The 53,381-nt window shown below is 38.0% G+C and overlaps 2 protein-coding genes across 2 annotated transcripts; both read left to right on the top strand.

Moving 5' to 3' along the window:
• Window positions 1–32,111: 32,111 nt before the first annotated feature.
• LOC140863022 (uncharacterized) lies at window positions 32,112–32,923 on the top strand. The gene is made up of 2 exons (XM_073266116.1): window positions 32,112–32,205; window positions 32,304–32,923. The coding sequence occupies exons 1-2, from the start codon at window positions 32,112–32,114 to the stop codon at window positions 32,921–32,923; spliced, it is 714 nt and encodes a 237-aa protein (XP_073122217.1).
• Window positions 32,924–33,133: 210 nt separating this feature from the next.
• LOC140863017 (uncharacterized) lies at window positions 33,134–33,877 on the top strand. Its single transcript, XM_073266102.1, has 2 exons — window positions 33,134–33,569; window positions 33,660–33,877. The coding sequence occupies exons 1-2, from the start codon at window positions 33,134–33,136 to the stop codon at window positions 33,875–33,877; spliced, it is 654 nt and encodes a 217-aa protein (XP_073122203.1).
• The last annotated feature ends 19,504 nt before the right edge of the window (window positions 33,878–53,381 follow it).

Genomic DNA, 53,381 nt, shown 5'->3' with positions numbered 1-53,381 from the left:
GCAAAAAAAAAAATTAAGAAGGCTTAGTCTTAATCGTATAATATCTATACAACTCTTTGTATACTGTGAGTGCGTCTATAAAAAGGACACTTTGAACCATGCGAATTTCGATAGATCTTTATGTCATGCGAATTTTTGGTTGTTGCAGCTTCCAATGAGAGAGAGAGTCTTCATATTCCTAAGCATGCATGTCACATCATTGGAAAGAGTGAGCAAGTATCTATACAACTCTTTGTATACTGTGAGTGCGTCTATAAAAAGGACACTTTGAACCATAAAATTAAAATACACAATACAGTAGGTATTAAAATGTCTAATGATATCCAAGCGCAAAAGCAAGGATTTGAGGATTTCATGTTTCGGAAGCTTGAGGTACTCAAGGCGAAGGCAATAACATTGCAATCACGGGGTGCTGTTGTAACGTCCCACTGTATCAAGACGAGTCTTTTCAGCGTGCTTATGTCCTCACTCACACGCACCATGGGAAATTGCCCCAAGTCAAGCACGGTTAACATTGGAGTTCTTATGTAATGAGCTCCCGAAAAAAAGATGCACCTTCTTGATATGAGTTGTACATATCAAATCTTTTGTACCTCTCATTCCGGTGTGGAATCGGTTTATTCATGTCACCCGTCGCCCATTCTTTTTGTTGGGATTTCTATCTTTCAGGTATTAACCACCCATATTGCGTATGTACCGTCCTAGGAATTTTTTGGCTGCGGGTGTCACAGCTGTACTTCTTCGGCCAGAGGAGAGAATAAGATTCAAGAAGTACAAGCATAGGCTTAACAATACCAACACAACATATGTACTAAGTTCTGAAGGTATCTGTCTACTGGTACTGAAAAAAGAACTTCAAATTTTGAATCTCTTTACTCGCCATGGTGTATTTCCAGAAGGTGAATGATCGCTTGGATAGATTTCTAGAAAGAGGTGGTAGAGATGGAGATAGAGATAGAAATTATAATTCAACATTTATGAATGATATTTGCTATTATTCACTAAAATGATCCTTTCATTTTTTACACATTGTTACTTATGCATAAATACGTAAAGAGACAACTTATAAGGCAAACACAAATACGAAAAAGAAATAAAAAGATTGGATGAGAGAGCATAGTTTTGAATGATTGATTTTTGTTCACCAAATTTGTATAATCTGTAATGTCGTTTGAAATGCTAAAATTTCTCCTATCTTCAATTATTCTTTCGAGATGAATTCTGAACTTTCTAATTTTCGGCTTCTGCTTCTGTTATTGCTGATATCTGCTGCAATGGTCAACAATAGTTGATCCTGTAGCTTCTGGTCTACTTTCGTTGATCTGACGTGTCTGAGCGTTTATACTTCTTCGAGACTAGAAATCCTTTCATATTTCTGACACTTTGTTTTGTCATTGGAAAATGTGAGCATGCCAACAGTCATATTAATTATATTGATATCTATATCTATAAAGGAAATAAAAGTTTGTATGCACCATAACTGATCATGGATGTGTTCATGCGTAAAAAATACTCCCTCCGTCCCAATTATATAGTCCACATTTCCTTTTTTGTTTATCCCAAATATATAGTCATATACAGTTTTACACTCCTTTACTAATATAGCCCTATTAACTATATCTTGAAAATTGTGCAATAATTTTTAATACATTAAATAAGGATAAAATAGGAAGTTTGTATAAAATTTGCTTTTTCAATAATTTTTTCTTAATCTGTGTGAAAAAAAAATTAGGACTATATAATCGGGACGGAGGGATTATGTTAAAAGAGAAGTTGCACTGAGGGTAAATCTGTTGGAGGTAAGTATCCAGTTTACCAAAAATTGTTTGGTCGTCTATCCAAAGGAGAGACATCACAAGTATGAGAAGTACAAGCGGCTACTGGGTGCAACAAAAGCTGAAGAGATTTTTAGTTCTAAGGGTGTTAATCTTCTTTCACTTATCAAGCGATACAAGGTTTTATGCAAAATTTCTACTGATCAAGTAATCCTAGAAAGTCCATCAGTAGATTTGGATGTCTGGATAGATTCGTGGAAAATGTCTATCCTAAGAGAGATATGTGTAGCTAGGATTCAAAAGTGAAATCTATTTACATTCCCTATTATGTTCTTATTATCTACTGCTATGAAATAAAATGTAATAGATTAAAAGATAGGGAATGAGAAAACTTAGTCGTGATGCTGTTTTCCAGTCTTAACGAGGCACTCGTTGATATTAACACTGAATCTGCTTCTAGACTGGCTGGTAAAAAACTTCAGTTGTTTGTGGTAATCTTTAGCTCAGCATTTGTGCTTTCTTCTTTCTTTGTCAAAATTTTGTTAAGGATTCTTAACAGTAAGGTAGACAGAGATGACCTTGAAGTTGCAGCTGTCAAAGGTTTTGGATGGGTTGTTCTTTCATAACATGTCTTCTGGTATGTGTCATTATGGAAAGAGAAAATGTACCCTCTCTCTGATACCACTTGTCAGGATCGAAATGCTGCTGCTGGGGTAGAACAAATAATGAGAAGCTCCTTGCTATACGGAAAGACTTAAAAGGCATCTACTGGTCCAGCAGCGAGTTCAGTAGTGTTAGCCGCTGTACTCTCCTTTTTCTCTGAATCTCCAGAAGTCAACCAACAAGATATGGTTGTGCGGAAATGGTCAACTGGGAGATTTGACTAGCATCATCTGAATCTAGGGGTCGAATAGGGTCGGGACCCGTCCCGTAACCCTCCTACTCAACTTCCGTCCCGAAAAAAATCTGGAAAATTTTTATCTCCCGATCTCATACCCGACACATGTCGGGACCCGAATATTTGGGATCCCGAATGTTCGGGATCTCGTCGGGTAGGGAGATGAAATCCCGAAATTTTTTTTCATATTCGAGATTTCCTTCAAAAAACAAAAAAAAATGCTATTTAGAAACTTATATTTATAATAAAAAGTAAATATTCAACTTAAAACATATAATATTAAAATATTCCAGATATATTTCAAATAATGCTTCAAGGTTTTGGTTAGAAAAAAAGTGCATCGGATAATTAATAATAAAATATTCGGATACAATTAATAAATAAATTTTGTTAAATAGATAGTCAAATTGATCTCTTGTTCTACATATTTGTTCTAATTAGATAAGTATAAATATGAGTTAATTAAATTATTAATTTATTTTTTTAAAAAAATACACAATAATAAAATGTCATTTCGTGATTTCACGATTCGATCGTTCCAACAATAAAAATTATACAAATTAAATCCATAATTAATTGTTATATAAGTTGAAACATAATAATATTTAGTTTCATATATTAATAAAATATATTATTATATTAATCGGGATGGGTCGAAAATCCCGTCGGGATAAGGCTTTTTTCTCGGTCCCTCTCCCGATATTAATCGGGACGGGAAAAATCCCGAAAGTTCGGGTCGGGAAAATATCGGGTAGGGATTTTTCGGGACGGGAATGGGATGGGATTCGGGATGGGTTGGGATTTCGAGAATTTTTGCCACCCCTATCTGAATCTACTGGAGAATGATAATGAGTATAAAAGCAGGTGATGACATAAGGATTGTTTCTGGATGTTCGAAGACTCAACTGATCCTACGTCACCCCTTCTTATGGTTCTTCCAGAAGGTACTACTAGAAGATTTTGAGTATTACAACCCTTGCAACAATCCACTTCATCTAGGACTTATTCTACTGCCTACAACTGAGAGTCCTAGTATCTATGAATCAGTTCTCTACTGATTCTTACAAGAGTATTTTGGTCAGTTCACTCAACTGATTAGTTTACAGAGATTGTATAACTCAACACATAAAACGAAGTGATCCTAAAAGATCTGTTATATCTTCATGCGTGTGCTAGTGTTCTTCGGCTTTTGTAAATGATCTTCTTTTGTAAGCGTTGAACTCTTCATGAATGTATATAACAACTGAAAGTGTTCAGTTGCTTCTTTGTAAGTGAAGTGAGTTATTCTAAGCCGGTGTCTTGTTCTGAATGTTGTGGCCTCTTTTTATAGATGCAAGATAACAGTCGTCTTGATTCAAATACATCCGTTGATTAATAGTCGTTTAGTTTACTGTATAGCGGTACACTGTGGCTGTGCAAGTCAGTGTACTAGAGAACTTTGGATAAAAGCTTGGACTGATTAATAAGATGTTCTGATCTGGTCTGATCTTTTCCTAATGTCTGTTATTTGAGTTTCTGCTTTTGCTTTTGCTTCTGTTATTTTGAGCTTTTATGCTTTGCGGTCTTCTGGTGCTGTTGTTGATGTGTGACGTCGTTTTGTTAAACACCAAAACTTAGGCAACTGATTTCTTAACAATACCAATACAATAATAATAGTAATAATTAATATTATTTATATCATTATAGTTATAATCGGTATAATAATCACTATTAATTTATTATTTAGTAACGAAAATCTGTATTGTTAATCAAGATAGATGGTGAATAATAACTGAATTTTGGTGAAATATTTTTTTAATATACCAATAAGGCATTTAGTTGGTTTTTTTGTTTGTCAAAATTTTATTTAGTTTTTTCGTTTTTTTTTCACAAATTTTCTTATTTTATAATTTATTTAAAAAATTTATGAAACAAAATCATGATTGTACAAAAACGCAACGTGTGCTCTGAAACGCTAGTATTTATAATATAAAAATTGTGTGAATAATCATGTTATCATGATAATTAATAATTATTTTTATTAAAGCAAATATATTATTCGTAATAATAATTATATTAGTTTCATAGATTTTATATTAAAAAATAATAAATAAATAAATATTTTTTAATAATAAAATTAATTAGATATTAAGTAATTTATATATTGTTAAGGGTATATTTAAAATATTATAAAATACATAAGGATAATTTTGTCTTTAAAAGAGATTCAAATAAGATCTTTTAAAAAAGATGGAGTACCCAAAATTTTTAAAAATATTTTATTTTAATATATTATAAGTTGTTTCTAAAAAATTTTACCAAACAAAATTTCAGAGCTTAAAAACTCAAGTATAGTTATTTTAAAGAGCTTTTAAACTCTTCCAAACATCCTCTAAATTTGATATATATCTATTTCTCTATTATCTCTACTATTTTATAATCTGTACTATATATATTATTAATAAAAGTATTGTGTCATTTAAAACTGATTTTGGTGAACCCTTTTCTATTATATAAATGTTCTTACTTGTTGTTGGGATTGGTTGTGTGTGTAGAGAGGAAGTAAATATACACTTAAAAATTTTCTTTCAAACACGATGTCAACCGGCCGAGTTGTGTTAGCCAAACTTGACCAAAGTTCTCAACACTTGAAAACAGTCGAACCGCACATAGTACGGAAGATGGTTCGAGGGTTTTAACTCGAGCGGGTGCCATAATCTCTAAGTTGTTGAATCCATAGGATTTTAGCACAACAATTTCCATCTGCTAAGTACTCTATTTCAATGGTAGTGGTTTGGTGAAAATGTCAGCTTTTTTTTTGATCGGTCGAGATGTATTCCAACATTATCTTCTTGTTCATGACATGATCCCGTATAAAGTGATGTCTTATATGACGTCCCGTATTTCTCACTCATGCTTATGAAAATATGAGATGCGGAATACTCTTTTATTTTTGTAAAACATGCATCGCGATCGTAAGTATAATAAATCGTGCTTAAAATCAAGTTCAGTCAAACAACTCAAAATCTTATGACACAAAACTTGTATAAAATATCTTTGAACACAATGATGCTAACACATACGGAAATGCCATAAATTCCTCATACATGCAAAACTTGAAACTATAAAATATGCGATTTCAAATAACGTATTTAAAGCATGATTTGATCTTAAAATGATATGCAAAAACACGAGTTCAGATAAAAATGTATAACATTAATAAAATGCATCAACTTTCGTGGACATGCTTGACATAAGGTTCTCGGGCATTCCTTGTGATGTCCCGTATTTCTCACTCATGCTAATAAAAATATGAAATGTGAAAAAATGCCGAATATTTTTTTTTTTCATTCTTTTAAAACATGAATCATGCTTGTAAGTATAATAAGTCGTGCGTAAAATCAAGTTCAATTAAACAACTCAAAATCCCATGACTCAAAACTTGTATAAAATATCTTTGAACACAATGAGGCTAACACATACGAAAACGCAAGAACTTCCTTATACATGCAAAACTTGAAACTATAAAAATATGCGATCTCAAAATAACGTATTTAAAACATGATTTGATCTTAAAATGACATGCTAAAGCATGAGTTCCAAATAAACATGCATAATATTGATAAAATGCATTAACTTTTGTGAATATGCTTGACATAAGGTTCTCGAACATCCATGCCAATCAAATCCTTCTTGCCTCCTCGACTAATCAGCCTCATGACCAAATTTTAGATCATTAATTTCTTCATTTTCATCTGCACCGTTCAGTTATAGCGAGTCTAAAGACTCAACAAAAATACATGTGTATTAAATTATACATAATAAAATCTTAAAACATGTTTTGGATGCATCTAACAACATAATCATGCATAGAAAAATAAATTCAGTTCCTTCATTAGAGCCTTTGGATCCCGTGATCACGATCATTGTACAACAATCATATAATTTGTTACAGACCATACCAGCTTTTTGCCAATATGTGTACCGTTCCATACCAGCCTTGTGCCGATATGCACATTAAACTTTCATTCTTTTGGAAAGGCCCTTGTTAGGACCTTTATTTTGGTGATTACAAAAAACCGCTCATTGTTATAGTTTGAACTGTCATTCGAACAAGTCAAATGAGTTCGACTGCTCAAAAGAAGCCCGACTACTCAAAGAAGTCTCGACTGCCTAAACAAGCCACATTTGTCCAGTCACACGTTTCAAAAAGACTACCTAAAATGCCTAACTTCTTTAACAGTCACAGTTTCGCAGAAATATATATATCAGACAAAGCGTCAAATCTAAAATACATTCATCAGGAGCTGTGCATGCAAAGTCACAACATTATACGTCGAAGAAAGCAGAGCATTTAAGAGTCATAAATGCGAAAGAAGTTAATGTTCAAGAGATTGCCAAAATAAAATATGCAAGAAGTCTACTTCACAAGTCAAAACTACCACTACCCATTTTCAGCATTAAACTTGTCTCACATTTATGAAAGCACGCAGAAGAATTAAAGACAATAGAGACAATCGTTAAATGAAGATAAATGTAGTGACCCTGCATTGAATCACCTACTAACTGCAACTATAGCTTGCATTAATCTTAAATAAAACATAAGCACTTAACAGAGTAAACGTTCGAAAACATAACCCATAATTTACATATCAATTTAGTATAAAAGTTCAAAGCTTAAACTCAGTAGTGATATAACCATATCAAAATAACTTAATATAAACTGTCATAAAACATTATACAGCTATATCGAATACTGCTGTATAAAATATCCACTGATAGCTCATGCTCCCTAGTCCTGCCTCGAAATCCCAGCTCCATCCATCCTGCGACCTGTCCCGTGGAATGGGGTGTCAAAGATAATAACTAGGACGTGAGCGACTAACGCCCAATACATAAACATGAGTATATATATAAATATGATGCATAAACTCGTGATGACGGGTAATAAGTCATCTGAAAGTCATGCTAATAACCGGAGTCAATGAGTGCTGTGACCGCTCGGATCAAATCTCTGGGTACAACCACACTCGCCTAGAACCCCCCACTATAACAGTACATCCGGTTCTAGAATATCTCCTAGAACCCCCCGCTATAGCGGTACATCCAGCTCTAGACTAAATACAGGTATAACAAAGGAATATGCTCAACGTGTATGCGCACATGACATATGAATATGGAAAGCAGTAAACCATACATCATGCCACATAATAATGCCATAGAAATGCAATATATAAACATGTATACTCACTGGCAATCTCGGTCAATGTGTACGTACCTCTAAGCTAGTTCGAGTCTAGTAGGACCTAGGTTCCAAGCCTATAATCAAAAGTTCACTGTATCACTACACAAGTTCTATCAGCTTTAACTAAGTTAATAGATACTCCTATAACTTAATAAGATTCCCAGACCATACCTTCGTCCGTAGTCAGCCCTTTGATGTTGCTCGTTCTGGAGGACTATAACAACACCTTTGTTATTCCAGAACCTCTCTATAAACCAATAGGGCCCTCAAGTTATACCTCACACTTATATATAACTGAAGAAGAAAACTCAGGAATTAGTATTTCAAAATGATCTCTAAATAGCCGTATTTATAGCCCCAAACTCGGCCACGATCGGAGCTTCCATTCCCGGGATTGGAGCATCCGATCGCTGCATGTGTGACACATGTCGATCGGAGCTTCCGATCTGGTGCATTCCCGACACTTTTCAAAACTCGTGGCTTATTCATCGTGCATTGCTGGCTGAAGGAGATCGGAACTTCCGATCTTGCCTTAGTTTCGATGTAAACTGGCTCCATTCCGGTGCTTCCGATCTGCAGGGTTCGGAGCTTCCGATCCTGTCCATGCTTGGAAGTCTAATTCTTGCTTATGAAGCACAATTAAGCCCTTGATTTGGTTAAATACTAAACCTTAATCATGTTTATCATATAATTAGCTTAAAATGGAATCTGGGTTACTAAATTATCCCCACCTTTAGATATTTCATCCGCGAAATCAGATCTAAAGACAAATCAAGATAATAATATGAAACACAATACCATGTTTTATTACATCAAACTGTATGTACATCGTTACATGGTAATCAATAATACAAAGCAAACAACTCAGGATATTATCCTTGCATACAACTTTTTGTCTCCCAAGTTTCTTCCTCTATGCCTCGACGCTTCCACTGTACCATCACAAGTGGTATAGTCTTATTTCGAAGCACTTTCTCCTTCCTGTCAATGATCCGGAGTGGTCGTTCAACATATGACAGATATGGTTCTACCTGAACGTCAGTAGACTGGATAATATGTGACTCATCAGCTATATACTGTCGAAGCAACGACGCATGAAACACAACATGTATACTGGAAAGATATGGCGGTAACGCCAATCTATAAGCAAGGTCTCCGATCTTCTCTAGTATTTGGAAAGGCCCAATATATCGAGGTGATAACTTACCTTTCAAACCGATTCTCTTCACCTTTCTGAAAGGTGATACTCGAAGAAACAAATATTCACCAGGCTCAAACTGAAGTACCTGCGGTGAATATTAGCATAACTGGCTTGCCGATCTTGAGCAGCTTTTATCCTTCGTCTGATAAGATCTACCTTGTCTGCAACCTGCTGTACTAATTCTGAACCCTCTACCTGTCATTCTCCCACCTCATCCCAGAATAGTGGAGTACGACATCGTCGACCATACAATGCCTCGAAGGGTGCCATATCAATACTGCGGTGATAACTGTTATTATAGGCAAATTCAATCAAAGATAACTGATCCTGCCAAGACAAGCCAAAATCGATCGTAAAATCACAAAACATATCCTCAGGTGTACGTATCGTCCGTTCCGACTGCCCATCAGTCTCTGGATTATATGCAGTGCTCAAACTTATAGTGGTAACCAATGCCTGCTGGAACTACCCTAGAAACATGAGGTAAACCGTGGATCCCTGTCACTAACTATGCTCACTGGAATCCCATGCAATCGCACGATCTCCTGGATGTATAAGCGTGTCATGCGATCATAAGAATACTCTCTGTTATAAGGAATGACGTGTGCTGATTTCGTCAAACGGTAAACAAAGACCCAGATAGCATCACACTGGTGTGCATTCATAGGCAAGTGGGTGACAAAATCCATAGTCACATGCTCCCACTTCCATTCGAGAATTTCAAGATTCTGTAATAATCCACCTGGTCGTTGGTGTTCAGCCTTGACCTATTGACAAACAAGACATTTAGAAACAAACTGATATACACTCCGTTTCATCCCCTTCCACCAGAATTTGGTTCGCAATTCCTTATACATTTTCATGCTTCCAGGATGAACCGTCAGTCGAATCTTTTGAGCTTGAGATAAAATATCAGTTCTGAGCTCTGCGTCATCAGGTACAACCACTCGATTAGACAAACATAATAAACCATCTGACTGATAATGGAATCCAGATGTATTAACCTCATTGGATAGACGTGCCCAACGCTGAGTCTTAACATCATATATCTGAGCTTCTATGATCCGTGCATACAATGATGGCTCAGATAAAATCGTATATAATCGAATTCCATTCCTTCCTTTCTTGTGCTTCAGTGTGAAACTAAGAGAACAACATTCTTGAATCATATGAGATAAATCACTAGTCTGAAGTGCAGAAAGTCTGACCCGACGACTCAGGACATTAGCTGTAAGATTGGCAGAACCTGGATGATACTTAATCTCGCAATCATAATTTTTTAGTAAGTCCATCCAGCATCTCTGTCGCATATTAAACTTCGCCTGAGTGAATAAATACTTCAGACTCTTATGATCCGTGAATATCGCAATCTTCTCGTCATATAGATAATGTCTCCAAATCTTGAGCGCAAATACAATGGCGGCCAACTCGAGATCATGCATTGGATAATTCGTCTCATGTTTCTTTATCTGTCGAGAAGCATAAGCTATCACGTGTCCACGCTGTGTTAAAACACATCCCAGCCCCTGACTAGAGGCATCAGTGTAGATAATATAACCTCCTGATGCAAAAGGTAGAGCTAGCACAGGTGCAGTAGAAAGACATCTACGTAACTCACGAAACGATTCCTCACACTCCGAGGACCATGTGAAGGCAACATATTTTCGTGTAAGCTGTGTCAAAGGCTTGGCCAAGTGTGCAAAATTCTCGATGAACCGACGGTAATAACACGCTAAACCCAGGAAACTCTGGATCTCTACAACCCTCGTTGGACGGGATCAGTTCAGCACTGCCTCAATCTTACTCGGATCTATAGATATTCCTTCACTAGATATCACATGACCGAGAAACACTACTTGATCAAGCCAAAACTCGCACTTGCTTAACTTAACAAAAAGCTGCTTTTCTCGTAGCATATATAAAACAATCCTCAGATGCTGTGCATGCTCATCTTTGTCATGAGAATAAATAAGAATATCATCAATGAAGACGATGACAATTCTATCCAGGTATTCTCGAAATACTTGATTCATCAGATTCATAAAGACTGCACTGCTTTCCGAACCAGATACGGGCATTATGAATTTTTGGTTATGTCATTCGGATTGACGAATGACAATTCTATCCAGGTATTCTCGAAATACTTGATTCATCAGATTCATAAATACTGCCGGTGCATTCGTCAATCCGAATGACATAACCAAAAATTCATAATGCCCGTATCTGATTCGGAAAGCAGTCTTAGAAATATATGAGTCTCTTACCCTCATCTGGTGGTATCACGATCTCAGATCAATCTTCGAATAAACAGAAGTACCTTGAAATTGATCGAACAGATCATCAATGCGTGGCAATAGTGTAGCACCTAAAACCCAATATATTAAATCGCATGCATTAAATTAAATAAAAATTATGGTTATTATTTTTATGTTTAATCGATTTAAAATTCTTTATTTGGATTATTTACTAATAAAATATTAATAATTTATTCAAATGATTTTTATTGTACTAATTATTTAATTAATGCTTTTAATTGTTTAAATTTATTTGTAAAAATGATTTTTATTGTGCAACTTAATTGTTTAATTTTTTTTTAAACGTTTAAGTTTTCTTAATTAGATAATTTTAATTATTTGGTTTATTCGTTTAAATGACCCTAACTATCCCGCTTATTTATTTAAAATGACTTGAGTTTATTGGACAATTATTTAAATGAATTTAACTGTTTAGTTTATTTATTTAAATATTTATTGTCCAACTTATTTATGTTAAACAAATTAAGTTTAGAGATTAGTTATTTTAAATTATTTTAAATGTCTAGCTTATTTATTAAATACTTTTAAACGTCCAAGTCGTTTCAAAGATTTTACTCCGTTTGTGTATTTTATTTAAAGGACTTTTAAACAATCATTTAGTTTATTTAAATTATTTTAATCGCTTTGGTTATTATTTAAATATTTTATTTAACATTGTGACATCAAAATAACTAAAGTATTGATTTTAATTTTTAAGTTAGTGTTTAAATTCTTTCAAATGTTTATTTTTTTTTGTGACGGCTAAATTTCATAAAATAAATTCCATTTCTAAATTAGCTTTAATATTTAAATTTATAAAATTCATGGTGATTTAAATGATTTAAAATTCTTTAGAATTTAATTGCGCGGGAATTTAAATTTAATTACTTGAGATACTTGAAATTAGTGACCTTCGGCTCCGGCACGCGGTAAAGGTGGACACAGCGGAAAATCTCATATTCTAAATTTTTATGGCCTAAAATTCTTAAGAGTTCAAGAAAATAAAAAAGAAAATTTTATTCTAAATTTGTTTTGGGGTAAAGAAAATCGCGTAAGCGTATTCTTGCGCGTAATTCCCAATATCTCTCAAAATAAGCCTTTTTGGACCAAGACTAGCGAAATTCTATTCCTAATATTTAAATTCAAATATTTTAGACTTAGAATTTAAAAATGAGTGAAATTGTTCAAATTAAAGTTGTAACATTCAAAATAACATTTTTATTAGTGAAATAGCATTTTTGTGCATACCTTACACACACACCACCTACCTATACTTACACCACATTAAAAATATATCACACATGATCCAAAATAACCCTAGAACTAAACCCACTCAGCCGCCTCACTCCATTTCCCCCTTTCTCACGGCATCACCTCTCCTCCTCAAGAAAAACCCATCGGCTTCATCACCTTCTTTAGCCTTCCCGTCGGCCGCCCCTTCCCAGCCGCTTGCCACCGCCGTGCCACCTTGGAGGACATCTTTGGAGGCGTGTACAGCTGCTGGACGTGAGCCCAGTGCCAGCCGCCCCCTTCATTTCTTTTGGTTGCAAGATTGAGGCAAGAAACTTCCTTCCGATTTTAAACCCAAACATAGAATATAGGTTTCTTGGCACTCTTCTTTATAATTTCGAATTTTCCAGAATTTTTGGTGAAATGTGTGTGTATGGGTTCGGTCAACAGGGGTGAAGAGGGCATGGGGTGATCTTTTTGTGTAAATGCATTTTTCTAGCTTACATATTGGAGTTTTTGAGTAATTTCTTGCATCAAAATGAAACATTGCATGGGTTGAACGAAAAATCAGTAGTGCCTTGTTGTGTTGGACCCCTTTTTCATGTATGTTTGATTGGATTTAAGCCTCACTTGGTGTTAGGTAAGTTACATTGCATTTATGTATTAAAATATTGCAAAATGTATTGAGTTTGTGGCGTTTGAATCAAGATTTTTGTATGAATGGATGAAAGGTGTGAAGGGGATCGGTTAACTCGTGCCCAAAAACGCAGCGGAAATATAAAATTTTTTAATAAAAGAAATTCGAGCACTTGTGTAGTATTCAAAAACTCAAACAACCATAGGGTGTTTAGAATTTTACCTATCAATCTCAAAGATTGATTTATGGCTCCAACCAAGTTGATAAACAACTAGGCTCTTGAAAAGGGTAGACTCAATCTACAAGCTTCCAAGAGCACTCCTTGCTCAAAATGGGTTCAACACTTCGAGCCTCCGAATTAGGTCCACGACTAGACGATCTAAATCCGCTCTAAATATGCACTAGAATATTTAGAGAATTTTTCATTGAGATATCCTTTTCTTTCTTCCTCAAAAAGTTGAAGGAAAAATTGGAGAATTCTTTTGAGAGTGTTCGGCCACTTCAACTTATTTTGGAGTGGATTGTGTGTGTGTATATATTATTCCAAATAATATATTAAAGGAGAGAGATTAATGAGTACAATTAAGTCATGCATGGAAAATTGCAAGACATGCATGGAAAATTGCAAACCATCTTTCAACCCTTCAAATTCCATACACACACATATATATATCATATATATATATACACGCCTATATATATATACATATATAAATATATATATTCAAATGTCATTTGAACTTATTTTTAATTAATTATTAAACCTAAACCCATTTAAGTTTAATCAATTAATTAAATTTAACTTGAACCCATTCAAGTCCACTAGTATCAATAATTATACAACACTATATTAATTTGAGCTCTACTAGACTCAATAGTGTTTAATTAATTCAACACTTGAATTAATCTAATTATTTGTACATTAAAATGTCTACTAGTGTTAAATTAATTCAACACTTGAATTAATTAACTAAGTTCAAAATAATAGTTTAGAAAATCACCATTTTCATAAACTAATTATTTTAAGTCAACTTTTAATCTTGGAACACATTCACAAATTAAAAGTTACTTATTCCATTCATTCTCCAATTTAGAAGTCAAACTTCTAATTTATTTTACTTATAAACTCCTTTATAAGTTGTTCAACACAATGAACTAATTTTAATCTCAACGGGATCTAGAAAGCTAGTACTTGTGTGATCCTCAATGGTTCACTGATACAACTAGCAGTGGGTTCACATCTCCATGTGATTCGGGATCAACAAGTCCCTTATATGAGCATACCCTATATATAGCTCCATTCTTATTGATCAACACATTGATAATAAGAACGTCAGAAAACTCAAGTCTGATAGTACCCAACCAGTCATGTAAACATCTAGCAGCATTGCTTACATGACTCCCTAGGTATCAAATGATAGTGCCTGCAAGCACCAATCAATTATGGTTAGCGTACAGTACGGTCCCTTCAACTCATATATCCCGATCGATTCGACAACCATTGGTTTATCGAGATTTGTCATTGAATCGATAACTATGTGTCATGCCGTAGTTGCATCGAAAGTGTAATTCAAGAAACTCCTTTCTTAATTACCACTTACTCTGATCAGAGATTTCAAGCTACGTATGCATGATATAACATAGGATATCCATACCCGTAGGTAAGCGGTGAATCCCCAACTACAATGCATTGACTCCTATATGTTTCGTCACAACACCCAACATTGCCACCTGATGACCCCAGATGAGTCGGTAAACAAGTCAAAGTGAAGCACTAGCATATAGAGTCTCCATGTTGTCCCGGGTTATAAGGACTAATGGTGTACAACCATAAACTAGGACTTCTCCACTCGATAAGTGAGAACCACTTGGAAAATCCTTTAGGGAGGGTTGTTCAGTGCACTCTACAAGGAGCACCTATTTGCATGCTTGGACATCTCCATGTCCCCTACCAATGAAACATGGTACTCACATTGCAAATACTAGTCTCAAGCTCGAGCGGCCTTTATCCTTCTTTATGGCGGCTGAATCGACTAGGAACAGTTTAGAATATACAGTATTCCAAATATGAGTTTCATGATAGTCATCACATGACCATCTCATATTCTTTCTACTATTTGTATATTCAAGGGCTTTATCTATGCAGCTTGCATGTGTATAAAGATAAAGATGTGCCAAATTAAATAATGTCAAATATTATTAAAATAAAGATTGTCATACAAGAGTTCTCTCAAGGACCATCGGCCAATACATTGGCTCGACGGGCACCTACTCTAACAAGGTGTTAGAACCTAATGGGGGGGAGGGATTTAGGTTCTATTGGCAACTTTAGCAATTTAAAGCGATTATGCAAATACGCAAGCGGAAGACTTAAAGCAATCAAAAATAAATGCGGTAAATAAATGCGTAAAAAAAATAAAGCGATAAATGAGAAGTTGGAGATTTGAAAACATCCTGATATTGATTTTGATCGGTGGAGATTTGATTTGGATGTCTCAAGAACGTCCAGTAATTTTCAAAAGTTGATTCTTCATCCTTCGCTTCAAGTTCTGCAGAAATAGGTACTGCACAACTTTTGTGGAAATATCATAGCTCCATATCTAGCCGTTGGATTTCTCTCAAATTTGGACAGTACATGTAAAAATTCCTCATCAAGATTATGACCGGTGGAGATAGGATTTCAATGCATAGAAAATGCCCAGTAATTTTTGGAAGTTGCTGCTCCATACTTTGGCTTCTTCTTGTCTCTTTCTTCATATCCTCATAACAATGTTTCATGGCATCCACATAACATTGTGTTCATTATATGAGCAATATGAGACTTCATAAATACATTGATAGCTTCAAAATAACTTCCAATAATTTATTTGTCAATAAATCTAATCTGCAAAATCTCACTTTAAATGGTTAGTAACAATTAACCGAGTTTTATAATCATCAAAACATAATATTATGAGACTTGTTAATGCATTAAAAACATTAATCTCATCACACGAGATTTGTATGCGTTTAAGACGTAACAAAAGGGGTTGAGGGGCTGCCCATGGGATGTTCATGGGGTTAAACATGTGCATTTGGATGTGTTTTAGATGGGCTATAGGGCTGGTCATGGGGAGATTAGGTTGGATGGTCGGCAAGTAGAGTTTTGAAGGCGTTGAGCTTAGGTTTTGGGCAAAAAGGGGGAAATAAGGTAGCGTCAGGCTAGCGCCTCGTACAAGGGTCCTATCTGGTTTTCTAGGCATGTTTACTAGTTGTTCTCATGGGTTTTTGAGGTACAATAGGTTGAGGGATGAGCTTGGGAGTCCATAGTTTCAAGTTGTCCAAAACAAAATTTTTACCATCGCGTCATGTCTCGGGGAAACAGGTCTGATAGGGTCGGTTTTTTATGTCTAGACAGGGTCTACCTCCAATGATTTAAATTAATGTGATGTTAGGACCGTGTCCGTGCAAATTGGGCTTATTTTGGATAAGAATCGACCAAGTTAGGTGCGTTTTAAGTTAGTGTGATGCAAGCAATTTTTAAGAATTTATGGGCTGTCCAGGAATTTAAATTGTTTGGATCGTTTGGTTCATTATAAAAATATGAATACTGGTCATAGGAGTATTTTAAGATGTGTTTGAGGTGTCGGTTTGAACGGAAAGCCTTTTGGATTAAAATAGGTTAAGTTATGGGTCATGCGGGTTAACCGCTCTTGTAGACCGTTTTTGAGCGTAAACTTAGCGTCAATAAAAAAAAACCCTTAAGCCGTGGGTGCTCCTCTACACTCCAATCATCCATAAAAATTTGTGTCATGCTATCTTTTGAGGTTCTTGTCGTTTAAATTATTCAAAGCCCATTTATTCGCGTGTGTGACTTCAAATTTATTTAATATTCTAGCCCCGAAGTCTTAATTAAAGAATGCATGAATAAATATAAGTTGAAATGAGAAAAGTTAAATGAATGAAAAGTTAAAGTAGAAGGTGAATTGGTTGTGACTTAGATGTGCAATGATGGGTCGGGGATGCCCTGACTCTCTTGCCAAATGATACGTGTAGTACGGTGTTTAATGGGAGACATCCTGGCATCCCTACCAAATTCAGACGTGTAGTACGGTGTTTAACGAGAGAAATCTTGGCATCCCTACCAAATTCAGACGTGTAGTACGGTTTTTAAAGGGAGAAATCTCGGCATCCCTACCAAATTCAGAGGGGCAATGCGGTGTTTAATGGGATAAATCTCGGCATCCTTGCCGGCATTGTATACTGTAGTCATTGATCGATCAAAACAATAGTCACAATCGAGGATCTAAATTCACAAGTAAATGAAAAGGATAAATGATTCATGAATGTTACTTTTCATTGCATATTGCTATTGTTTCTACTTCGGGCATGTTATGACATTTTCCTTTCGTGTGAATTTCATTATATACTTAGTACTACTTTTAGTATACTACATTTATTTTGAATCCTTGCTGTATTATGTATATCTTGCTGAGCTTTTAGGCTCACTACTATGCTTGGTGCAGGTTGTACTTTGTTGAGATCGAGAGGCATGACTCTCGAGTGGACTCCAATGCGGGCACGACACATCCCTTCGACCTATGCTATTCTTCCGCAGAATTTTATTCAAACTTAAATGTCATGAAGTATTTATTTTGTTTATTTGGCAAATGTAAATGAAATGATTTTTAAGATTTGTTTCTTGGTCTGTAAGGATTGAATTGTAATATTTTGATGTTTGTGATGTTGAACATTTTCCCCTAGTTTCTCTTTCATTTATTCTGGTCTAGTTTATGTGTTGTCGGTTGCTTTTGTTGTTTGCTGTCTGTGTCAGGTGGGTATTAAAATAAACAGATGGGCCATGCCAAAATTTTTGAAAAATCTGCATTTTTATTTAAGTTTATTTAAAGTAGAAGTGTAGGGTTGTTTCAGTTGGTATCAGAGCATGGTTCTGGTTTGGGTTGTACTTACTGCCGGTTGCAAGAAACTCAAGAAGTCTCGCCTCAAAGTCTGTAAGTTTTAAAGAATTTTTTTTAATGTTAGTCATACTTAAATTAATACTTTAAATGTTTTGATGTCATCCATTTTAAAATATTTTCAAAATTATGTGTTTAATTTATTTAAATGTGTGGCTTAGTGTTAATTTTGTTTAAATATTTCTTTTAGTACTTTAAAGAATTCCATTCAAAAGTTTATTTTTATAGCATGCGACTTTATATTAAGCAGGGTTGGTGTACTAAAATTTCTTCCAGTTTTAGACAGTACGTGGAAGTTGTATGAGTTATTAGGAAATTTTAATGATTTTTATGGGATTGTAAGAGTTTGTTGAAAAATATTAAACTTGTTCATTAGGAAATATTAAATGTTATGTTGTTGTCTTATGAATGGATTTTAGTTGGATACAACTAAGTGCATAGTTGTTTAGAAATTTATCGACATATGTTTTGTCAGTTAAGTTATTGAATCGAAACTCGTGCGAGGACTAGGGATAAACTTAAAGAAGCATTGTTATTTTTTTGTGTGAACACCGAATTGAGGAATGTTGCGCGCTCGAATTAAAGTAAATGATTTAGAATATAGTTAGAGTCCTAATTGATAGCTTCAAAACCAATTTAAAACTGCATGCCTCCATATTTCTGTACTACAACAGGAGGCCATAGATTTGTTATTGATGATTTGGATGTATTAAAAAATATATATATATCAATAAAGTTTTAAAGGATGTTTAAACATTTTCTTGATATTTTATTTATTTATTTAGTTATTTTCCCATATTTGCATTGTTTGACGCCGATGGGAATTTTTCTTTATTTTCTTGATCTTATTTTGATGGTGGTTGCTGCTGTGTTGAGAATTTTACTAGCTATGTTATGGGTTGTTGGGAGTAAGTTATTTTTTCAAGAAGTTGAGTCGACCGAGGATTCGGGTCGTTGGTTGTAACTGGTGACTGTGTTCTAGCATTGTTAGGATTGATTGCATATTATGAAAAGAAAAAAAATTACGATTGGTGATTTGGGAGATAAGTTAGAATGTTGGAAAAACATCGGTTTGGATAGAGAAGATTCTAGAAGTCAAGATAAGCAAGCCATTAGACTAAGCAAGTTGTGGTACCATTTTCTTGAAATCTTTCACTTACTGTTATGTGCTTTTGAATTTGGGATATATTTTAAGACGGTGGTGTAACCAGGAATTGACTTTAGTGTTTAGGATGCATGCTAGTGTGACAGGCAAGACTTGAGAAATGGGTTCTTGCTATGGACAGTATACAAAATTATCAATTGGTTCCACTAGGCTGCTAACAGTAAGAAATTATTTTTTTCCAATCTTGGGGTTATTGTGGATTTTTCTAGTGGCTGCTGAACATTTAAGTTTTTTTTTTTACTTTAAGTTGCTACTAAATGATTAATGAATGTAATTAGTCTAGTTGCAGTAGGTTGTTTAAAAGTTGAGGTATCAGCTATTTAAGTTTCTGTCCTTATCGAGTTTAACGTCTGAAATTTGATTTTTGGGTATGAGTCAGAGTTTGAGACGCATAGAGGAGTGTTGATAAGAGAATCGGCCATGAGAAATTTTGGAAGAAGTTTTAAACGATTCTAGAAGCGTGAAAAAGTCCCGCAAGGCGATTGAGTATTTTAGAACTTTTGTGGGCAACAAACTTCCATTGAAATTTTTATTTCTAAAAAGATATCTGAAATTATTTGTTTGCATGCAAAAATGATTTTGAAGAATGCTCTAACTTGTGAGAAAGATTTTAAGAAAATGTTTTGGCAACGAAAATATAATTTTTGAAAGCATGGACTTTGATAGCTTTCGTGCATAAATTATTTATTTAAAATTTTTAAGCATACCTTTCAATGAATTTTTTTTTGCGGAGCTTTGACTACGACTAAAGGTGGACACGGCGGGAAAATCTCATATTCTAAATTTTTATGGCCTAAAATTCTTAAGTGTTCAATAAAATAAAAAATAAAATTTTATTCTAAATTTTTTTTCGGGTAAAGAAAATCGCGTAAGCGTATTCTTGCGCGTAATTCCCAATATCTCTCAAAATAATCCTTTTTGGACCCAGACTAGTGAAATTATATTCATAATATTTAAATTCAAATATTTTAGACTTAGAATTTAAAAATGAGTGAAATTGTACAACTTAATGTTGTAACATTCAAAATAGCATTTTTATTAGTGAAATAACATTTTTGTGGATATCCTACACACACACCACTTACCTATACTTACACCACATTAAAAATATATCACACATGATCCAAAATAACCCTAGAACTAAACCCACTCAGCCACCTCACTCCATTTCCCCCTTTCTCACGGCATCACCTCTCCTCCTCAAGAAAAACCCATCGGCTTCATCACCTTCTTTAGCCTTCCCGTCGGCCGCCCATTCCCAGTCGCTTGCCACCGCCGTGCCACCTTGGAGGACATCTTTGGAGGCGTGTACAGCTTCTGGACGTGAGCCTAGTGCCAGCCGCCCCCTTCATTTCTTTTGGTTGCAAGATTGAGGCAAGAAACTTCCTTCCGATTTTAAACCCAAGCATAGAATATAGGTTTCTTGGCACTCTTCTTTATAATTTCGAATTTTCCAGAATTTTTGGTGAAATGTGTGTGTATGGGTTTGGTCAACAGGGGTGAAGAGGGCATGGGGTGATCTTTTTGTGTAAATGCATTTTTCTAGCTTACATATTGGAGTTTTTGAGTAATTTCTTGCATCAAAATGAAACATTGCATGAGTTGAACGAAAAATCAGTAGTTCCCTGTTGTTTTGGACCCCTTTTTCATGTATGTTTGATTGGATTTAAGCCTCACGTGGCGTTAGGTAAGTTACATTGCATTTATGTGTTAAAATGTTGCGAAATGTATTGAGTTTGTGGAGTTTGAATCAAGATTTTTGTATGAATGGATGAAAGGGGTTGAGGGCTGCCCATGGGATGTTCATGGGGTTAAACGTGTGCATTTGGATGTGTTTTAGATGGGCTATAGGGCTGGTCATGGGGAGATTAGGTTGGATGGTCGGCTAGTAGAGTTTTGAAGGCGTTGAGCTTATGTTTTGGGAAAAAAGAGGGAAATAGGGTAGCATCAGGCTAGCTCCTCGTACAAGGGTCCTAGCTGGTTGTCTAGGCATGTTTACTAGTTGTTCTCACGGGTTTTTTAGGTGCAATAGGTTGAGGTATGAGCTCGGGAGTCCATAGTTTCAAGTTGTCCAAAACAGAATTTTTACCATCGCATCATGTCTCGGGGAAACATGTCTGATAGGGTCGATTTTTGAGGTCTGGACAGGATCTACCTCTGATGCTTTAAATGAATGTGATGTTAGGATTGTGTCAGTGCAAATTGGGCTTATTTCGGATAAGAATCGACTAAGTTAGGTGCGTTTTAAGTTAGTGTGACGCACGCAGATTTTTAAGCATTTATGGGATGTCCGGGAATTTAAATTGTTTGGGTCGTTCGGTTCATTATAAAAATATGAATACTGGTCATAGGTGTATTTTAAGATGTGTTTGAGGTGTCGGTTCAAACGGAAAGCCTTTTGGATTAAAATAGGTTAAGTTATGGGTCATGCGGGTTAGCCGCTCTTGTAGACCATTTTTAGCGTAAACTTAGCGTCAATAAAAAAAAAGCCCTTAAACCGTGGGTGCTCCTCTACACTCCAATCATCCATAAAAATTTGTGTCATGCTATCTTTTGAGGTTCTTATCGTTTAAATTATTCAACGCCCATTTATTTGCGTGCGTGACTTCAAATTTATTTAATATTCTAGCCCCGAAGTCTTAATTAAAGAATGCATGAATAAGTATAAGTTGAAATGTGAAAAGTTAAATGAATGAAAAGAGGCCCTGACTCACTTGCCAAATGAGACATGTAGTACGGTGTTTAACGGGAGACATCCCGGCATCCCTACCAAATTCATACGTGTAGTATGGTGTTTAACGGGAGAAATCTCGGCTTTCCTACAAAATTCAGACGTGTAGTACGGTGTTTAACGGGGGAAATCTTGGCATCCCTACCAAATTCAGAGGGACAATGTGGTGTTTAACGGGAGAAATCTCGGCATCCTTGCCGGTATTGTATACTATAGTCATTGATCGATCAAAACCATAGTCACAATCGAGGATCTAAATTCACAAGTAAATGAAAAGGATAAATGATTCATGAATGTTACTTTTCATTGCATATTGCTATTGTTTCTACTTCGGGCATGTTATGACATTTTCCTTTCGTGTGAATTCCATTGTATACTTAGTACTACTTTTAGTATACTACATTTATTTTGAACCCTTGCTGTATTATTTATATCTTGCTGAGCTTTTAGGCTCACTACTATGTTTGGTGCAGGTTGTACTTTGTTGAGATCGAGAGACATGACTCTCGAGTGGACTACGATGCGGGCACGACACATCCTTTCGACCTATGCTATTCTTCCGCAGAAGTTTATTCAAACTTAAATGTCATGAAGTATTTATTTTGTTTATTTGGCAAATGTAAATGAAATGATTTTTAAGATTTGTTTCTTGGCTTGTAAGGATTGAATTGTAATATTTTGATGTTTGTGATGTTGAACCTTTTCCCCTAGTTTTTCTTTTATTTATTCTGGTCTAGTTTATCCGTGTTGTCGGTTGCTTATTTAAAGTAGAAGTTTAGGGTCGTTTCAAACAGATACTTATTCTTGTTGGTGACATGATTTAGTTACCTGTAATCAATACACAACCACATCGATCCATCCTTTTTCTTGGCAAACAATATAGGTGCTCCCCACGGAAACACTCGGACGAATATATCCCTTATCCAGCAGATCCTGCAACTGCTGCTTCAATTCCTTCATATCTGATGAAGCCAGATGATAAGATGTTCGGGATATAGGCGCTGTCCCTGGTATTAGATCAATACCAAATTCAACCTCTCTAACCGGAGGAAAACCAGGAATCTGATCAGGGAATACATCAGGAAATTCACTGACCACAGATAACTGATCAATACCTTGACTACTCATGGACATATCAATTGCATAGATGAGGTAGCCCTCCCCACCTGACTCTAAGACATGACATGCCTTCATAGCCGATACAAGTGGCATCGGAGGTCATGCTCCCTCACCATAGAAGTACCAGCTATCACCCTCATCAGGATGAAACTGTACCAGATGCTGATAACAATCCACAGTAGCATTATATAAAGTCAGCATATCTATTCCCAAAATACAATCAAAATCTGCCATCGCTAGAATCATCAGATTAGCAGACAACTCATGACCCTCAAACTCCAGAAGGAAACCCATCGCTAGACGCTTAGTTACTACCTCTTGCTCCAACGGATTAGATACAACTAAATCCAGGTCTAATGATACATAAGGTAATCTATGTCTCTTAACAAAACGACTAGAAATAAAGGAATGCGATGCTCCAGTATCAATTAAAACAAGTGCAGGAATACCAAATAACAAAAAGGTACCTGCCAACATGCGATCGCTTTCCTTCGTAGCCTGCTTCTGAGAAAGAGCAAATACCTGCCCCTGAGAACGTGGGCGTAAACTGGAAGAACTAGATGGTGCTGGTGGCTGATGTGGATGAGTAGAAGTCTGAGATCCAAACTGTGATCCCGATCCACTAGCAGCTCCCATACGAGTAGGAAGTCCCTCCGCAGATGCCCTTGCTCGCCGCAGATAAAACAAGCACCAGATGCCTTCCTAGGATACTTCCCACCACAGTGATTACATCGGTCATTCTTCTTCTTCTTCTTTCCAAATCGGAACATGCCTCGAGACCCAGAAGAAGTAGTAGTAGTAGAAGAAGACATAGAACCTGACTGCCCAAAAGATTGAGCCCTAGGCCCATGTGATCCACTAAGATGAACTGGCATCATCAGCTGTGCCCATCTGTTGCTATTCTCAACTTGACGACACCTATTAACCAGAGTCTCATACGATGTCGGATCATCACAGATAACCACCTGTGAATAAATCTCCTGATTAAGCCCTAAGAAATATATCATACTTGGACGCATCACTCTCATTGATTTGGGGACTGTACGGTAGCAGATCAATGAATCGCTGCTGATACTCGTCAATAGTCATAAATCCCTGCCTCAGCGTAAGAAACTCCATAGATCGTGCCTGGCAAACAACTGGAGGAAAATAAAGCTTCTGAAACTGCTGAGGAAAATCCTCCCAAGTCACCCGTTCTCTCTTAGTACGTGCTTGAGCAGCCTCTGCGTCCCACCATAAGCGTGCTCTTCCATCAAGAAAAAACTCAAGAACCTCCATTTTCTGCTCCTCAATACAATCGAAAGCTCGAAAATCACTTTCGATCCAGGCCATCCAATTTCTTGCTTCCTCAGGATTTTTGCCTCCCATCAAGGGTTTTGGTCTTACTTGAAGAAATTTATTGATAGAATAGCAATGTCTACCCTCTTGGTAATGACGATGATGATGGTCTCCTGCCTGAACAACACTGCCATGGCTCTCGTTACCTCTATCAGCCATATCTGAAAAAGAATTGCACATTTAAATCCCAAATGCGCATTAATTACTCAAGGCTAGACTAAATCCCAAATACTAATCCAAAAGTTAAGCATGCTCTGATACCACAAATGTAGTGACCTTTCATTGAATCACCTACCAACTGGAAAGTATATCATGCATTAATATTAAATAAAACATAAGCACTTAACAGAGTAAAACGTGCAGAAACATAACCCATAATTTACATATCAACTTAGTATAAAAGTTCAAAGCTTAAAATCAGTAGTTATACAACTTGACTGCTTAATTCGGTGTCTACTAGCAAGTGAACTAGGTCAAGTAATAGTAAAGTGGACAGAGAGTCCAAGTATCGATCTCACAGAGACTGTTGTCAATTCTCAAGAATTAATTATTTTACATAATCTAGACAAAATCATAAAAAGCTGCGAAGAGTTGAATAAAAATTCAATTACTAAAAAAAATAAACAAGAAATAAAATAGTTGAAAGATAAATTTAATAAAAACGAGACAACCAAGACACACGCAGGTACCGAACAAATCATGTAACATGTAGCCGATTCAGGACTCAGATTTAATCTTAGATTACGGGAATTCTCCTAACTTGTTCAAAGGTCTATTTCTAGAATAATCAAACCCACTCAAATATTGACGGATTAATTTTCGTAATTCTAATCAAATTTGAGTGCATTAAATATTTGTGAAAATTCAGTTTTCACCTAAAACCGCACACTGAAACCGAGTTATATTTCTAGTCGATTTTACCATGTGTTAGCTATTAGAGTGATCGAAATCAATCCCTCCTCTGTCGACTTAGGACCGATTAACATGCAAGCAAACAATTGATCAAGATATTCACTAGACAAATATGAATCTAACAATCAATAAAATAAAATCAAGTTTGAAATCCCAAACAAACATCCAAGTTTTCTACATAAATTTGTCCGCCCTAATCACGCCGTCTTGGTTGAAGAAAATATACTCAATAATTGAAAACAATAATTCAAAAATAAAAATAAGAAGAAAAGAAAAGATAAATCTTCTCTCCCAAGCCTTGTAGCCACCTCCCTTGTGTTTTTCATGATCTGGCCCCCTCCAATCTGATGAATAAATCGGTATATAAGTGTCCAAGGATCCCCAAAAGATAATATCCTTCTTGAGCAAGAGTTTCCAAATTAAAAAACTCTGTACGTGCGGTTCGCTCGAGCGAGCACAAAGTGTGCTCGAGCGAAAACTACTCTGCCCCAAGGATTTTTGATCACGTATTTCTCGCTCGAGCGAGCATAACTTGCGCTCGAGCGAGTGATTTTCTGCCTCGATTTCTTCACAACATAGATCAAGCGTGGCTGCCATGTTTCTTGCGCGATAGCGCATATTCGTTCTCCAACCGTGCTAATTCAAGCGCTCTATACAAGCGCGATCGTGCTTCTCATCCTTTGACAGCGCTTCTTATCAGCGCAACAACACATCTCAATAGCGCTCTTCAACCATCTGCTTCTCACTTTGCATCAGCGCAGCTGTACTTTCTTCTCTTGCCATTGGCGCATCTGCTCATCTCTTCAACACACGCAACTGCTTCTAGTTCTCTTGCGCAGATGTGCAACTCTGGTTCTTCATCTTGTTCCATTCTGCTCGATCTTTCTCTCCAATGCAGCTTCGTAGCTTCCCTCATGCAAGCACAGATGCTTCCTTTTCTTTCATGCTCTTCAAGTCTTCTAAGTTGGCGCAGACGCAACTGCTCTCATCTCCATTCTTGTTTAGGTCGAGTGCCACTGTTCCATCTATTATTCTTTAAGCGCATCTACTCAACTCTAAAAACACATATGCACATCTCATCTCTTCTAATCTTCAAAATGCCAATGCTCATCTTTGTTCCAAAATACCAAGTTTTCGTCATTTTTTGTAAATAATTATACCAAGGGAATGATGTGAAGACAACATGCATGAAACGACACAAAAAACACATATAAAATAATATAAACGCACACAAAATAGACATAAAAATATCACCAAATAATGCATACAAAATGTACTTATCACAGCTATATCGAATCATGCTGTATAAAATATCCACTGATAGCTCCTGCTCCCTAGTCCTGCCTCGAACTCGCAGCTCCGTCCATTCTGCGACCTGACCCATGGAATGGGGTGTTCAAGATAATAACTAGGACATGAGCGACTAACACCAAGTACATAAACATGAGTATACATATAAATATGATGCATGCATTCGTGATGACGGGTAATAAGTCATCTGAAAGTCATGTTAGTAACCCGCGCCAATGAGTGTAGTGACCGCTCGGATCAAACCTATGGGTACAAACACACTCGCCTAGAACCCCCCACTATAAGAGTACATCCGATTCTACAATATCTCCTAGAACCCCCCACTATAGCGGTGTATCCGGCTCTAGACTAAATACATGTATAACAAAGGAATAAGATCAACGTGTATGCGCACATGACATATGAATATGGAAAGCAGTAAACCATACATCATGCAACATAATAATGCCACAGAAATGCAACATATAAACATGTATACTCGCTGTCAATCTAAGTCAATGTGTACGTACCTCTAAGCTAGTTCGAGTCTAGTAGGACCAAGGTTCCAAGACTATAATCAAAAGTTCACCGTATCACTACACAAGTTCTATAAGCCTTAACTAAGTTAATAGATACTCCTATAACTTAATAAGATTCTCGAACCATACCTTCGTCCATAGTCAGCCCTTTGATGTAGCTTGTTCTAGAGGACTATAACAACACCTTTGTTATTCCAGAACCTCTCTATAAATCGATAGGGCCGTCAAGTGTATACCTCACACTTATATATAACTCAAGAAGTTAACTCGGGAATTCTTATTTCAAAATGATCTCTAAAGAACCCTATTTATGGCCCCAAACTCGGCCATGATCGGAGCTTCCGTTCTCGAGATCGGAGCTTCCGATCGCTGCATGTGTGATACGTGTCGATTGGAGCTTCCAATCCGACGATCGGAGCTTCCGATCTGGTGCATGCCGACACTTGTCAAAACTCATGGCTTAGTCATCGTGCATTGCTGGCTGAAGGAGATCGGATCTTCCGCTCCAGCCTTAGTTCCGAAGTAAACTGGCTCCATTCTGGTGCTTCCGATCTACAGGGTTTGGAGCTTCTGATCCTGTCCATGCTTGGAATTATAATTCTTGCTTATGAAGCCCAATTAAGCCCTTGATTTGGTTAAATACTAACACTTAATCATGTTTATCATATAATTATCTTAAAATGGAATCTGGGTTACTACAATAAAATTCGAACGTTACTTCAAGGCATCTATAAATCACAGAATGCAAATTAGTAGAAGATACGAATTGCGCTTAACAATGACAAGCCTTCAAAAATAATTCTTTGAGCACTTCTCAAGACACATTCTATTTGCTCACCTTGCCCACTTTCAACAGTAAATCATTTGATTTTTCAGGATCACAAAGGGTAAAAAGACAACTCTCGACTGCTCATCAAAAATTATCAAAGAAAGAGTAGTTCACGAGTTTTGAATCTTAGGATTCACTCAACTGATTTTACTATATACTGTTATATTGTATTTTGTACTAGGAGTTTTGTTCTAGGCAAAAGATAAGTCCTACGATTAGAGTGAGTTGTTGTAAGGTTCAAAAAGTCCACTAGCTAAATCACAATAAATTAATTAAATTATATGATTTAATGCATGTTATTTAGAATAATTAACTGTTATGTTTAATTATGTGAATTATTTTAATGCCTGAAATTTTATGTGATGTGATGTGATTTTTAAAGTTTTCAGGTTGGCATTTAATTTTGGGTCGTAGGAACGAGTCTAGCCTTGGAACGAGTTAACAAAAATATTTTTATTTAAATAAGTTTACAGTAGATGCAGTGTAATTATTATTGGGAGAGATAATGTAGTAACCCAGATTTCATTTTAAGATAATAATATGATAATCATGATTAAGGGTCTGGTCTAAACTGCTGAACTGATGAGCAACTAGGGAAATTGGAGCAGCTAGGGAAATTGGAGCAGCTAGGGAATATGAGCAGCTAGGCAAATTCGAGTAGCTAGGGAAATATGAGCAGCTAGGGAATTTGATGCTAGGGATTATACGGCTAAGGATTCTTTAGCTAGGGAGTTCTCTTGCTAGGGGTTCTGCTGTTAGGGAGTTCTCCTGCTAGGGATTCTACGGCTAGGGAATTCCGTTAATAAAGAAGTTTGAAAAGCTGCTAGGGAATCCCGAACTGCTATTAGGGAAGCCCGAACCCTCAAGGATAGGCAGACAGGTGCGTGGACGCTTGCATGAGTGACAGCTGGCGCCTAAGCATGAGGTATCAAAAATGGTAATGACTCAGCTCAAGCATTTGATACGTGGCGTGCATACAGGAGCTCGGACGTCTCGACATCGGCTCGAGAATCCCGAACACCCCAGATATTTGCCTATAAATAGGGGGTCACAGATTCATTTCAAAACACATTTTTCAGAGTGAGACCATGCTCAAGTGAGGATATGAATCCCGACCCGAACTACAATTTCCCGACCCAAACTAAGAGATCGAGAGATCTGACCCGAGCCAATATTGGAAAGACCCGAACTTATATTACCGACCCGAACTGATATTCCCGACCCGAACTGAACTATATAGAGGGCACCCGAGCAGCATTTTCAAAAGGCTAACGACGGACGAAGGCTTGGTGCCTAGGTCCTGAATTGTACTCGAACTAGCACGTAGGAGGTACGTACACATTGACTGAGATTTCCAACGAGTATTCATATTTATATGTTGCATTTACTTGGCATTATTATATGGCATGATATATGATTTACCGCTTTCCATATTCATATGTCATGTGTATATACACGTTGAGCCTACCTTGTTATACCTGATTATAGATCCGCTCAGCTCTATACTTGTTAATCTGTCACTGAGAGTACCACGACGGTGGGGACATGTATGTCTGTCTACTCTAGTGTACTAGACGAGTGTGGTTGTACCCAGAGGTTGATCAGCAAGGTTACAACACTCATGTGGCGCCTGTACTGAGCATGACTTATCAGATGACCCTTTACTAGTCATCACGGTTGCATGCATTGTATAAATATGTTTACTCATGTTTATGTACTGGACGTTAGCGCTCACGTCCTAGTTGTTATCTTGGACACCCTATTCCACGGGGCAGGTCGCAGGATGGATGGAGCCGATAGTTCGAGGCAGGACTAGGGAGCCGGAGCTTTTTAGGGGATTTTATACAGCAGGATTTGTTTAGCTATATAATGTTTTAGATAGTTGTATTTTAAGCTTTTTGATATGGTTGTATCACTATTACAATAAGCCTAGATATGTTTTACTAAGCTTTGTTTGTATGGATTATGTTTCCGCACGTTTTACTCTGTTAAGCATTCTTGCTTTATTAAGTTTAATGCATGCTATTAGTTTCCAGTTAGTAGGTGATTCAATGTAGGGTCACTACAGATATAATATTTCAAAGTATTTTAATTAACTAATGGGCCGCGTTGGGAACCCATTAGTCACAAATCTAATTAAGCGTTTCATTATTTTATTTCTCTCATTTTGGAACGCTCACTTTCTCTTCTCCCAATCTCTCACTCTCGTTCAAACGCTGCATCAAGGCTAGGGTTCTTCGATTTCCCAAGTCTAGATCATCTCTTCATCCAGGTTAATCCCAACCAAATCAATCAGAAAAGTTTTTACTGTTTTGAAACTCATTCAAGGCTATATCTATTTTGAATTTGAAATCCTAAGTGGTTTTTATGATGATCGATGCATGTTTCTTTGTAAAATTTTGTGAGTATGAAGTTTAAACGTGAAGCGTGAGGTGTTCCTGATGTCTTGGGTGTAGATGTAATGAGGTTTGATGGGGTTTGAAGTTAAGATGAAGAAATTTTGATGTGATATGGTGTTTTTGTAAGTTTTAATCAAACTCTTGATGTTGGTTGTTTTTCGAGTAAAATTCTTTTCAAGTTTTGAAGTTTTGTGCCTAGAAATGAATTCTTTTCAAATTTCAATATTTTTGGGTGAAGGAAAATCTTTTAAATTTGAGAAAATCAGGGAGAAGGGGAGCAGGATTCGTCGCCTGGGATTTTTTGCAGACCGCCTGTCGCTCGAGCGCATAAAGGTGCGCCCGAGCGAGAGACATGCCTCGCTCGATCGGGCACTTTGTGCGCCCGAGCGAGCGGGGTTCTGCCTCAAATTTTTGAGTTGAACCATTTCAAGTCTGTAATCCAATTTTAAGATCTTTTAAGCTTTTTTAAATGTTTTTAAGACATTGTATGGGAAAAAGTTTCAAAATAGATTGCCCAATACGGATAGAACGACTCACGTGGATCGGTTAAACTATGTATTGCATGATTATGTGATTTTCTCATGAAAGCTATTTCTCATGAAATGTTTTGTAGCAGTTCACGCATGAAGTTAACACGAGAAGTTTTAAGAGCATGATTTTACAAATTTTCGCGATTCATAACAATGACATGATACATTATGATATGATAATATGAATGTTATTTTGCATGGAAAACATTTTGATGGTTCATGCATCTTGTGGTGATTACACGGGGTATGCACTTTGGGATGGGCTCCGAAGTGTCTATCCATACATGGCTCACGAGATGGTTATACAGGGTATGCACTTCGAGATGAGCTCCGAAGCCACTATTCAAAGAATGAAAGTTTACGGGCGTAATTCCATATGCTTGTTGTACGACAGGAACCTATGAATGGCTCTTTAAGATGGTTACCACAATACTCATACCTCATCACCTTAAATTTTTTATGACGATGCATGTATGATAAGTTTTTCATGAAGGAATATGTAATACTTTTCTCATTTAAAGTTTATAAAACCCTTTTTATGCATTATGCTTGTTGAGTCGTTAGACTCACTATACTTGAATGGTGCAGGTAACGATGATGTTGATGCATTCATTGATGATTACGTGGGTGGACATGAAGAAGAGGCAGGGGTCTGTGTTGGCCATTTTCGGCAAAGTCTAAGTCTTTGAATGTTATTTTCTATTATTTTGTGCACTTTTATTACTCTTATTTAATTAAGAGATGATGCTTCCGCAAAGTTTTAAATTGTCCAAGATTTTTATTAATGAATTATGTATGTTGAGTAACGCTCCAATAAAGGTTGGGACGTTACAGCTTGGTATCAGAGCAGTTTGCTCTGGGATTCATCGCGCGCATGTATACTCACCATGACCCTATGTTTCTTCTTCATGTTTGTAAGTTTTTATGTTATGGATTGTTTAAGATGCATGATAGTATTTACAAACTACGAGTTATGCATGTTTCAAGTATGATGTTTATGTTTAAAACGTAATTAAGTATGTGGACTATGCTGGACATCAGGAAAATGGCTAACCGTAGGAACCCGAATAATGAGAGCGATCAGAACAACCAGAATAAACAGTTTTTGGCTGGGTTGGCGAATCTGTTGCAAGAGCAGAGTAGGGCCCAAGGAGAACAGATTCAGTAGTTGATTCAGGCGCAGGCAGGAGCCAGGAACAACAATCAAACGAGGGTCAATGATCCGATTTTCAAACAGTTCAAGGAATTGGGGCCACCAGAGTTCAAAGGAGGATCAATCCTATCGTGGCCGAGGAATGGGTAAAATCCTTGGAGGTTATTTTTGACTATATGCAGCTCAACGATGCAAATCGTGTGAAATGTGCGATCTTCATGTTTCGGGATGATTCCAGAGTATGGTGGCAGGGGGCCCGTTCAGCTGTGAATTTGGCTACGTTGACTTGGAATGGGTTCATGGATGTTTTCTATGCGAAGTATTTCACCATCAGTACCAGGACCCGTTTGGATAGAGAATTTCTGGAGATTTGCCAGGGGAGCATGTCTATTGCAGAGTACGTAAAGAAATTTGAGAGGAGGCGATACTTTGCGCCAATGATCGCTGAAAACCCTGCTGAGGAACTGAAGCATTTTATGGAGGGTTTGAATGCCTTCATCCATCGTGATGTCAGATTAAGTGGGGCGACCACTTATCAAGCATCAGTTGATGAGGCTATGTTATCTGAGAAGGATAGGAATTACATCATTAAGGAGTCGCAGGCGAAGAGAGTTAGTTATCAGGGAAGGAATCAGCAAGGGCCTAGTAAAAAGAGGCCGTACCAGGCTCCAGCGCAGAGGAGACCCCAGCAGCAGCAGCGCTAGAATCCTAACCAGGCGCGAACTCAAGGGCAGAATTAGTTGGCAGCTAATGTTCCTAAGCCGATGAATGCACCTATCTGCCAAAAGTGTGGGAAGCCACATTCGGGTCAATGCATGCTTGGAACTAATTCATGATTTAACTGCAAGAAGCTAGGGCATTTTTCTAAGGATTGCCCACAAGCAAAGGAACCTATCAAAGGAAGGATTTTTTCTATGACGCATGACCAAATTGATCCGGAGTTTGCAATCTTCTCAGATATGATTCGTATTGTCGATTTACCTGCTAATGCATTGATAGATACGGGAGCTACACACTCTTTTATATCTGTTAAATTTATGATGAAACTAGGAATTATGCCGGATGAATCTGTTTCGGGGTTTAGTGTGTCGTTGCTTTCGGGAAGGGAATTGAAAAGTAATCAAGTTGTTAGGGACTGTAAAATTCAAATGCAAGGTTTGGATATGTATGCAGATTTTATTGTTTTGGAGATGGAAGATTTCAATATAATTTTAGGGATGGACTGGTTGACTAGACATGAAGCCTTTATTGAATGTAAACAGAGAACAATGTTATTGAAACTTCAGAATGGGGAACTGTTTGTGTTCTATGTTGCAGCTAAGAGGAGCTTGTCAGGAGTGATTTCGGCAGGTAAGGCCTGGCAGCTTTTGAACAAGGGTTGTATAGGTTTTCTAGCAAGCCTTATGGGTGAGCAAGAGATGCAGTGACCAAAACTCGAAGAGGTGGAAGTGGTGAAGGATTTTCCAGAAGTCTTTCCTGATGATGTTGCGGGATTGCCTCCAGTCAGGGAAGTCAAATTTGGGATTGAGTTGTTGCCTGGAACTAAGCCAGCTTCTAAGGAACCGTACCGGTTAACATTGACTGAGATGAAAGAACTGAAGGATCAGTTGCAAGAGTCACTGGATAAGGGGTTCATTAAACCGAGTGTATCGCCTTAGGGTGCACCGGTGTTGTTTGTTAAGAAGAAGGATGAGTCGATGAGGTTGTGCATTGACTACAGAGAACTGAATCGAGTTACAGTGAAGAACAAATATCCCTTGCCCAGGATAGATGATCTGTTTGACCTTATGCTCCGAGCTGTGGTATTCTCAAAAATCGATCTATGATCAGGCTACCACCAACTGAAAGTGAAGGATGAAGACGTGCAGAAGACAGCATTCAGGACTCGCTATGGCCACTACGAGTTCTTGGTAATGCCGTTTGGGTTGACCAATGCACCAGCCGTGTTCGTGGATCAGATGAACAAGGTGTTTCAACCTTTCTTAGTCAGTTTGTCATAGTTTTTATAGATGACATATTGATCTATTCTCACAGTCTTGAGGAACATCGTCAGCACTTGTTTACAGTGTTGCAGATTTTGAAGAAGAAACAATTGTATGCTAAGTTCAGTAAGTGTGAATTTTGGCTAGAGAAGATCGCATTTTTGGGGCATATAGTTTCAGCGAAGGGGATTGAGGTTGATCCGTCTAAGGTCAAAGCAGTTCGGAATTGGGTTGCTCCGAAGAATGCTAAAGAAATACGGGGTTTCTTGGGTTTAGCTGTCTACTACAGGAGGTTTATTAAAGATTTCTCCAAAATAGCTCTACCATTGACATCTTTAACCCGGAAGAGTGTGAAGTTTGTATGGTCAGAACAGTGTGAGAAAAGCTTTGAAGAGTTGAAGGAGAGACTGATGACAGCGCCAGTGCTAGCGATTACAAAAGGCACAGGTAGTTTTGTGGTTTATACCGATGCTTCTAAGAGTTTGTTAGGGGCTGTTTTGATGCAAAATGGTAAAGTGATAGCTTATGCATCACGACAGCTGAAAATTCATGAGAAGAATTATCCGACAAATGATCTTGAGTTGGCAGCAGTTTTTTTTGCCTTGAAGATGTGGAGACACTATTTGTATGGTGAGAAGTGTCAGATTTTCATCGACCACAATAGCTTCAGGTACTTTTTCACTCAGAAGGATTTGAGTATGAGGCAGAGATGCTGGCTGGAATTGGTGAAGGACTAAGATTGTGACATTAGATACCATCCAGGTAAGGCTAATGTAGTAGCAGATGAGTTGAGTTGCAAGTCTGCGACATTGAACCAGTTGACAGTTCAAAAAGAATTAATTGCAGATTTTGAGTGTATTAATTTGGAGGTATCCGAACCAATGGAGGTATGCACTCTATCAGCCTTAACAGTAGTACCAAGTTTTCTTGATAGAATTCGAGTAGGTCAAGCTTCTGATGAACATTTGAAATTATGGAGGAATAGGGTTGAGGCTAAGGGTGGTACCCTGTATACCGTCAAAGATGGAATTGTTGATCACAAGAGTAGAATGTGGGTGTGAGCAGTAGATTCACTAAGACAAGAAGTGATGACAGAAGCACATACTGCTCCATATTCTCTCCATCCCGGAAGCACCAAGATGTTTAAGGATTTGAAATCTTTATATTGGTGTCCAGGGATGAAGAGGGATATTTTCAGATTTGTGAGTGAATGTTTGACTTGTCAGCAGGAGAAGATTGAGTACCAGAGGCCAGTAGGACTTTTGAAACCATTGCCTATACCCACATGGAAGTGGGAAGACGTCACTATGGATTTCGTGGTAGGATTGCCAGTTACACCACGAAGGATGAACTCAATTTGGGTGATAGTTGACATGTTAACAAAGTCAGCTCATTTTCTTCCAGTCAGGAATAATTTCTCGATGAATCAGTATGCAGAGCTGCACATTCTGGAAATTGTAAGATTACATGGAGTTCCAATGAGAATAGTGTCTGACAGAGATCCTAAGTTTACCTCAAATTTTTGGGGAAGTTTACACCGAGGTTTGGGAACAAAGTTAGCTTTCAGCACAACTTTCCATCCTCAGACAGATGGTCAATCAGAACGAGTAATCCAGATACTTGAAGACATGTTGAGGGCTTGCATGATCACAACAATACTCTACCAAACTAGATATGGTAGATAATGATAAAGAGCATACCTTCCTACTTAGGGCATCTGCAGCAGCATTTGAATTTCTTGGATAATATTTGATCTCGCAATCAAAATCTTTCAATAAGTCTAGCCATATTCGTTGCCTCATGTTCAGTTCAGACTGCAAAAACAGATATTTCAAGATTTTATGGTCAGAATAAATTTCAAACTTCTCACCGTATAGATAATGTCGCCATATATTCAATGCAAAGACAATGACTGCCAATTCAAGATCATGAATTGTATATCTCGTCTCATGCGACTTCAACTATCTCAAGGCATAAGCAATAACATGTCCTCGCTGCATAATAATACATCCTAATCCCCTGTGAGAAGCATCACAATATACAATAAAATCACCAGTACCTGAAGGAATTGTCAAAACTGGTGCACTCGTCAACCTCTTCTTCAACTCAATGAAACTAGCCTCACATGCTTCAGTCCAAACATACGGTGCATTCTTCTGAGTCAATTGAGTAATAGGCTTCGCAATGCTAGAAAAATCTTTGATAAATCGGCGATAATAACCTGCTAAACCCATAAAACTCCGTATCTCTGGTACAGATGTCGGTCTAGGCCAACTGATCACTGCTTTGACTTTGCTTGGATCAACATAAATGCCATCTCCGGAGATAATATGTCCAAGAAATACCACTTTCTTCAACTATACATCATATTCGAGTTTGTGCTATTCGAGCTGAGCCATAACTGTTGATTCAAATAAAATAAGCGCAGAAATCAGATTTGAGTATTCAGAAATCAATTTAGATGATCAAATCAGGGAATTGTTCCGAATATCAGGTCAGTGCTGATGATGTTTTATATGTGAATAACAGAATCATTGTTCCAGATGTTTCAGATTTGAGACAGCAGATATTAAAATAAGCTCACTGTAGTAGATTCAGTGTTCATCCTGGTGGTGGTAGCGCTCAGTCGTGTCACGCCCAAATTACCCATCTCAAATCAGATAACAAAATATGCAGTAGTGTGAGTAGGGATCGTTTCACGAGGAAAATGAAATTTAAATAGTGTTCTTAAAATATTGAAAACAATAAAAGAGGTTTTTTGGATTTTACTAACTACTATGCAAGAATTAAAATAAGAAAGATCAATAAACTAACGAGACTTGGTATCGGTCGACTACACCCTTGAAATTATTCATTCGATCATCGTTTCCCTAAAAATAATTAATTCACATTGAATATTCATCATTGGAAATTTAATTTCTATTTCACCTTAATTTTAGTTAACTAGACACCAGCGTTCTAAGTTAACCCTTATCCCATAAATTAACCCAATACCAGTGATTAGATTTAAACAAACGGCAGCATTCAAATGAGTAAAACTGATGAATCTAGACAACACAAATAAAAGCGATTGTATGTGATCTATTCAATTGTTGTTCCTACGATTTAACAAATTCAACAGCAGAAAATATTAATCATAGTTGCTTCAAAAATCAGATGATTCAAACAATTACGGATTTGAATTCTAATTTAGCAATAGATTGTATAGAAAAATCCTAAGGTGATCAATCCTAAAATCTCACATAAAAGCATGACAATCAATCTAAAACAACTCTTGATACGCAATTTGGAATTAAACAATGAAAAATTCGAATCTCATGAATAAACAAAATCAAGGGTTCGTCTTCCTCAACCAAGTACTAAAACTTAGCCACAAATTTTCATGAATTTTCAAGCAAAATTCATGAAAGAAAAATTAAATCTAAAAAAAAGAGAAGAAAACCTAGCCGCCAAGATGTTCTCCACGTTCTAAGCCGTCCAAAAAGATCTTCAGAATAATTCCCAAGACTCTAAAATTTGAGATATATATTTTAATTAAGGCTAGAGTCCTTAAAAATAAAAATTCCTAAATTACAGATTTTTTCGCGAACAGCCCGTCTCGCTCGATCTGTAGAACTTGACCGATCGAGCGAGCGTGTTTTTCCAATCCTAATGTTTTCCAATTCCTTGGCACCGCTCGATCGGTAGGATCTTGCGGATCGAGCGGTCATCTTTTCTTGCCAAGCGCAAACAAGTAGTGCGTTTGCACAAAAAGTAGTGCAAACAAGCTTCCAAATTCTGTTCTGCACTTCACTTGTGCAAATATCATGTGCAAACGCGCATGATCTTCCTCAACAGCGCTTGTTCTTTTCTTCATTGCATGGCTCGGATCTTTGTTGCACACTCTTCTTCTATATTTTTGCTCATTTCCTACTTTTCCTAAATCAAACCAAAAACATTCATTAGTAACTATACAATGAATTTAATCAAGGAAAACTCTTCTAATCACACCAATTAACACACATAAATATATGAAAATATCATCACATCAAAATCCCTCATACTTAATCCTTGCTCGCCCTCGAGCAACCCAAAAGCAACAATAAAGTCTAATGCATGATCCATAACAAAAATAACAATGATCATCACATTTGTGCCTCAGGAATAAACTCAATGTATGATCAAGAAAGGCGTTAAGATGCTAACAACGGAACAAGTTCAATATCCAGACATTTCAACTAGAGTTATAGCCTCGAACGTGTGTGTGTGTGTCATGTTACCCAGTTACATGCAACTTCAAAAGACAAAGTCTCAAGACTGTTCGCCGACCTATAAAAATTCAGTGTAATGCTTCACAATCAAGAACCCTCCTCTCAACAATCCTTCAACACAACACAACTCTCTTGAGATATAATTACGCACCGTCGGATTTTGTACCCGACATTTTAAATTCCCAATAATTACCAGCAGACTTGGCTATAACTGTTGGAAAACTGGCGAGTTCCCAGACCAATTACGATTGATACCCGGTGCAGCGGAAGTTTAAAAATTTTCTCATGGAACGATTCCATGGTGTGGGTATCAACCATACAACGATTGAATTACGTGTGTGTAAAATTTAAATAACAATTAAATAAATTTTACCTCAAATCTCGCAACGAGATTAATGGACACCAACAGAACAATTCTGCTCTTGTTGTCTCTCCCTGGAACCGATGAACGCCTTCAATCAGGTCCACGAACAGAGGTTTAATCCCTCTGATAGATTGCACTAGAAAATCTATCAGAAGTTTTCTGCGAAGAGAATACACGAATTTGATTCGTTATTCCTTACTGCGATTCAAAATCACAGACCGGAAAATCTCGGGCAGAGGTAGGGAGGGGCGGCCGAAATATTCTTAAGAGAGGCTAGGGTTTTTCGAAAATTAGCTCTCAAAAATTATGACCTGTTGTGTGTAATTTCTGTACTGAAATAACTTATTTATAATGCAGGCCACTAACACCTTAGGGCCCATTAGTCATAAGCTGGGGCCCGACAAGCAAAGCCCACTCGTTCAGAAATTAATATAAAATTCATCGTGACTCCGATTGATGAAACGATTTCACCAATGTGCACAGAAACCATTTCTGCACGTTTTAAAGTCAAAATAAATTTTCCTGAATCCGAATTCAGTGATTTCCAAAAATGTCCATCCCTATGTCATTTTAGGAAATCCTACTCCCTTACTCTTATTTAAGAAGTCCAACTCCTTAGTTCATTAAATTTAACTCTTTAAATTTAACTATCTCAACGGGGATTAAAACTCCATTACACTGTGTGACCCTCAATGGTTCAGGGATACAGCTAGCCGTGGGCTCACAACTCCTTGTGACTCGGAACAACACTTTCCGACTTGCCCAACGAATCATGGTAAAGCGCCTAGCAACATCGCCCCATGATTCCCTAGGTATCACTGATAGTGCCTACAAGAACCAGTAGATTTTGGTTAACGTACAGTACGGTCCCTTCATCCATATATCCCGATCGAATCAACAACCATTGGTATATCGAGAGTCGCTCAAGATTCGATAACTATGCAATACATCTTGAAGATCAAATTAGTGACATCGCATGTGCTACTAAGAAACCATTTCTTAAATCACATCAAGTACTCTGGCCAGAGATTTGTCACACTAATATCTCCTCAGATCGCATAGGATATCCATACTCGCAAGTATGTGGTGAATCCTTGACAACAATGCATTGACTCCTATATGTGTCGTAACTGTACCCAATCTCGACACCTGATGACCCCCTCAGAGTCGGTAAACGAGTCAAAGCACAGTACTAGCATATAGAGTCTCCATGATGTTTCAAGTCGTAAGGACTAATGGTGTACAACCAAAACCGCGGACTTTATCCACTCGATAAGTGATAACCACTTGGAAAGTCCGGATAGGGTAGTTCGACTATTCATCCTATGAATATCCATTTGCATGCTTCGAACATCTCCATGTTCCCTACCAATGAAACGTGGTACTCCGCATCGCAAATGCTAGTCTCAAACTCGAGCGATCCTTATCCTTATTATCGGACGGCTCAATCGACTAGGAACGATTTTAGAATATACAGTGACTATAAGATGTATTTCATGATAGACATCTCCATGTTCTACCACATCTTACATACACTATAGTATATTCAAGGTCTTTATCAAAACAACAATAGTATATCACAATATAACAATATGAAGTAATATAAAGTCATTGCCATAAAAGTGTAAATAATATTAAACAAAAGATTGTTTATACAAAGAGTCAACAAAGCCCATAGCCACACAGTTGGCTCACTGGGCACCCACTCTTACAATCTCCCACTTGCCCTATAGCCAACTAGTCATACTACGTAGACCCATTGCTTCGCGATGTTTGTCAAACAATGGTCCTGGCAAAGGCTTAGTAAGTGGATCAGCGATATTGTCTGCAGAGGCCACTCGTTCGACACTGATGTCTCCTCTTTCCACAATCTCCCGGATTATGTGGTATTTCCTCAGTACGTGTTTGGATCTTTGATGAGACCTTGGTTCCTTTGCTTGAGCAACGGCACCCGTGTTGTCGCAGTACACCGGGACTGGACCAACAAATTCAGGAATGACGCCCAACTCTTGGACGAAATTCCTCATCCAAACGGCCTCTTTAGCAGCAGCTGATGCTGCAATGTATTCAGCCTCAGTGGTGGAATCCGCTGTGGTGTCCTGCTTGGAACTCTTCCAAGAGACAGCACCGCCATTGAGCATGAACACAAATCCAGAGGTTGACTTCGAGTCATCCACATCACTTTGGAAGCTAGAGTCGGTATAGCCTTCCAGTTTGAGTTCTCGTCCTCCATAAACCATGAACATATTCTTAGTCCTTCGCAAGTACTTAAGAATGTCCTTCACGGCTTTCCAATGCATCTGACCAGGATTAGACTGATATCTGCTCGTGACACTCAGAGCAAATGCTACATCCGGTCTGGTAGATATCATCCCATACATGATACTACCTATAGCTGACGCATATGGTACATGTGTCATATTCTCTATCTCTGCATCAGTCTTGGGACACATAGACTTGGATAGAGAAACTCCATGACACATGGGTAGATGTCCTCTCTTGGACCCATCCATTGAAAACCGTTTCAATATGGTATCGATGTAGGTTGATTGAGTGAGTCCTATCATTCTCTTAGATCTATCCCTATAGATCTGTATCCCAAGAATGTAGGATGCCTCACCCAAATCCTTCATCGAAAATCTACCTGATAACCATATCTTTGTTGACTGCAACATCCCTACATCATTCCCAATGAGTAGGATGTCATCAACATAAAGTACTAAGAATGTCACAGCATCCTTAACTACTTTCTTGTACACGCACGGTTCCTCCGGGTTCTTGATGAAACCAAAATCTTTTATTGTTTCATCAAATTTCTGGTTCCAACTTCTTGATTCTTGTTTTAGACCATAAATTGATCTCTGAAGCTTGCATACCTTATGCTCGCTTCCCATGGATGTGAACCCCTCAGGCTGCTTCATATAGATTTCTTCCTTAATGTCTCCATTAAGAAAAGCAGTCTTCACATCCATTTGCCATATCTCATAGTCATACCATGCAGCTATGGCAATAAGGATTCTTATGGACTTGAACATTGCAACTGGTGAAAAGGTTTCGTCATAGTCAACTCCTTGCCTTTGAGTATAACCTTTAGCCACCAATCGCGCCTTGTAGGTCAATACCTTACCATCAGGTCCAAGCTTTCTTTTGTAGATCCATTTACACCCTATTGGAACAATTCCATCGGGAGGATCCACTAAAGACCAGACTTGGTTAGTATGCATCGAATCCAATTCTGACTGCATAGCTTCAAGCCATAAATTCGAATCCGCATCAGAAATTGCTTCCTTGAAGCTTCTTGGATCACATCCAATGTCGGGTTCATCTTGACCCTCTTCAAGAAGAAGACCATATCGAACTGGAGGTCTAGAAGTCCTTTCGGATCTTCTAGGTGCAGGCGTGTCCAGCAATGGTTCCTGAGGTGTGGGATCGTTATTTTGTATTTCGGGTTCTTCTCGAACTTCTTCGAGTTCCATCATCTCGCCTTTCTTATCCAATAAGAACTCCTTCTCCAAGAAGGTGGCATTCCGTGAAACAAACACCTTTGTTTCAGCAGGATAATAGAAATAATATCCGATTGAATTCTTCGGATACCCCACAAAATAACACAAGCTGGATCGACTATCCAACTTATCTCCCACTGTCCGCTTCACGTAAGCAGGACATCCCCAAATCCTCAAGTACGAATACTTAGGAGCTTTGCCATTCCATAACTCGTATGGTGTTTTGTCCACTGCTTTAGTGTGGACGTTATTCAACAACAATACCGCCGTTTCAAGCGCATAGCCCCAAAACGAAGGTGGAAGCTCAGTGAAGCTCATCATGGATCGAACCATGTCCAACAAAGTTCGATTACGACGCTCCGATACACCATTAAGCTGTGGTGTCATAGGAGGAGTCCACTGAGAGAGAATCCCATTCTCTTTTAGATAGTCCAAAAACTCGGTACTCAAGTATTCTCCACCTCGATCCGATCGAAGTGCTTTAATACTTTTACCTAGCTTGTTTTCTACTTCAGCCTTGAATTCTTTGAACTTTTCAAATGCTTCAGACTTATATTTCATTAAATATAAATACCCATACCTAGAATAATCATCAGTAAAGGTAATGAAGTAGGTGTGGCCATGTTGAGTCCCTACTCCAAATGGACCACAAACATCTGAATGGATCAAATCCAACAGATTTTGACTACGTTCAGGCTTCCCCTTAAAAGGAGATTTAGTCATTTTCCCTTTTAGGCAGGATTCACAAGTAGGTAGAGAGTTAATATCAGACATATCAAACATGCCCTCTCCCACTAGCTTGTTCATCCTCCTTGAGGAAATATGACCTAGTCTAGCGTGCCAAAGGTTTGCCGGGTTTTGACTATCGATTTTCCTTTTGTTTGTTGTCGCCGGTTTGTCAATACAATTTACTGGAACGTCTTTTAGTTTTAAATTGTATAGATCGTTTTCAAGTTGTCCATTTCCAATTAAACATTCATTCTTGTAAATGCTGCAAATCCCATTCACAAAATTACAAGAATAACCATCTCTATCAAGCATAGAAATAGAAATAATGTTTTTAATTAAATCTGGCACAAATAAAACATCTCTCAACAATAATTTAAAACCATTCTGCAAAATCAAACAAACATCTCCAATGGCCGTAGCTTCAACTCTGGAACCATTCCCGAGCCTCAGCTGGGTCTCACCCATTCTAAGCCTGCGACTTCTTGTCATCACCTGCAAATCATTGCAAATGTGAGATCCACATCCGGTATCCAATACCCAAGAAGTTGTATTAAGTGACATGTTTATTTCGATATAGAACATACCCTTTGCAGTTCCTAACTGCCCAAGATACTCCTTGCAGTTGCGCTTCCAATGACCCGGCTTCTTGCAGTAATGGCAAACATCCTTGGATTTTCCATCGTTTGAAGCCTTTGTCTTTTGCTTCTTCTCGGGTTCCACTTTCTTGGGTGGGGCAGAACGTTTCTTGCCCTTCATACTTGGCCCCTTCTTAGCAGAAGATGAGGAGCCCACCAAGAAAGCTGGCTTATCCTTCTTAAGTGTGGATTCATATGTAACGAGCATATTGACCATCTCTTCAAGGGTGGCCTCTATCTTGTTCATATTAAAATTTATCACGAATCCATCAAATGAAGAAGGAAGAGATAGAAGCAGCAAGTCCACATTGAGTTCATGCTCCAACACCAAATCAAGGGTCGCTAACTTCTGTATGAGCCAAATCACTCGTACCCCATGATCACGGACCGAAGTCCCTTCACGCATGCGGCACGTCATCAACTCCTTAACAGTAGAGAACCTTTCAGCCCTCGACTGAGCCCCAAAAAGTTCCTTGAGTTGCGTGTGAATGTCAGCAGCATTCACCGTGTCCTCAAATCGCCTCTGGAGTTCATCAGACATCGAGGCTTGCATATAGCATTTGGTCTTGATGTCATGGTCACACCATGCATCAAGTTTGGCCAATTCCTCCGGACTTATGTCAGCTGGTGCTTCCTTCGGAGGTGCTTTCTCTAACACGTAGAGCATTTTCTCCGAAGTTAAGACAATCTTCAACTTCCGGAACCATTCCGTATAGTTGGCGCCAGTCAGCTTGTTTTGTTCGAGGATCGAGAATAAAGGATTTCGCGAATTCATTGTATGAAATACTGAAAAGGAAAAACAGACATATATCAATGATTGTTTAACAATTTACTAAGACATAAAATAGGCGAATTTAATTTTATGAATCTCACTCCCACTATTTTAACGATTTCACCACCCTCTAGTGAAAACGGGAAACTTTTTCCATAGTGAGAACATGGAGTCCAATTGACAAACTTATGGTCCCGAATAATATCAGCCAACCATAATTCTCAAAAGGTAGAGCCCAATTGCTTCAAAAGCAACCCCCATGTATTTACCTCATGTCCAATAAGGGCCCAATAATATGACGCCGTTTAAAGTGACATGTCAAGATGACCCATCAATATTAAGTTGTGATGGACGGTCGCCATGTGGATCCCCCAATAATATGAGCCGATCCCATGGGAGTTCCACCCAACTTACAACATTTGTCGATCCAATGTACAGCTTTCCGACGGACGGGCCCCCCCAATAATATGAGCCGGACCGTATCCGCGGGTAGCATCACATACATTGATCGTTGATGGAAGGTAGGAACATTTAAACAATATTTAAATTTCCTTTATTTATCTTGATATAAATTTTAAATCATATTTAAAATGAGGGATTTTATTTATAAAAATATTTGTCTCATCATATTTAATTTATTGCATGCATTGCCGGATTCACGCAATTTATGTCTAAACATGCATACAATCATAATATCACATATTATATAGGATGATCGATTCCATTTCTAATTGACCCGTGGTTGCCAATCACGGGTCTTAGTCCAATCCTAGGTAATATGCAGTATGCAAATGCAATCCTATTACATATGCTTCCAATTTACATTTCTTCAGTCTTCATTGTCTGCTGGGCCCACCATCTTCAAATCTTGATCTCCCACTAAATCTAATGTATTTACAATAAATAACAATGACAAGTAGGGGATACATTTTTAGGGGGTGGGAACGGGCTATAAACCAAGCCCACTTTTATTACATATGACATTCATATCGGGCCATAAACCAGGCCCATTAATAAAACCAACAACAATAAAGACAAAATGTAAATTCCTAACATACACCTACAAAATTGGTCATGGCAATCGATCATCCTTATCCAATAACATTTAATTCAAAATTAATTTATTGGATAACATGCTGTGGCAATTCAAATTTAAACAAGATAAAATCATATTTTATATATAAAATCACATTTCACATATAAAATCATATTTTATCTCCATATCAAATAAAATCATATTTTATCTATAAAATCCAATTTTACAAATAAAATCATATTTTATCTAATATATCATAAGATCATATCTTATCATCAATTGTACCAAAATAATTGATTTCAAAATTCAATTTACGGATAAAATATTAAAATTTTCCAAAAATTCAAATTTATCCAAAATCAATTTTAAAATTTACGGACTCGAACAATTCGATCCGAAATCTCGTGAACCAATCAAAAACAATTTTTGACCGGACCAAAAATAAAATTTTAACATATTAAAATTAATTTTAATAAAAATAATAATTTTTCCCGCGGGCCGCCCGGGACACTCCCGGGTTGGCCCGCACCCGGGGCGCGGGCCGGGGCAGCCCGGCTGCCCCCTTAGGGCAGCAACACTTGCTGCCCTGGCGGCGCCTGGCGCCGCCGCTGGGCGGCGCCGTGCGTCGCCCTGGGCGGCGCTGAGCGCCACCCCTGGGCGGCGTCGAGCGCCGCCCTGGGCAGCGCCGAGCGCTGCCCTGCGCAGCGCCCAGCGCTGCGCTGGGCAGCGCACAGCGCTGCCCTGGGCAGCGCCGTGCGCCGCCCTGGGCGGCGACGGTCGCCGCCCTGGGCGGCGCCGTGCGCCCCCTTTGGGCGGCGCCGTGCGCCGCCCCTGGTCACCATCGCTGCCCCCTCCGGGCAGCGATCCAATCGCTGCCCGGGTTTCGCCCCCCGAAAAAAAAATTTTTTTTTATTAAAAATATTTATTTTGTTTCAAAAACCGAGACTCAAAAATTTTGTACAATTGATTAATTCAATCGATTGATCTGAGCAACCTGGCTCTGATACCACTGTTGGAAAACTGGCGAGTTCCCAGACCAATTACGATTGATACCCGGTGCAGCGGAAGTTTAAAAATTTTCTCATGGAACGATTCCATGGTGTGGGTATCAACCATACAACGATTGAATTACGTGTGTGTAAAATTTAAATAACAATTAAATAAATTTTACCTCAAATCTCGCAACGAGATTAATGGACACCAACAGAACAATTCTGCTCTTGTTGTCTCTCCCTGGAACCGATGAACGCCTTCAATCAGGTCCACGAACAGAGGTTTAATCCCTCTGATAGATTGCACTAGAAAATCTATCAGAAGTTTTCTGCGAAGAGAATACACGAATTTGATTCGTTATTCCTTACTGCGATTCAAAATCACAGACCGGAAAATCTCGGGCAGAGGTAGGGAGGGGCGGCCGAAATATTCTTAAGAGAGGCTAGGGTTTTTCGAAAATTAGCTCTCAAAAATTATGACCTGTTGTGTGTAATTTCTGTACTGAAATAACTTATTTATAATGCAGGCCACTAACACCTTAGGGCCCATTAGTCATAAGCTGGGGCCCGACAAGCAAAGCCCACTCGTTCAGAAATTAATATAAAATTCATCGTGACTCCGATTGATGAAACGATTTCACCAATGTGCACAGAAACCATTTCTGCACGTTTTAAAGTCAAAATAAATTTTCCTGAATCCGAATTCAGTGATTTCCAAAAATGTCCATCCCTATGTCATTTTAGGAAATCCTACTCCCTTACTCTTATTTAAGAAGTCCAACTCCTTAGTTCATTAAATTTAACTCTTTAAATTTAACTATCTCAACGGGGATTAAAACTCCATTACACTGTGTGACCCTCAATGGTTCAGGGATACAGCTAGCCGTGGGCTCACAACTCCTTGTGACTCGGAACAACACTTTCCGACTTGCCCAACGAATCATGGTAAAGCGCCTAGCAACATCGCCCCATGATTCCCTAGGTATCACTGATAGTGCCTACAAGAACCAGTAGATTTTGGTTAACGTACAGTACGGTCCCTTCATCCATATATCCCGATCGAATCAACAACCATTGGTATATCGAGAGTCGCTCAAGATTCGATAACTATGCAATACATCTTGAAGATCAAATTAGTGACATCGCATGTGCTACTAAGAAACCATTTCTTAAATCACATCAAGTACTCTGGCCAGAGATTTGTCACACTAATATCTCCTCAGATCGCATAGGATATCCATACTCGCAAGTATGTGGTGAATCCTTGACAACAATGCATTGACTCCTATATGTGTCGTAACTGTACCCAATCTCGACACCTGATGACCCCCTCAGAGTCGGTAAACGAGTCAAAGCACAGTACTAGCATATAGAGTCTCCATGATGTTTCAAGTCGTAAGGACTAATGGTGTACAACCAAAACCGCGGACTTTATCCACTCGATAAGTGATAACCACTTGGAAAGTCCGGATAGGGTAGTTCGACTATTCATCCTATGAATATCCATTTGCATGCTTCGAACATCTCCATGTTCCCTACCAATGAAACGTGGTACTCCGCATCGCAAATGCTAGTCTCAAACTCGAGCGATCCTTATCCTTATTATCGGACGGCTCAATCGACTAGGAACGATTTTAGAATATACAGTGACTATAAGATGTATTTCATGATAGACATCTCCATGTTCTACCACATCTTACATACACTATAGTATATTCAAGGTCTTTATCAAAACAACAATAGTATATCACAATATAACAATATGAAGTAATATAAAGTCATTGCCATAAAAGTGTAAATAATATTAAACAAAAGATTGTTTATACAAAGAGTCAACAAAGCCCATAGCCACACAGTTGGCTCACTGGGCACCCACTCTTACAATAACTAGATAGGATTCGAATTTCAATCCCCTCGTCTATAGCTTGGATGGAACTAAAATCCCATTAGGTCCGCATACTTAGCTATGAAATAGTGAATAGAATTTCATTCACATTCCAAGCCCAGATGAAATTGTTATTTCAAAAATTTTCAAATTTTTAACCCCATTTTATCCGCATACTTAGCCACAAACAAGACGATTCGTGAACACGTAAGCCTTAGCATGGCACTCCACTGTGCTGCGTCCGATGGTTTTCTCCAGTCCTTGTTTCTCCATCAAACATCTAACACGTTCGGCATCATCCCATTTTCCAACGTCAGCATACATATTCGAAAGCAAGACATAGCATCCGGTATTATTGTTGTCCAAAGACAGTATGTGCTCAGCACATAGCTCAGCCATCTCAATGTTTCGATGGTGTCTGCTTGCAGACAATAGAGATCCCCAAATCCGGGGTGTTGGTTGCAAGGGCATTTCATCAATAAAACGCTTAGCAAGATCAAGATCACCCTTACGACCAAGGAGATCAAGAACACACCCGTAATGCTCTATTCCAGGATCAATTTCATAATCTCTCTTCATTAAATCAAAATACCTCTGGCCTTCATTCACATTTCCACCGATGCTACAAGCTGTTAACAGAGAAACAAAGGTGCTTCCATTGGGTTTGTCGTAGCCGTCTTTCGTCATTTCTGTAAACAACCTAATGGAGTTTGCTCCAAACCCATGGATTGCATAAGCCATAATGATTGTGTTCCATGAGATCACATCCTTACAACATATACCATCAAAAACTTTTTGTGAGGACACGAGATCACCACATTTTGCATACATATGAATCAACGCATTGCAGATGAATGTATTGAAAGAAAAATCATCTATTTTCAAAAGGATGCATGTCATCATCAATTAGATATCATCATGGGCTAGTGAATTTCAATAGTCTAATTCATCATAAACAATGAGCTCTTAAAAATTATTTTTTTTCCATAAAAACGGCTTAATGCTATCAATGACTGGCTAAGTCCTCTCCCCCATACTTAAAATCTTACATTGTCCCCAATGTAAGTAAAAATGCAAAACAAAAAAAATAAAAACTAAGAATGAAAGAAAATACTCCCCTTGGGTTGCCTCCCAAGCAGCGCCTCTGTTTACAGTCGTCGGTCCGACTGCATGCTTCAGTTCCTCAAGGTGGTTCATATCTAGTTCCCTTGTCCACCTTCACCCATCTGAACAGTTTTGCAGTTATTTTCTTTCTATGCTTTCTCTTCTTGGGTATCTCCATCTCTGGACGATTTCTTCCTTTTTCCTTAGGCATTCCTTTTGCTCGATCTGGAGGAAGTTTTGGCTCAGTTTTAGGTACCTGCAAATCAGAAAGAAAAATTTCAGCAGTATAATTTTTTACAGGTTTTTCAATAACTTCCTTCAACTTATCCTCATTCACAACTATCTTGTGCTCTTGTGACAAGTGATCATTATCATCAATATTATTAACAACACTTTCACAACCAGGAATTCTCAGGGTATCAAAAATATAAAACTTAACAATCTCCCCATCAAACTCCATAGTGAGAGTGCCATTGTTAACATCTATAATGGACTTTGAAGTTTTCAGAAATGGTCTTCCTAGCAAAATTGGACTATTCAAATCATTGTTTTTCATGTCAAGCACATAAAAATCAGCAGGGAAAACCAATTTATCAACTTGCACAAGAACATCCTCTATCACTCCTCTAGGAAATATAGTAGATTTATCAGCCATCTGAACAACAATTGTAGTCTCATTCAAGGGCCCTAGTTTTAAGGAAGCATATACAGAGTATGGCATGACATTATATTAATCGACGCTCCTAAGTCTAGCATGGCTGTATCAAGCTGAATATCTCCTATCTTACAAAGAATATAAAACATACCTGGATCCTTGCATTTTGTAGGTATTTTTCTTTGTATCACAGCAGAAACCTGTTCTCCCAATTCAACTCTCTGACATCCCTTCAATTTTTGTTTTCTCTTCACAGTACACAACTCTTTTAAAAATTTAGCATAGCGAGGTACTTGTTTAATAACATCTAATAGTGGAATATTTACCTCATATCTACGAAAAGTTTCATATAACCCCTTAATACCTTCATCCTTCGTAGACTGTTTCAACGCTAAGGGAAAAGGGGCAACAAGATTATACTCAGAAAGAGGAGGAAACTTACCTCTTGGTGTGTATTTCTGACTTGTCTCATCCAGTTTGGATTCCTCCACCTCTTCCTTCTTTGCGGGTGTTTGTACCGCCTCTTCATGGACCTTCAACTCTCTTCCACTCCTCAAAGTGATTGCACACACATTCTCCTTTGGATTCACCACTGTCTGTGATGGCAGACTGCTACAATTTTGTGCCTCCAACTTAATGATTGCAGTTGCCAACTGACCCCACTTGAGTGTTCAAGTTTTGGATGCTTGCTCGAGTTTCCTATTGAAAATTCAAAGTAGTTGCAAGATCCTTAACTATATTTTCTAGAAACTCACCAGGCGTTGGAATTTGAGGACGCTGTGGCTATGGATGATATGGTGGCCTGTAAGCTTGAGCATTCGATTGATTCACTGGAGGTGCAGGTGTTGGAGAACGCGGCGATCAGATCAATCAAGATTGATACCCGGTGCAGCGAAAGTTTAAAAATTTTATATGGAACGATTCCATAGTGGGTATCAAAACCTTACGATTAAATTGTGTGTGTAAAAATTAAATAACAATTATAAATTTTTACCTTCAATCTCGAATCGAGAATTTGGACACCAACAGATTGCTCTGCTGTTGTTGTATATCCCTGGAACTGATGGACGAACTATTCTTCAATCAGGTCCACGAACGGATATTTAATCCCTCTGATAGATTGCACTAGAAAATCTATCAGAAGTTTCTACGAAGAGATTAACGAATTTGATCCGTTAAACCAGACTGTAATTCAAAATTCACAGACTGGATTTTACCGAGCAGAGGGGAAAAGGGGGCGGCCACTTCAGAGGAAAAATACTAGGGTTTTTCGAAAATTTTGTGACCTATTGTGTGCAATTTCTATACTGCAATAACTTATTTATAATGTAGGCCACTAACAGCTTAGGGCCCATTAGTCATAAGTTCAAGCCCGACAAGCAAAGCCCGCATGTTCAGAAATTAATATAAAATTCATCGTGACTCCGATTGATAAATCGATTTAACCAATGTGCACAGAAACCATTTCTGCACCTTTTAAAGTCAAGATAAATTTTTCTGAATCCGAATTCAGTGGTTTCCAAAAATGTCCATCCCTCTGTCATTTTAGGAAATCTTACTCCTCTACTCATAATTAAGAAGTCCAACTTCTTTGTTCATTAAATTTAACTCTTTAAATTTAACTATCTCAACGGGGATTAAAAATCCATTACACTGTGTGACCCTCAATGGTTCAGGGATACAGCTAGCCATGGGCTCACAACTCCTTGTGACTCGGAACAACAATTTTCGACTTGCCCATCGAATCATGGTAAGAGCTCCTAGCAACATCGCCCCATGATTCCCTAGGTATCACTGATAGTGCCTACAAGAACCAATAGATTTTGGTTAGCATACAGTACGGTCCCTTCATCCATATATCCCGATCGAATCAACAACCATTGGTATATCGAGAGTCGTTCGAGATTCGATAACTATGCAATACATCTTGAAGATCAAATAGTGACATCGCATGTGCTACTAAGAAACCATTTCTTAAACCACATCATGTACTCTGGGCAGAGATTCGTCACACTAATATCTCCTCAGATCGCATAGGATATCCACACTCGCAAGTATGTGGTGAATCCTTGACAACAAAGCATCGACTCCTATATGTTTTGTAACTGTACCCAATCCCGACACCTGATGACCCCAATAGAGTCGGTAAACGAGTCAAAGCACAGTACTAGCATATAGAGTCTCAATGATGTTTCAAGTAGTAAGGACTAATGGTGTACAACCAAAACCGCGGACTTTATCCACTCGATAAGTGATAACCACTTGGAAAGTCCGAATAGGGTAGTTCGATCATTCATCGTATGAATATCTATTTGCATGCTTCGAACATCTCTATGTTCCTTACCAATGAAACGTGGTACTCTGCATCGCAAATGCAAGTCTCAAACTCGAGCGATCCTAATCCTTATTATCGGACGGCTCAATCGACTAGGAACAGTTTAGAATATACAGTGACTATAAGATGTGTTTCATGATAGACATCTCCATGTTCTACCACATCTTATATACACTATAGTATATTCAAGGTCTTTATCAAAACAACAATAGTATATCACAATATAACAATATGAAGAAAGATAAAGTCATTGCCATTAATAAAAGTGTAAATTATATTAAACAAAAGATTGTTTATACAAAGAGTCATCAAAGCCCTTAGCCACAAGTTGGCTCACCGGGCACCCACTCTTTCAATCTCCCACTTGCCCTAAAGCCAACTAGTCATACTACGTAGACCCATTGCTTCGCGATGTTTGTCAAATAATGGTCCTGGCAAGGGCTTAGTAAGTGGATCAGCGATATTGTCTGCAGAGGCCACTCTTTCGACAGTGATGTCTCCTCTTTCCACAATCTCCCGGATGATGTGGTATTTCCTCAGTACGTGTTTGGATCTTTGATGAGACCTTGGTTCCTTTGCCTGAGCAATGGCACCCGTGTTGTCACAGTACACCGGGACTGGACCAACAACTTTAGGAATGACGCCCAACTCTTGGACGAAATTCCTCATCCAAACGGCCTCTTTAGCAGCAGCTGATGCTGCAATGTATTCTGCCTCAGTGGTGGAATCCGCTGTGGTGTCCTGCTTGGAACTCTTCCAAGAGACAGCACCGCCATTGAGCATGAACACAAATCCAGAGGTTGACTTCGAGTCATCCACGTCACTTTGGAAGCTAGAGTCGGTATAGCCTTCCAATTTTAGTTCTCTTCCTCCATATACCATGAACATATTCTTAGTCCTTCGTAAGTACTTAAGAATGT

The sequence above is a fragment of the Henckelia pumila genome, chromosome 1, assembly GCF_033568475.1.
Source record: "Henckelia pumila isolate YLH828 chromosome 1, ASM3356847v2, whole genome shotgun sequence".
Taxonomy (NCBI): Eukaryota; Viridiplantae; Streptophyta; class Magnoliopsida; order Lamiales; family Gesneriaceae; genus Henckelia; species Henckelia pumila.
This window is presented reverse-complemented; position numbering and strand designations above follow the sequence as displayed.

Bases quoted from the DNA above. Each gene is read 5' to 3' on its own strand.
- LOC140863022 (XM_073266116.1), top strand. From the start codon at position 32,112: ATGGCTAACCGTAGGAACCCGAATAATGAGAGCGATCAGAACAACCAG. The intron at 32,206-32,303 runs GTAGGGCCCAAG...ATTTTCAAACAG, and splicing joins GAATCTGTTGCAAGAGCAGA to TTCAAGGAATTGGGGCCACC.
- LOC140863017 (XM_073266102.1), top strand. From the start codon at position 33,134: ATGACGCATGACCAAATTGATCCGGAGTTTGCAATCTTCTCAGATATG. The intron at 33,570-33,659 runs GTAAGGCCTGGC...CAAAACTCGAAG, and splicing joins GTCAGGAGTGATTTCGGCAG to AGGTGGAAGTGGTGAAGGAT.